Source organism: Pongo abelii, chromosome 2, assembly GCF_028885655.2.
Source record: "Pongo abelii isolate AG06213 chromosome 2, NHGRI_mPonAbe1-v2.0_pri, whole genome shotgun sequence".
Classification (NCBI taxonomy): domain Eukaryota; kingdom Metazoa; phylum Chordata; class Mammalia; order Primates; family Hominidae; genus Pongo; species Pongo abelii.
The window spans coordinates 102,530,167-102,602,255 of NC_085928.1; the positions used below are offsets into that span (position 1 = coordinate 102,530,167).

At 42.8% G+C, this 72,089-nt stretch overlaps 2 protein-coding genes across 5 annotated transcripts; both read right to left on the reverse strand.

The window, feature by feature from the left end:
* Positions 1 to 15,385: 15,385 nt before the first annotated feature.
* IQCF3 (IQ motif containing F3) lies at positions 15,386 to 16,891 on the reverse strand. The gene is made up of 3 exons (XM_002813685.2): positions 16,765 to 16,891; positions 16,545 to 16,592; positions 15,386 to 15,839 (listed from the first exon to the last, which is right to left on the reverse strand). The coding sequence occupies exons 1-3, from the start codon at positions 16,780 to 16,782 to the stop codon at positions 15,441 to 15,443; spliced, it is 465 nt and encodes a 154-aa protein (XP_002813731.1). The 5' UTR covers positions 16,783 to 16,891; the 3' UTR covers positions 15,386 to 15,440.
* Positions 16,892 to 26,579: 9,688 nt separating this feature from the next.
* On the reverse strand, positions 26,580 to 48,953 carry LOC100443355 (IQ domain-containing protein F5). Of its 4 annotated transcripts, none has more exons than XM_054550647.2 (4): positions 48,772 to 48,953; positions 48,424 to 48,522; positions 28,117 to 28,236; positions 26,580 to 27,026 (listed from the first exon to the last, which is right to left on the reverse strand). In XM_054550647.2, the coding sequence occupies exons 1-4, from the start codon at positions 48,787 to 48,789 to the stop codon at positions 26,595 to 26,597; spliced, it is 669 nt and encodes a 222-aa protein (XP_054406622.2). In that variant the 5' UTR covers positions 48,790 to 48,953; the 3' UTR covers positions 26,580 to 26,594. The 4 variants fall into 4 exon arrangements, with proteins under 4 accessions (XP_054406622.2, XP_054406624.2, XP_054406623.2 ...); XM_054550649.2 differs by lacking the exon at positions 48,772 to 48,953 and adding an exon at positions 35,516 to 35,660; XM_054550648.2 differs by lacking the exons at positions 48,424 to 48,522; positions 48,772 to 48,953 and adding an exon at positions 28,379 to 28,471 and having other exon boundaries at positions 28,117 to 28,308.
* Positions 48,954 to 72,089: the final 23,136 nt, after the last annotated feature.

Sequence of the window (72,089 nt, forward strand, 5' to 3'; positions counted from 1 at the left end):
TGTGGCTGTGTGACAAGGACCCCATTTTTAGCTTAACTAAGGAAAAGTCCTGCAACATTTTTGCCATGCAACATGGGGGCTGGAGAAGTGGTGAGTGAAATGGGGACTCAATCCTCTCGCTGTCATTTCTACGCCTTTTCATCCACAGACTTCTGAGCTCATGAGAAACCATGCCTCCACCCCTGTTGCTCCCAGGGGTTGGTAAGATCGGCCTTGGTCTCCATGAACTTTTCCTCCCTTTTTCAGGACAGACCGGCAAGCAGTGGCTCCCCTCCACCCTTCCCTCCCTGCTGGGGCTGGGACACATGGCCCAAGGTGCCCCAGGCAGCTAGCTGGCATATTCTGCCACGTGCCCATGGAGTCTCTCCATCTCTGGACCAGGGAGGCCAGCTCTGACCCACAACAATTAAACTTGTCTCCCTGGTGGACTTGCATAAGAATAAGACGTTCTTCTCCAGGCATTTTTAAACATTTTTTCTTTCCTTTTCTCCACCCCACCAGCAGTTAACTTTTAAGCACTTTTTTCCCCCCTTTTAGAAGACGTTTTACTAGGCCAGCCCCTGGAACTATCATTGTTCATATTCTCTGTAAAGCTTTAATTGTGAAAAATGATTTGCGGGGCTGGTCTTAAGCTGTAGCTGATCTGGTGTGCTTTGCATGTCTGTATGGCTCATAGCAAACTTCCCTGCAAACCTCCGTCTTGTTTTACATCCTGAGGGCATGGCTTGTAACTCTGGGGGCAAGGCTTTGTTTAGCAATCTTGCCTTAAGGAATAAATTCCTTTCTGGCCTTGTTTCTTAAAGGGCCCCACCCAGCGACTGGGTTTTCTCCTGCCTGTCGTTGTGTGTGTGTATGTGTGTGTGTGTGTGTGTGTGTTTGTGTGTGATGTCTGTTAAAAGAGCTATAATTAATTTGGCCTAAAGAAAAACAAACGCTTGGATCCAATATTTTTTTAAAGAGAAGATAAAATATGCACTACCTTTCAGTTCATGTGACTTTAATCTTTCAGAAATAAAAACAGCCTTAAAGATTATTGGTAAAATGCAGATGTCATTAAAATGTAAGTAGGTGAACTAGATTATGCAGGTCAGATGCAAGGTTTACTAAAAGTTTTAAGGTGATAAACTGCTTTTTGGGTTTTGAAAACTATTTGACTTACTGGCTTCACAATTGATAAGGCCTGGGGACATATGGAACTAACCACACCTTTAATTAAGAAGGCAAACCTTGTCTGCACCTAGCACAAAATTAAAACAATGTACCAGGTTTTACATTAAAGTTAAAAATTGCTAGGGGTTACCATTGTAACATGTGATTGAGACTACTGGAAATAGACTTACATGCAAGTTATGTAAGAACAAAAAAATGTGTTTTTCAGCAAAAGGTTATAAGAAGGCATGGAAATGGAAATTTTTGCCTAGGGTTAAAGAATTGTTTTAAATTAGTTAAGATAAAGCTGAAGGTTCAAACAAGTGGTGGAAGGATTGTGGAAATTAATCTTGCAAAGGAGTTCTCTGTGTGAACATATTGACTAAGTTCAAAAGGTATTATATGATTTTTCTGTAAGTGGAGCAGTGAAATAAAAGCACAACAAGGTATTCTTAAGGCACTAATTTTTCTGTAAGTGGAGCAGTGAAATAAAAGCACAACAAGGTATTCTTAAGGCACTAATTTTTCTGTAAGTGGAGCAGTGAAATAAAAGCACAACAAGGTATTCTTAAGGCACTAATCTGCTCTTTGGCAAAATTTGTAAATGATTATAGAAGGTTTTTGCTTCTTTAAAATCTCAGAGTCATCATTTTGGCAAAATAAATAGTTTACGGTAATCTGGAATTCTATTTCATAATATCAAGTTTTTATTTATTTATTTTTTTGATGGTGTCTCACTCTGTTGCCAGGCTGGAGTGCAGTGGCACAATCTTTGCTCACTGTAACCTCTGCCTCCTGGGTTCAAGTGATTCTCTTGCCTCAGCCTCCTGAATAGCTGGGACTACAGGCGTGTGCCACCACGCCCAGCTAATTTTTGTATTTTTAGTAGAGACGGGGGTTTCACCATGTTGGCCAGGATGGTTTTGATCTCTTGAACTTGTGATCCGCCTGCCTCCCGAAGTGCTGAGATTACAGGTGTGAACCACCAGGCCTGACCAATATCAAGTGTTTTAAACTGTGAACATATTTAACAGCCTTCCCAAAATCAAACTTCAGTTTCAAAATTGTCTTTCCTGATGCCTGGCTTTTTGGATGGTTCAGAGAGCCCCTGAAACATCCAGAAAAGAGGTAAACAGTATTATTTGACATATTTAGGTACATGGGATTGACAAAATGATGTTCAGTCTCCTTTAGGTTGCATTTTGGTGAATGCTAATATATGTTCCAACATTATATGGGATTTCTAAAATTCTTGTGTCTGAGTATATGCTATCAATCATAATTAAGGTTGTTAAGTTATTGTAAACCACAGAGAAAACCAAACTTGTCAATTGTGTTTCTAACTGTAACTACCCAGGACATTTTGTTATTCACAGACAATTGTCTTGTTTTAATCCTTTTCAAAAGATGGTTTATAATAAGCTATAGGACTCTGACAGGTGCTCTCAAGTACAGATTTCTGATAACTTTGGAGATTGTGACATAGGGATAAAGAAAATGTACAGGTCTTAGGAAGAGCTGAAATGTTCACAAATATCAAGCAAAACAAGAATTGACTAAATGGACTGAACTCAGAAAGCTGAAGCAATCTTTTTGACATTTGATTGGAATATTGCTGATCCTTGTTTTGTTTCTCAGAGCCAAGGAAACGTATTTTGAACTATTTACAGCTTTTAATAATTAAGCAAGATATACTCCTGTAATCAAAATTTGGAGCATCTTTGTTTCTCTCTGCCTGGTTCCCCTAGAGTTTGGAAAGTGTCTGTGAGTATTCTTAACTTATGGCAATATAGTTGTTTGCATCAGTGCAATAAGAATCCATGTTTCTTTTGCAATAGGACACATTTGGAAAAAATGGTGATTTTACCAAGGATTTGACTGGAAAGGTATGCTTCCCTTTAAGGAGTTAAGCTTGATTTGCAGAGCAAATAGAAGCCCAGTGGGGAAACTGGCTTCATAACCTCATCTACACAGTCCCTGTACAGGGTTCCTGACCTGTGGTCAGTAAAGAATGTCACTTTCTGGCTGGGCATAGTTGCTCACACCTGTAATCCCAGCACTTTGGGAGGCTGAGGTGGTTGGATCATGAGGCCAAGAGATCGAGACCATCCTGGCCAACAGGGTGAAACCCCATCTCTACTAAAAATACAAAAATTAGCTTGGCGTGGTGGCATGCACCTGTAATCCCAGCTACTCTGGAGGCTGAGGCAGGCGAATCACTTGAACCCGGGAGGTAAAGGTTGCAGTGAGGTGAGATCGCACCACTGCACTCCCAGCCTCATGACAGAGCAAGACTCCATCTCAAAAAAAAAAAAAAAAAAGAATGTCACTTTCTAACAGGTTCCAGAGCTCCAAGCTTATCCTGGGACTTTAAGAGGAGAGGATCAGCCAACTTGCAGGTATTTCAGGATACAAACCCATGGCTGGGCTCGGCTTTAAAAGGTTTTATCTGAGATTCCTTGTGGAACAGACTTCTATCAAAGCCAATCCAAAAGGCCTATGTAGAAATAGTTATTCTTGCTGCACTTTATACAAATAATCAGGCTACATGTAAAACTAAAGTCTATTTTGCAAACCACTCAGTCCTATGATCATTTGTTTCTTAACAAACATGAGGACTGGAGAAAGAGAAATTATGTTCCAAAACTTATCATACATTTGTCTTTAAATTCTAAAGTTACTAAATGTTTTTAAGTTTTTGCTTACATTGTAGACTAATCCTGCTTGTTCCTGTGAACCAACCCACAATCTCCGGCTGCAGTTCAGAAAGAAGAAGGGAATGGGTAATGTAAAAATCTGGATCAATATTCTAGTTTTTAGCAATTATCCTGCAAATCCTGCCAGGTGATGGGAATAAATAGGATGCCCATCACTCAGAGGTTTCCTTTTTGGGAAAGTAAGACCAAGGGAGCTAACCAAAGCCAAGCTCCATGCACCCAAATCCTAGAAAACATAACTATAGTCTCCAGTTATCCGGGCATGTCACAAGACATCCTTTTCTCTCCCTTGTTGGAAGAGGACTCAGTTCCACAGTTGCCCCTTAGCATTTGGCTTATGATAAGGAGTCTATGCAACCCTCCTGAGACACATTTTTGTCTGAAACTCAATCCCAAGCTTCCGTTCAAAGCCCTAGGAAAAAAAAAAACTGGATCTGAGGAATCCAGAGGCAGATGATAATGGAAAACAATTAAAAGGCACAGCGGAGATGAGCATGGCTCATTCCTGCCGACTAAGCCAAGCTTTCAGTTTCGTGGCTGGCCTGGTGCCTCTTCCATGATGGATACTCCCTGGCAGGTGTTAACATGTCTTACAAAGATCTTTACACTTTGTTTACATTCCCATAGGCTCATTCTCAGGCCTCTACTACAGAGCTCATAGTCCTAATCTTCCAATCTTTTACCTTCTAGGTCCCTGACTGATGGACCAAATCATTTACCACTGTCTATGAATCTGAATATATTTTAACTTCAGTTCCCCACAAACTGATGATAAGGTCCACTGCCCTAAGCTCTCTTCTTTAGGAGGACTTCTCCTCACTCCCATCTTTTAAGACCAGGCTTGAGTGAGACCATACTACACTGTCAGGCCAGTTTTGCCTTGTACCCACATATTGAGTCAACCTATCTAGGAACCAACATCAATATGTTCCTCTCCCAATATCTGATCATAAGAGAATCCCCATGCACACTCAGGTGTAAACTAAGGGAGAGGCACTGATGGAATGGTGGTAGATGACATGGAGCTCTGGGCTACCTGCTAACGCAGCTTTCTTGTTTCCCCCAGCTCTGTTCATGCTCAGTCAGGAACATCCCACTTCCATCTTATGATGGATTGATGCTGGGCTCACTCACCCTGTGGATATGACAAAAACTCAATTATGATGGGCATTTCTGGTTGATTGATCACTTGGAGTTCCATGGTTGGGCACATTATCTCTATCATAGCCCAGTGTCACACTGGGAGCTATTTGACAAAAGGTGTACAATTTATTGTAGGTGGCATAGAATTGCTCCAGAATCCTAGGAACCTGTGCTATGATTCAAGCAATAAAATTTGCTATAAACTTTACATGGCATCTTTTCCCAACACCATTAGAAGTATATTCTAAGACCTACCAGATCATGTGGCCCAAGTGGCAGAGCTACTTATACCATGACCCAGACCTGCGGCAGAACATTTCCTGCTGAGTCTTATTCAAAACTGACAGCCATTTATGCCACCTGAAATATGGTCAGGTTAAAGCTGTATTCCCAGAAGTGAAACATACTGCTCCTAGAAGCCAGAGTCATACTAGATGTTCTGTTTCAGTCTTCATGATGGGAGGTGTGAAATATAATAATCTGTCCTTTGTTTTGGAAGGATGCCCCGGTATGGCTCCAACCACCTGCTTTTTTTACTAACGCAGTGAAAGTCTCAATGCTCATAGAGTTTATCTGTCTTCTCTGGAGTGCACATGCCTTAGGAAGTCCTGCAATGTAGTTGCCACTTCCTGCTCATCTAGTCTGCTTAGCACAATGTCAACAATAGAGTAGACCAGTGTGATGTTCTGTGGAATATTATACTACAATATATTATAACAGTGGGCAGAAGAATTAACATTGCTCTAGGGCAAGATAGTAAAAGGTATACGGTTGGCTGTTACAAATAAAATTGAACTTTCTGATAGGGCTGGGAAGGAATGCACTTGCCAGATCAATGGCTGAATAACATATTACTGAGGCAATGTTAAATTGTTAACATTACTGATAGGCAATTGTTAAATTACTGAGGCAATGTTAAATTGCTGTAGACAATATACATCATCTGGTAGAGTAGAAATAATTGGGGCTGCTAGTTTATTGAATCTGGTCCACTGTCACCCTACAGGATCTACCTAGTTTTGGCTGGGGCCAGTTTGGTGAAATAAAGTTTAATGGGGACCACCACTTCATCTCAGTAATCTCAATCGTTCCTCCTGGAATGTAATTTTAGTTTTGATTTACTTTCTTAGCCAGGAAAGCAGATAGTTTCAGAGGCTTCCATTTGGCCTTTCTTACTAGGATACCTCTTACCTCATATGCCATGGAACCAAAGCAGGTGTTGTGTCTACCAGCAAGTATGTTCATCCCAAATGGACATTGGGAACTTGGGAACTAGCCACTGGGTGAGTTCATGGACCCAGTGGTTTCTCATGAGCTCTCCATTTATTACCTGGTTTTCATATGACCCTACTCTAACATGGGGGCCATTGATGATGCCTTGGATCCCCAGGTATCAATGTCAACTCAGACTCAGTGCCCTTTTTCCTTTCCCTAGTATATGGTCACATAGTATATACAGAAAAATAGGGTCAATTATTACCATGCACACTTGTTACTGTGTTGCAGAGTCCTTCCTTCTGAGGTCCCAGACTCTCTTTTGATCAATAAGCATAATGTTTAAACTGGTTCAGATACAGAAACCAGATAAATGCTTGTGACTCTTTATTGGGATGGTGAACTTCAGCCTCCTGACAATCTATCTTTGATTTCTTCTGGTTGTATATATTGAGCATACTCTTGTTGGCTGCCTATCTGCTTTGCACCTAGATTTACTACATCCGTCTCCAGATCTCTCTGTGGGTCAAGACCTGTGACTGCTACCCCACCTTTGCCATTCTTCACATTAATTGTACCCATCTGGTTTATGATAGAGGCATGCTCCTGCCTCTATCAATTTAGGATCCTATTATCTGCATTGCTTTCACTGACCCCAGTTGTATAGGAGCATCTCTTACCAGTAGCCCTTGCCTACCAAGGAGATACCACATTGAGCTTTTCTCTCCTTTTTCTTTCTTCCAGAATTCCTGAGGATAGGGAAACAGATTGTTGTGGTTTTGTTTTGTTTTGTTTTTTGTTTTTTTGTTTAGACAGAGTTTCTCTCTGTTGCCCAGGCTGGAGTGCAGTAGTGTAATCTTGGCTCAGTGCAACCTCTGCCTCCTGGGTTCAATTGATTCTTGTGTCTCAGTGCCCTGAGTAGCTGAGATTACAGGTGAGTGTCACCATGCTTGGCTAATTTTTGTATTTTTAGTAGAGATGGAGTTTCACCATGTTAGCCAGGCTGGCCTCAAAATCCTGGCCTCAAATGATCCGCCTGCCTCAGGCTCCTAAAGTGCTGGGATTGCAGGCGTGAGCCACCGTGCCTGGCCCACATTAAGCTTTTTAAAATTGATGCTGGTGCTTTTCTCACGAATACATTTTTTATTGATTCAGAAAACAAAATGTCCTTTGGGTTTTCCACAGGACATAGTCAACTGGTGGGTTTTCTGGCTTTATATATTTACTGTAGCATGCCCACTGCTTCTTTAAGCCTTTTGATATCTTCTTTCACTATCTTTCATGGGAAGTTCTGAAATTTCTACTTCACTTACCATGTGTCATAGCTTTATCCAAGATTCTAAGGGTTCTATTGGTTGTGTTTCAGCATTATCTCTCAGGGTTAATTACATGAGACCCTTCCCCCTGGAGGGGACAGCAATATGTTCTTTATTAGAATTTGTACATATTGCTGGAATGGGTTGGTCTTGGCTAACTTCAGTATCTTGGCCAGCACTACTACCCAGGAGCACAGAGGGTCTGATTTACTGATATAGGATACATATAACAACCTTGGATCAAGGGACCCACATTCTGGGAAAAGAAATGTGACAATGGACACATGAGCACATTGGATCGAAGTGGTCCTACAATGTAATTAAAACATTTCTGACCTAACAGAATGTAGGAAAGCATAGCTAAGGCACTAGCTTGGGAATGACACTCTGAGAGTTGAGATATTGTACTTAATGATGAGGTATATACTTTGTTTCTTTGTTTTCGAGACAGGATCTTGCTCTGTTACCCAGTGACAGTGGCTGCAGTGGCATAATCACATCTCACTGCAGCCTCCACCTCCCAGGCTCAAGTGATCCTCCCAGCTCAGCAAGCCAAATAGCTGGGACCACAGCCATGCACCACCATGTCTGGCTAATTTTTTTTTTTTTTGGAGACGGAGTTTCACTCTTGTTGCCCAGGCTGGAGTGCAATGGCGCGATCTTGGCTCACTACAACCTCCGCCTCCCGGGTTCAAGTTATTCTCCAGCCTCAGCCTCCCTAGTAGCTGGGATTACAGGCATGTGCTACCACACCCAGCTAATTTTGTATTTTTAGTAGAGGTGAGGTTTCTCCATGTTGGTCAGGCTGGTCTTGAACTCCTGACCTCAGGTGATCCACCTGCCTCGGCCTCCCAAAGTGCTGGGATTACAGGCATGAGCCACTGCACCTGGCCTCCTGGCTAATTTTTTAATTTTTTTGCAGAGACGAGGTCTCCCTATGTTGCCCAGGCTGGTCTTGAACTCCTAAGCTCAAGTGATCCTCCAACCTTGGCCCCCTAAAACACTGGGATTTCAAATGTAAGCCCCCTTGTCTGGCCTGAGGTATATGCTTTGAATTAATAAACTTTATATGGTCTATGTATTTGTATTATAGCTAGAATATAAGGATCTGGGAAATAAAGGGTAGAAGTAGGAGCAGCCCATCTTACCTTTATTCCCAGTGACCCACGTGGGAAGTTGTACTTTCCATTTCCGACTTTATGCTCTGTGTTATTAAAGGCCCTAATTCATGCATGGAGGATGCTTCTATCAAGGGATAGAACAAGGGTCCCACTAAATCTGAAGCTATGGCTACACAAATTCTCACTGTAATAGGAGTTTCTATATTGGCCAGGGTAATTGACTCTGAGTATCCCAAGATAGAAATGTTAGTAGTTAATGGAAGTAGGAAAGAATACATCTGGAATGCAGATTTGCTGAAAAGCTTCTTGATAGTTTACGCTCAGTGATGAGACAAGCATCTACAGCATATATGGCCTGACATGATGAAGAGAAAGGAAGGTTTGGATTACTCCACCAGGTAAGCAACCTAGACAAGACAAACGGCTGGCTTAGAGTGAGAAGAATCTAGAAAGGAAGTTAGAGGAGGTTGATGATTAATATCAATTACAGCCTGTAGATTAAGAGAAGTGGGGATAATAGCTTGCTGTAGTAATTACCTTGTAGTAAACTTTTTATGTACTGTGACTGGCCACTACCTTGAGGATTCAGTGACAAAACACAGTGGACTTGCCATGGGGCAGGTATGGATCTGAGCGGCAGAAGCTGTTGGTGTACTGCTCATGTCTACTGAACACTCATCTCTAGACACAGAATTGCTTACTGAGGATGCCTGACACTTTCTGCCTGAGGGCCCTTTCCTGGTCATAAGAGAATAATGAATTCATTCATGGAGAAAAATGAAATTGCAGAGAAGTTCATGTCCCCTGAAGCAGCTCTCAAGCAATGATTGATGGAGAGTTGGTGGATAAATATTCTCATTTACCCTTATGTGGAATAACTCATGTGTGGTGTACGCTGTCCCAGAATTACCAGAAAGTTGAGCCCCATGTCTCACATGAGTAACTTGCTATAGAAAGTACTTTTTGTAGGCTTCTTTCCCTTCTCTATTTTCTTCCTCACTGCCTCACTTTTCTGTTTCTTTCTCACCCCTACAATGTTTGCTGTGATCACCTCTCAACTAAACTACTCACACTTGAATCCTTATTTCAGAATCTGCTTCTAGTGCAACCCAAAGTACAAGTGTAAAGAAAATAATTAATTATGCTAATGGCATAGAAATGAAGATGTTTAAGCATTGGAGAAAGAGAAATATAAAATAACAAGTAAAAATCTGTAATCTTACATTTGATTTGGAAATTTTAATATAGACTCATTTTTTTTTCTTTTGAAAGATATTTTCTAACTCTGTTTCCTGAAATGGCCAACTTAATAGCAATAAAAACTGACACTAGGCCGGGCGCGGTGGCTCACCCCTGTAATCCCAGCACTTTAGGAGGCCAAGGCAGGCGGATCACAAGGTCAGGAGTTCGAGATCAGTCTGGCCAACATAGTGAAACCCCATCTCTACTAAAAACACAAAAAATTAGCTGGGCGTGGTGGCGGGCACCTGTCGTCCCAGTTTCTTGGGAGACTGAGGCAGGAGAATCGCTTGAACCTGGGAGGCAGAGGTTGCAGTGAGCCAAGATCACACCATTGCATTCCAGCCTGGGTGACAGTGCAAGACTCCATCAAAACAAAACAAAACAAACAAACAAACAAACAAAACCCCAAAAACTCCTGACGCCCAAGTTGTGGTTTGTAAACACCATTTCCCACTAAAAGCAATCAGAGGTCTTTGGAGAAGTGGCTGATTTCAGGTCTAGTGAAGAAAATGTATGAAATGAACCTGAGTATCTTATACTAGAAAGAAAGAAAGAACGTTATCAAAGACTACTCTATTTTAAAAGGATACAGAAGCCAACTTGGAGGGGCTGCCATGGGCCTAAAATGGGAGAGTTTAAGATTCAAAAGTATAATATCAGTGGAATAAAACAAATCAACTATGTTAAAATCCACAATTTTGTAATAATATTAAAAAGCGAAAAAACCTCATTAGTCATTTAAAAATTTTTTATTAATTTTTTTTGTGAGGCATCTGTCTGCTATTTAATCATTAGTCACTTCTGAATGCCAGATAAACAGTGGAAAACAAAGGGAAAGAATCAAGGTTTTGATCTTGTCTTTTCTGCACAAACTATATTTCAGGACGATAAAATTGTGGATGAAGAAAAGTTCTATTTAGAATAATACCAACTAACAAATGAAGAAAAAAATGGAAGAAACAAAATACCATTTGAATCTGGACAGGGCCAAGTTTTATATGGCATATTTTAAAGGTGATTGATTGGTGATGGGTTTACAATTGTTGAAGGTAGCTGATGGATACATGTGGGTTCATTATTCTCTTTACATATATTTCTAAAAAGGGGATATTTTCCATTTTTTTAAAAGCCCTTTATCCTCAGGTTGCAGTATGTGTAAAAGAAAAAAAACCCTTTAAAAAGAATATCGTGGCTGCAGCTTCAATTAATGAAATAATAGCTTGATGATATTAACCCTCCCATAGATAGCAATGTAAAATCTGGACAAAATATTTTGATAAAAAAGAACTATTTGAAGGTACTGGAGAGTGGCCCAAAGGAGGCAGAAACTGGAGGACAGTTGAGATCTGAAACATACAAACTGCACCACTTGAGTTAAGAATATTTGTATCTTTTTTTTCTTCAGGACACTCCAAATCCTCATGGTGAAGGGTGGCAAAAAGCCAGTCTTTTTGCTTTAGGGTTCAGAAGACAGAAGTTAGCTATGGCAGAGTGGCTGACAAATGAGGGAAAGGGAGTAGAAAGTGAAATCCGTGAAAGAAGGGAGCTTCAGAGAGGACAAGCCCAGAATCTGCGTGTAGGCTCTGCCCAACTACTTGGCTGACCATTGAACAATAAACATGGGGGAGAGACTCCAGAGGACCCAGAAGAGAGACAAGCTGGTAGCTCAAAGAACTTGGCAGAGATTTCAACTGTTGGCCACTGCATGTGAGGCAGAATTTGGAGTTAGGTTCCAAAAAATTTAAAACCTGGTAGAAAATATATCAACATTCCTAAGAGAAATATAGCTGAATCAAGGGTCTTAATAAAATGTTATTTATAATGTTCACCACACAAATAAAAGACTTTCAGATGTATGAAAACCCAGGAAAGTATGACCCATGGTGAAGAAAAAAAGTAGCCAAAAGAAGCAAATCCCAAGATAACAAATATTTAGAATAAGCAGATAAGGACTTTAAAGCAGCCATTATAAGTGTGCTCAGGGACTTCAGATGGGGAATCCCACTGGTGGAATTAAAACTATAAAAAACAAATAACTGTAGAATTAAGAATCACAATAACCAAAATAAAATAAAAATCTCACTGGATAGGTTTGTCAACAGATGGAAGACAATGGAAAAATGAGTCAGTGCGCCTAAAGATAGATCAATACAAATTATCCAATTTGAGTAACATGGAGAGAATTACCTAAAAAATTAGTGAACAAAGTCTTAGTGCTTTTTGGAACAATATTAAGTGATCTAACATATATGTAATTAAACTCCAAGAAGAAAGGTAGAGAAAAAGCAAAGTAGAAAAAAATTTTGAAGAAATAATGGCTAGAAATCCCTCAAATTTAGTAAAAAAAAAAAAAAGGAAAACATACAAAAAAAAAAAAACAAAACCAACAACAAAAAACTCCAGTTAGATTACAGTTGCAAGAAGTTCCATGAAATACAAATTTATCTGTCAATTAAAAAGAATGGGCCACTTATGGTGGCTCATGCCTGTAATCCTAACACTTTGGGAGGCTGAGATAGGAGGATCACTTGAGCCCAGGAGTTTGAGACCAGCCTGGGTGAGACCCCATCTCTACAAAAAAAATTTTAAAAATTAGCTGGGCGTGATGGCAAGCACCTGTGGTCCCAGTTACTTGGGAGGCTGAGGTGGGAGGATTGCTTGAGCCCGGGAGGTTGAGGATGCAGTGAGCTGTGATCATGCCATTGTTCTCTAGCCTGGGTGACAGAGCAAGATCCTGTCTCAAAAAAAAAAAAAAAAAAAAAAAAGAAAGAAAGGAAAAAAAAGAAAAGAAGAAAGAAAAAGAATGTCCACAAACCCCAAATAAGAGAAATACAAAGAAATCTACGTTCAGGCACATAATATTAAAACTGCCAAAAATCAGAGAAAAAGAGAAAATCTTAAAAACAGCTAGAAAAAGAACACATTACATATAGGGACACCACAATACGAAGTTGGCTGACTTTTAATGAGAAACAATGGAACCAGAAGACAATTGAACAGCAACTCTAAAATGCTGGGGGCTGGGAGGAGCCCTTAAGACCCAGAATTCCATATCCAGTTTAACTGTCTTTCAAAAATGAAAGCAAAATAAAGACATTTCCAGACAAAGACAGAGATAATTCATTGCTAGTTGATCTGTCTGACAAGAAATCTAAAGCAAGTCCTTCAGCCTGAAAGAAAATGACACCAGAAGATGATTCAAATCTGCAGAAAGAAAAGAAGTACATTGTAAATAGTAAATATTTTGGTAACTATAAAATACTGATAAAATACGTATTTTTCTTTTCTCCTTTTCATTTCCTGAGATGACATAAGACTGTATAAAGCAATAATTAAAACACCTGTATTTTGGGGTTTATAACATATAAAAGGTTAGTATATATGACAATAATAGCACAAAAATGGGGAGAGAAAATGAAACTATATTGGAGCAAATTCACTATATTTAACCAGGATTAAATTAATGTGGACCTGAACTAACTAACTAATTGGAATAAGTTAAAATGAACATTGCAACACCTTGAGCAATCACTAAGAAAACAATTTAAAAATAGTTTAAAAATTAACAGGAATTTAAATGGCATGCTAATATTATTTAACACAAAAAAGATGGTTAAAGAAGAAAGAAACAAAATGGGCATAAGACTTATATGAAACAAATATTAAAATGACAGGTGTAAATACAATCACATCAATAATTGCATTTAATATTAATAGTCTAAAAAGATACTGTCAGACTAAATCAAAAGGTAAGATCCAACTATATTCTCTTTGCCTTTAAAAACCTGATTGAAATGAGCCCAAATGGAGCTCATATCCAAGGTTACGTGCATCTGAGTCTTCCAGGAAGCTCTCTTAACTTTGGCTCAAGTAAACTCTTTAAATTATATTTTGTGCCTCAGCCTCTTCCTTTTAGGTCAACACTTTTTATAGCTGAAGAGTAGTCTGTGATATGCATATACCACAGGTTGTCTAACCATTCACCCATTTGGGTTGGTCCACTTTTTTGGCTATTCTAAAGATACAGGAAAAAAAAACTTAGTTCAGCCTACATCCAACTATACTCAACACAGTACTTCACCTCTGGTCACCAAGAAGTGTGTGGGGATTTCTCCCCAAGAAGCAATTCTCTGGCAGATTCTTCAGTGGACACCAGCTTGGTGTCCCCTACCTCAATTCAGTTCTGACAATATCTACGTAGAGATAGCGTCAGATCCCATAGCTTGGAGGCTCTGTCCCACAAGACTGCCTCATGCTTCAGATGCTAATCACAAGCACAAGTTGTTGCCCTAGAAGGTAGAAGGCAACAACAACAACAAAAAATTAGAGACCAGGGTGGTTGAAATGAATGTTGCTGTAGTCACTGATGAATGATGACAAGGGCTAGAGCAATGCTACCCAGAGTGTGGTCTGTGGACCAGACCCAGCGTATGAGCTGTTTGTTACCAATGATATAAGTACAGAGATTGAGGATAAGCATGGAGAAACTATTATAACAAATTGAAGTACCAACATTATGTGTTCTAATAAATAAAAATAAGGCTTTTGTTCTCTATGACTTTTCTATATATTTTTCTCATAATTCATTTTTAATGTTTTACATATGAACCGGTCTGTGATGAATTGGACATTTTTAAGAAGTGGTCCTTCCCCATGGACAGCTTGGGAGACAATGGTCTAAGGTGGGTGACTGAGATCGGAGGGAAGTAAAAATCACTGGAGGTGAAAAACAGGGGGTTTGGGAGCATCACAGTCCATGCCAAAGTCCCTGGTTATGGTGCCACACACAGGGAGGCGGTGAGGGCAGTAGGAGCCCTGTTTGTGTTCAGGGCCCTGGGGAAGCAGGTGCTGAGGAGGCAGGAGGGAGTCAGAGCTCAGGTGCCTTAAGATCGTGGTATCAGCTGCTTCCAAAAGGGGCATTCCTGTCCATCAACCTCCAAGTTAGCATGAGGCTTATAAACCTTGCACCCAGTTGTCACTAAGGACAGCCTCCTGTGCTTTCCCTGGACAACACTGCTCCAAGGAGAGTGCTCCAAGGGCTTGACAGCCTGACTTCTGTCAGGGACTTGGCAAATAGAAACCCAACCTGTGCAAGCCCCAGTTGGCTCCTGATGGTTGAATGAAAGAGCATAGCCTCAGACACAACTGTCTTCTAAGAGGGTGCCCAGATTCTTCAGGAAAGTGAAGCCCATACCCTTCTGATTCCAAGCTCAGGAGACAGGAATGATGCCAGGGCTGTGGAGTGGGACATCTGGCTCTGCACACAAGGACAGCCTTGGGCTGCAATTTCTAATTTGCATGTAAAGGCAGCAGCATATGGCCACTGTCAGTCCTCAAAGGGGCCATAGGCCCTGCTGGGGCAGGGAGAGGGGAACGAGGAAGTACTTACACTGAAGTCTTTCCCCAGGTAGAGAAGCAGAGAAAGAGTGGGGCATGAATCCCAGGGGTCCCTGTGGTGAGAGGAATCACTGAGACTCACACAACCTGGTCAGACATTTATTAGGGCAGTGGAGCCTGTTCTCCATGCCCCAGGCCTTTCAGATTGATAGGATTTCAATGTGGAACTCTGGCTGCTTTGAAGGAATTGCGTATTGGACCTGTAAAAAGCCATCAGTCTGGAAGGCAAGGCTGCTCTCTGGGACCTGGAACAAGCAGAGAGCATTGCACATTTGGCGGTAACATTGCCGGCACTGCCACATGCGGATGCAGGACTGGAGCTTGACCGTCGCCTGCTCCTGGATGACATAGACCCTCAACAGGGCCTGCCGCCGCTGATGTATCCGTCTCTGCACCAACGTCCTCCACCAGCACTGAATCATCCAGGCCCTGAGGGCAGCGACCAGCAGGGTCCTGCGCACCAGGACCCCACGCCACCAGGCCTGGATCTGCCCAGCCGCCTTCACCCTTTTTCCATGATGCAGTTGTGCAAGAAGCAACTGGCCAAGCAAAGCAGAGGACTCCCAGTGAATTTGTCACCATCAAGCACAGGTGGTTCTCTAAAGAATCAGCTCTCTCCCTGCTGGTTTTGAGGACCCAGGAGACCTGGGTGGGGTTTGTCCTCTACTTCTGTCCTGTCCATGGCTCTGGACATCCTCACAGTCCCAGTGCCCTCATCTATGAAATCGGAATATGTTTGATCTGTGGACTTCTTGGGTTTATGGGATTAGGGGAGACACTTTCTGGTCCAGAAGACCCAACTGGAAGACCAGGGTGTGAGGAACTGAAGGATTCTTATAAGAATCCATGAACCTCTGCATTTATGGCCTGTGTCTTGGTCCAAACTCCAGCCACGATGCTGCCTCCTAATGTCTTGCGTGGTGCTGCAGCCCTTTGGGGTCTCCCCTCATCTCACTTTTGTGGACTTCCACTACCATGTCTCTGTCCCTCCGCATTCTGCTGGGCCTTTCCACTTCCTGTGCTGAGCCCCACCTATCAGGTGGCTGTGCACATGAAACTTCCTCCCCTTTTACTGTCTATCTCCATACCTTACTCAGTTCACCAAGGAGAGGGAGGGCTTGAGGGGATAAGAGGGCAATGCTGAGCCAACCCCTGTGGGACCAGAGATGGAGCTCCATTCTAAGAACTCTGGGGTCAAAGAGTCAATGATCTGCAATTCTCTCACCCTCCTGGGCCCCACCTACCTTCCGTCGCCTCTGTCTTTCTACATCATCTTCATCTGGACCACCTTTCTGCAATCAGAATGTGGGTGTGGGGGAGCATGGGTGAGGAGCAGCCTGACTGTAAAGTCCCCACAGGCCCAGTTCCCCATTCTTTGCCTGGGTCCTAAGAAGTGGCCTGGTGCTTTCCTGGGCCATGGGACAACTCCCCACCCCTGGGGGAGTGTGTGTGCCTGAGTCTTACACAGCATTTACTGCCCATGGTTTGGAGCAGTGGTTCAGGTGATCATCTCCCTCTGGTTGCTGTTCCCTGACCTTGGCAGGGGCAGGAAAGGTGGAGAAAGAGATGGCCATGATGTCACAAAGGCAACTATGACCAGGGGCCAGAGTGCCTTTTCCAGGCTCAAAGTTGATGGATAAAGAGCAAATACCTGGCTCTCCTGTTGACTTCCTTGGGCAACTCTCTGTTGAGGAAAAATTGTGCAAATATCATTTCTCAGATTGTCATCTGCCTGTTAATTTTTTTCATGGTTGCCTTTCCTTCCACAGTTATCTTTAATTTTTGATATGCTCAAATCCATTGCCCCTTTACAATTCTACTTTTGTAGTTTTCTAATAAAGTGTTTTCCATCCAGGATCATAGATTTTTCTATTAGATTCTGGTCTACCTTTTACATTAAGGTGTTTTAACATTTAATGTAGATGTTTTTATAAGACATTTACAATTAGAAATGACAAAGGGGATGTTACCACGGACCCCACAGAAATAAAAATAACCATCAGAGACTATGCACACAAACTAGAAAACCTAGAAGAGATGGATAAATTCCTGGACACGTACACCCTCCCAAGACTGAAGCAGGAAGAAATTGATTCCCTGAACAGACTAATAATGAGCCCTGAAATTGAATTAGTAGTAAATAGCTTACCAACCAAATAAAGCGCAGGACAAGAAGGATCCACAGCTGAATTCTATCAGATGAACAAAGAAGAGCTGGTGCCATTCCTACTGAAACTATTCCAAAAAATTGAGGAGGAAAGACCCCTCCCCAGCTCATTCTATGAGGCCAGCATCATCCTGATACCAAAACCTGGCAAAAACAAAACTTTAGGTCAATATCCTTGACAAACATTTATGAAAAAATCCTCAACAAAGTACTTGCAAACTGAATCCAGCAGTCCATCAAAAAGCTAATCCACCATGATCAAGTAGGCTTCATCCCTGGAATGCAAGGTTGGTTCAACATATGCAAATCAATAAAATGTGATTAATCACATAAACAGAATTACAGACAAAAGCCACATGATTATCTTAATAGATTCAGGAAAAGCTTTTGATGAAATTCAACATCTCTTCATGTTAAAAACGCTCAATAAACTAGGTACTGAAGGGACATACCTCAAAATAATAAGAGCCATATATGACAAACCCACAGCCAACATCATACTGAACAGACAAAAGCTGAAAGCATTCCCCTTGATAACTGGCACAAGACAAGGATGGCCTGTCTCACCACTCCTATTCCACATGGTATTGGAAGTCATCTTGTAGCTTCAGAACATCAGGGAAAAAGAAGATCCTAAAAGTTTCCAGAAAGAAAAAAAAAATAGGTCACATCCCACAAACAAAGGAATCAGAGTGATAAAAGACATTGTGTTAGTCGGTTCTTGCACTGCTATAAAGAAATACCTTTAAAAAAAAGAAAAAAAATACCTGAGACTGGGTAATTTATAAAGAAAACAGGTTTAATTGTCTCATGGTTCTGCAGGCTGTCCAGGACGCATAGTGGCTTAGTAAACCAATGCAGGAACAGAAAACCAAGTACCACATATTCTCACTTAGAAGCAGGAGCTAAATAATGAGAATTATTATGGACACAAAGGGAAACAACAGACACTGGGGACCACTTGAGGGTGGAGGGTGGGATGAGGGAGAGGAGCAGAAACATAACTATTGAGTACTAGGTTTAGTACCTGGGTGATGAAATAATCTGTACAACAAACCCCTGTGACACGAGTTTATCTATATAACAAACCTACACATATACCCCTGAACCTAAAATAGAAGTTAAAAACCAAAACCAAAACTAAAAACCAACAACAACAAAAAACTTCATGTACCTTGTTTAAAAAAACTTACAATTATAAATTAATTATAAAAATTATGAATAATTATAATCTTAGCATTTATAAAAATTATAAACATAATTATAAATTAATTATAAAAATTATAATTAATAAAAAAGGACAGTATGCATTTCCTGCCTTATTCTCTCCCAAAAGAATCTCCCATCACTGAGACAACTATTTTTAACTCTTCTGTATATTTCTCCTATGATTTACCTCTATAACATGCTATATAAAATTATTTTCACTTTTAGATATTACCTCTTGACTTCTTTTCATGAAGTGAAGATTTACCTGTTCCCATCCTTCTGCTCTCCTCTCTATATGATTATAGCATCACAGTTTTTGGTTCAATAAGTATTCAGTGCTTCCATCATTGTGATTATATCCTGTCCATGCCTTAGCAACATGGCATATTGCTATGACATAGCCTTTCATGCATTCCTGTCTGTTGTTCCTGGAGCTCTTGATTGCCATTGTTTGTACTAATTTATCTGAAACTTTCCATCAAAACTTGGATAATCCGTCAACTCTGCTTTTTTCACGGACCCCTGCACCACTATGTAATCTGGGTAGCTGCTCTTTAAACCTGCTGCCTGGTCATTCTTCTGGGGTACCCTCTCCCCAGCATCCTAGGAATTTCCTTCCCTTCTTCCCTGTGAGGACTCTCCTACTTACTGGATCCCATGTATTGCAGGCACAGTTTTACTGGGGTGCAGAACCACTCTGGATGCAATGGGATAAGGAATTCATAATAGGAATTAGAACATATGCGATTGTGCAAGCATCTGGGGAAAAGAGGGTATTACATTCTAGATAGAAAATTATTTTTTGTTCCTTTCCTTTTTTTTTCTTTTCTTTTGCTTTTTTGAGAGAGGATCTCTCTCTGTCACCCAGGCTGGAGTGTAGGAGCACAATCACAGCTCACTGGAGCCTCGACCTCCCAGGCTCAGTGAACTCAACCAATTTTCCCACCTTGGCCTCTGGAGTAGCTGGGACTACAGGCACATGCCACTGTACCTGGCTAATTTTTTGTAGAGATGGAGTTTCACCATGTTGCCCAGGCTCGAAAATTATTTTTCTCTCAGAATTCGTTCCACTTTCTGTTAGAGATTTTGATCTGTGTCCTTGCCCAAATCTCATGTTGAATTATAATCCCCAGTGTTGGAGGTGGGGCCTGGTGGGAGGTGACTGGATCATGGGGGTGGTTTCTCAAGGTATAACACCATCCCCTTTGGTGTTGTCATGGCAGTAGTGAGTGAGTGAGTTATTGTGAGATCTGGTTGTTTAAGCGTGGCACCTCTCCCTCTCTCTTCCTCCTGCTCGTGTAAGATGTGCCTGCTTCCCCTTCACCATCTGCAATGTTTGTAAGTTTCCCAATGCCTCCTCAGAAGCGCCTATGCTTCCTGGACAGCCTGCAGAACTGTGAGACAATTAAACCTCTTTTCTTTTTAAATTACCCAGTCTCAGTTATTTCTTTTTTTTTTTTTTAAAGATACTTCTTTATAGCAGTGCAAGAACCGACTAATACAATGTCTTTTATCACTCTGGAATGTGACCTATTTTTTTTTCTTTCTGGAAGCTTTTAGGATCTCCTTTTTCCCTGATATTCTGAAACTACAAGATGATATACCTAGAGATGTGTTTTGGTTTTTCTAACCATTCATTGTGTTGGGCACTGGTTTAGCCTTTTAATTTAAAAATTCATGTCATTTACTGGGAAACTTTGTTGTATTTGCTTTTTTTTTTTTGATAATTTCTACCCCTCAATTTTTTTAGTTTTCTATGTTTAGAAATCCTATTAATCAAATCATAGATTGATCCTCAAAGTTTCTAATATTTTCTACACTATATTCCATCTTTTTGTGTCAGTTTCTCCCTGTAAGGTGATGGAATATGTCTTCCTGGCCTTGAGTTTGACTATATGACCTGTTTTGGCCAATAGAATAGTGTAGAATGACAGTATGCAAGTTCTGGGCTGGGCTTTAAGAGGCTTGTCCATTTATGTTTGCCATCTTAAACTTTTTGATCTACTTTCTGGTAGATTTTCTATATCTTTTAAAGAGTCATTCTCATCCTCTGAATATTCTTTTTTTATAGCACACTATGCTTGTTTTATTGATTTGTTATTATCTCTTATGGGTCTAAGAATACTAATGATAGCTGTTAGTGGTGTGTGTGTGTGTGTGTGTGTGTGTGTGTGTTTGAGACAGAGTCTTGCTCTGTCACCCAGGCTGGAGTGCAGTGGTGTGATCTCGGCTCACTGCAACTTCCGCCTCCTGGGCTCAAGTGATCCTCCTGCCTCAGCCTCCCAAGTAGCTGGGATTACATGCACCCACCACCACACCCAGCTAATTTGTTGTATTTTTAGTTGAGATGGGTTTTCACCATGTTGGCCAGGCTAGTCTTGAACTCCTGACCTCTAGTGATTTGCCTACTTTGGCCTCCCAAAGTGCTGGGATTATAGGCAAGAGCCACTGCACCTGGCTTGTGTGCGGTTTTTAACCTTTTATCTTGTCTCTAATATTTCTTTTAAGCCCTTCTCTTCTGTTTTTGTTTTTGTCTCAGTTTTCTCAATAGAAATCCCAGAACCTTGGATAAGAGAGTAGGATAATGAAACCTGTCTGCAAGCCTTTGGGGAGCTGATTTGGCAGAGAGGGCTGGAGGCTTCTCTATTTAGCCTGTACACTTTCACATACTCCCTTGGTTTTTGGTATGGTGCTTCACCACTGCCGCCAGCTATGCCTGCATTCCCTGCATTCAGATGCTCTCTGGTTCAACTTATCTAGTAAATAAACCTGTCTTCTTCCAAGGTGGGGAGAGAACTCTTGCCTGGCTATGTGCGTCAAGGAGGAGGATGGGGTGAACACAACAATTTCGTAAATAAATGTTTATTTCCTACTTAGATTCTTAGTAGCCAGTACCTCAATTTCACACTAATCATTTTGTAACACATTTTAGTGTCTGTGAACACTTTTCTATTCTGTTTTCAAAACTGATTTAATGAACTGTGGAAATTAATTCTGCAATATGATTTTTTTTTGCATTAGTTTGTCAAGTTCCGGTAAGTCATGATGAGATTTTGATTAGAATTAAACTTAATTTTATTTTATTGGAATGTGAGTTTACTAGATTATGTTGGAGACAAGTGACAATTTCACAATGGTAAGAATTTCTATCTATAAATATACTATATCTCTCCTTTGTTCAGGTCTTCTCTTATGTTTTCTGAGCTGTGGGCAAAGTGCCACGTGCAATGTCAGGGATAAGGAGTACGCCTTGCTTTTGCTCTTTCTTCCTTGTTGCTGGCTGGACTGTGAATGTAATTACTGAGTTTGAAGCAACCATTTTTGAATCAATAATGACCTTGGAAATGGAGGCAATACATAGCAGAGTAACACATTAGAGGGGCCAGGATTCCTCACCCTGTGGAGCGCCATATCAGGTCTGGATCACCTATACTGGACTTACATGGGAAAGAGAAAAAAATCTTCTCATTTATTGAAACCACTGTTTCTTTGGTTGTGCTGTCACTCACAGCCACCTTCATCCTGATATATCTAGGCTCCACCCCAGTGGTTCTTAGGGTGGGCAGCCTCAGACCAGAAGCCACCGCATCACCTGGAATCTTGTTAGAAACACACATCCTGTGATCCTGATACACTGAATCAGAAGTGCTAGGTAAGGCCCAGTAATCTGGGCTGTGACCTATAGGTCAAAGCCATGACCAATCCACATTTGATTTACCCTGTTGGCCATTCTGATTCTAGGTGTGAGCTGATTTATCCACAGCAGATTCTCTTTCATTGTAGTTTTCTGCATTACAGGAATGTTCTGGTCTTCTGCGTGTATTAATTGAGAGACAATTCCACGTTTACTGTCAAGAACTCCCTAGGCACACCTTCTGTCAAGTTTCTGATTCAAAAACCAGTGTTTGAAAACCACTTCCTGAAACATTGCTCACATAATATTAAACGCTTTTTGTTTATTAATCCAATGAAATGTCTTACTCTTTAGATATCTGACCTGGCAAACTGACTTGAGTGAAAATGGGGATGTCTTGACTCACAAAATTAAAATTTCCCATAGGACAGCTAGGCAAGCTTCAGGCATGGCTAGGCTTAGTCCCTCCCTTTCCATCCCTTGACTGTACTTTCCTCGGTTGGCTTCATTCTTAGCAAGCTTTTTCTGTGTGGTGCCCCCAGCAGCTCTGCTTACATAATCCCTATAGTTAGCAAACCCAGTAGTTCCAAGACATCACAAAAGCTGAGGCTTATTGACCTGGTTTGGGTCTCATGCTCAGCCCTGAACCAATCATATGCATTAAGTGACCATATGCATCAAGTGTTCTGATATTCCTCTAAGCACCTGCACATCCTGGGTTGATGAGCCTGAGTGAGTCATGCCTCCATCATGCAGGAGCAACTACGTTGGTACCTTCTCTAAGGCTTCTCCATCCCATGGTTGTGGGATGGAGACAAAGGGTAATCATGATTTAGAAAAGCAAATGGATTGTCTGAGAACTGGCTGCTGAAATAATAATCTTTACCGGCCATTTACAGATCCAGAAAATTCAGTGAGTCCAAGAGGTGGAAGGAGACATGACATTAGCAGAGAGTAGACAGAGGGAAGCAGAAGCCAATGGGGAAAGATACTGAGGAGTGGAAGAGACAGAGTGAAAGACACATTATGAGAGGTAGGCAGAGATAGAGACAGGCAAAACCCCATAGAGAAAGAGAGCAGCATGCACCCATGAAGTGGAAGGGCAACAATAGACCCTGCCCCACCATGCTGTGCACACAGACACACTCACTCACACACTTGGGAACACTGCCAGAGAGAAATGATAACACAGAGAGACTGAGGCTGAGAACAACATGCCTATTGGGTATGAGGGATCTAGGGTGGTTGGCTGACAGGCTCATTCAGGGATGGTGGGATAGTTGTTTCTAGGCAGTAGGATTTCAACTGTGCTGAAGCCACAGATCTAAGATCTGGATGGAATTGTGAATCGTGTATTCATTCATCAGATAAATGTTTATTAAAGCAACAAAAAGACAACCACCAACTAATTAAAATTATTGCAAGGGACTTGAATATACATTTGTCCAAAGATGGTATTCAAATGGAGACCATGCACCTAAGTCAGCATCATTTGTTATTAGGGAAATGCAAATCAAGCCCACAATTAAATATCACATCACACCAACTAGAATGGTTATAATTTTTTTAAAAAGAGAAAATAGTGAATGTTGGCAAGGATGTACAAAAATCAGAACCGTTGTACATTGCTGGAGGGAATGTAAAATGATGTAGCTGCTAGATATTCACAACAGGTTTATTCACAAGAGCCAAAGGTGCAAACATCCAAATGTCCATCAATGATGAATGGATTAGCAAAGTGTGGCATATCTATACAATGGAATATTACTCAGGATAAAAAGTAATAATATGTGCTACAACATGGATGAACCTTGGAAACATTATGTTCAGTGAAAGAAGCCAGACACAAAATATTGTATAATTCCATTTATGTGGAAAATCTAGAATAGGTAAATTCATGAAGACAGATGCAGACTGGGGGTTGCCAGGAGCTGGGGATAATGGAAAATGGTAGTTTAATGAATATGAGTGTATTAGTCCGTTTTCACACTGCTGATAAACACATACCTGAGATTGGGCAATTTATAAAAGAAGGAGGTTTGTTGGACTTACAGTTCCACATGGCTGGGGAGGCCTCACAATCATAGCAGAAGGTAAGGAGGAGCAAGTCACATCTTACATGGATGGCAGCAGGCAAAGAGAGAGCTTGTGCAGAGAAACTCCCGTTTTTAAAACCATCAGATCCGTGAGACCCATTTACTGTCACAAGAACAGCATGGAAAAGACCCACCCCCATGATTCAATCATCTCTCACCAGGTTCCTCCCACAACACGTGGGAATTATGGGAGCTACAAGATGAGATTTGGGTGGGGACACAGAGTCAAACCATATCAATGGGATTTTCTTTTACTGTGATAAAAATGTCTGAGAACTTTATAGAGACAGTGGTTGCTTAACATTGTGAATCTCCTAAATACCATCAAATTGTTAATTTTAGTTTAGTGGTTAATCTTACCTGGTTAATCTAAAAATGATTAGTCTTATGTTACATGAAGATCACTTCAAATTTACAGACCACACACACATACACACACACACACTTCTTGTTTTTTTTTTTTTTTGAGACAGGGTCTCACTCTGTCCCCCAGGCTGGAGTGCAGTGGCATGATCTTGCGTCACTGCAACCTCCACCTCCCAGGTTCAAGTGATTCTCCTGCCTCAGGCTCCTGAGTAGCTGGGATTACAGGCACGTGCCATCACGCCTGGCTAATTTTTGCATTTTTAGTAGAGGCGGGGTTTCTCCATGTTGGTCAGGCTGGTCTCGAACTCCTGACCTCATGATCCACCCATCTCGGCCTCCCAAAGTGCTGGGATTACAGGTGTGAGCCACCGCGCCCGGCCCCGCTGCCTGTTTTTTTAATTAGTCAGGTGTGGCCACAAGCGGAGACAAAAAGAAACTCAAGAAAACTAAGTTTATTACACTCACAGGACCTGGTTCTTACAGTGGGCGGCATGCCATGCAGGGTGACAAGGGAAGCTCCAGGCTTTGGTCAGGTGGCCGAGGAAGAAGCAAGGGGAGATATGAAGTCATGGTCTAAATTGAGTTTCTGAGGGAAGGCAAGGCAGGGCAGGGTAAAGCATTTAGGGTTGGCTGGTTGGCATAATGTGGTGAGTTCTAAGCTGTAGAGGTGGTCCCTAGTGTTCTGGTACCTTCCCAGGAATAATTAAGGGAGAGGAATATTGCCTCCTGGGGTGTAAGAGCCAGATGCAGGAGGTCTGCTCTGGATTGGGTAGTTTGGATATCTAAATATATACAGATTGAGTACTCCTAATCTAAAAATTCAAACCCCAAAATGCTACTAAATAGGAAGTTTTTTGTGTGCCAAAATGAAGCTCAAAGACAATGCTGTTGGAGAATTTTGGATTTTGATTTTCAGATGAGGGATGCTGAATATGTAAGTAAAAAGTAAATATTCCAACATCCCCCAAAATCTGAACTCTGAAGCTACTCTGCTCCTAAGCATTTCAGATAAGGATACTGAACCTGTACATATGTGTAGATACATAGAGAGAGAACCATCATGTTCCAAGCCCCATTCTAGGTCCTGGGAACCCAGCACTGACCCCAGAATCCTGCTCTCCTGGAGGCCACATTCTAGAAGGAGAAAGAAAATAGACAATCGGGTAAGACAAACTCAAGTAGTGATGAGGACTTTGAAAACAGAAAGGTAGACTGAGGAGCTGGAGAGGGCGCCTTTGCATAGAAACAAACCTGCATGGAGTGGGAGCTCCATCCAGAAGCCGACGGCCCTACGAGAGCAGGCAGCGGGGCAAAGTTCTCAGATGGAACACGCTTGGGATAGTTGCTAAATAGCAGAGCAGCCAGGGAGGACATAAAGAGGATGAGATGGCCAGGGCCAGACTATGCAGGGTTATGTAGACCCAGAGAGAGTTTTTGAACTTGCTCTAAGTGTTAAGGGAAGACGCTGTAGGATTAAGGGCAAAGGATGGCACGAGCCTCCATACTGCATGGCCACAGGGGGCGCCATTACACACACCACAGCAGGAACCAGTCCCCCTGGAGCTGGCCTTCTTGGTGGCTCTGCAACCCCAACCCTCTCGCCTATGGCCGACATTGCTAATCTCTCACAAGCCCTGCTCCTCCAGCATGGGGCTGTCACATCCTTCTCCCCACAGGACCCCAGACAAGCCAGCTGACTCCTCAGAGCTGACCTGTGAGATGCCAGGTACCCCTCCTCATTTCCCTCACCCTTTGCTGAGACAAAGATCTCTCGGAGTTTGCTTAATAGAGAACTAGGGACACATAGTTGGAGCAGACCTGGTCAGTTCTTTATTGGGAAGGGGATGCAGTCTGTAATTCGGCAAATCTGTGATCCCAGGAAGATGTCAAGCTCAAGGCTCAGCTGGCTTGTTGTGAGCTCGTAGCTGCCGTGGAAAAAGCCACGGGTATGGCAACTTCTCCAGCGCCAATAGAACTGGATGATGCGGACAGCGTTGAGCAAACGACAGTAACGCTGGCGGACACGCCACATGCGGACCCAGGACTGCAGCGTGACTGCTGCCCATAGCTGCCGTGCACAGAGCTCCAGCGCCGCCCGTCTCCTCTTCGCCTGCAGCCTTGCCAGCACCTGCCTCCACCAGCACTGAATGATCAAAGCTCTGAGGGTCGCGTGCAGTAGTGTGCGTCGCACCAGCGTGCCCCGCCACCAGGCCTGGATCTTTGTGGAGGCCAGTTCAATGTCACCAGGTGGCTTCTTTAGTGGGGAGGGGTGCAATGGAAAGGAAGGACAATCAGGAAACATTATCACACGTCAGTCAGCCCCAGGGTGTGAGAGGAAGGGGCCTTGATCCTCTATGAGGAATGGCCCCTTCCTCTAAAGTTCATGAATGGGACAAGAGCTGGACCTAGGAGACCTGATAAGTGTCCACCCTCTGCTACCCACAGGTTAATGGACATGGTCACCTCACCTTGACCTCTGAGTCTCAATGTCCCCAACTGCAAAATGGAGGTACACTGCCTTGGCTACCTCACTTGAATTTCCATTGACTTTGTCAGCCAGTCTAGAGCAAGGACACTGTGTTCAAGAGGTTAAAGTGTTACCATGTTCCACCTGGGCTGGACCACCTACCTGACATCCATGACCCTTCCCTTCAGATCCTCCCACCAGCTGGCGTCCTTTGCTGGTCCTGCCCTCTTCTCCCCAACTCCAGCTCAAATCCACAACCTGATCTCTCCCTCTGTCACGTCATAGTATTAAAACTTTCCCCATTCCACACAGTTTGGGATCTTTCTCATTTATTTCTCACTTTGACCTCTTTTGGCTTTCATACCTTAAACTTCAGTTACCATACACACACATACACACATTTGCACACAGACATGCACACACACACAAATTTTAGACTTAGATTGATTTCCCTTTATTTGGCCATGCATTATCCAAACAGTGCTCATCACTCTTGAACTTTGCATGATCTTGTCCCCACATTTCAGGGTTTATCTGCCCTGAAACCAAATCTCCATATCTCAGTCACCCACCTTTTTCAGGCTGTCAAGGGAATGGGAGAAGAAGATATCTCAGGATGAGTCAATTGCTGATCATCCCTGCTCTGTGTATGGCAATTATTTGTCCTGGTTGCTTGGGATATTTTTAGTTATGATGCTTATTCCTGAGAAATAATAGCACCACCTTCCACAAATGTATCCTGGTTTGGGCTATAAATTCCATGATCATCCCAAGCTATGGGCCACAGAGAAGATAACCATCACTGCTGGGTGATGAGGGTCAGAGAAGTTGCATGTCAGGGGGTCTCTCCCAAAATTAAGGGCTTGCTGTGACCTACCTTTGTTTGCGGTGGAAGAAGATGTTCTTGTGTCTTATTCCTTTCCTTCTTCAGTTTCTGTTTCATCAATATGTTTTCTTCATCATCATTCATTACACTGTTTTTCAACTGTCCAGGCTTCTGCAATCAAGTTAAAGAGGGGAGGTGTGGGTAGGTCGCTCTTTGTGGAACTCAGTGCCAAGTCCACCAAATCTTCAATCTCCTATCTTACCCAGAGACCCTAGACACAGGGCTTGCATCTTGATTAACTGTGGGAATTCACCTTCCCCTGCCTGCAACTTTGGGTGAACTGGCTGTCTTTCACACCACAGCGAATGCCCATGATTTGGAGGTAGTTGGTTCAACCTCCTCAGATCTGCAGTCCCCTAAATTGCCCATGGTTAGGGGCTAGATGACTCCATCATGCTTCTGTGTACTCCTCTAGCCACATATGTGACAGGAAGAGTGGAGGAGGGGAGAATGATACTGATATAAGGGCACCTATGACTCTGGTTACACAGTCTGGTTGATAAAAACATAAAATTGAGGCAACTTAAATCTCCATCAATAGAAAATTCAATCACATGAATTTCAAATCGGTCAAACAATAGAGCCAAATAAGAATGACAAAGAATGAGTTTGCAGCAAAATTCTTAATCAGGTGCTTCAGAAAAGAAAGTTTATATATGGCTAAGAAGCACACAAAAAGATGCTCAACATCATTAGTCATGGGGAAAATAATAACGGGAACCCAAATGAGATACCCTTAGGCATCCTAGAGAATGGCTGAAAAATAAGGACAGTACTAAATATTGGCAGGGACACAGAATGGCTGGATCTCTTATAGACTGCTGGTGGAAAGGTGTAAAATAGTAGAACCACTTTTGAAAATGGTTTGGCACTTCCTAATGAAGTTCAACATGCATCTGCCCTATAATTCAGCAGTTCACTCCTAAAAGTTTGCAGATAAAAAATGAAAACACATGTCTACAAAATATATGTGCATAAATGTTCATAGCAGCTTTATTGAAATAAGTCAGAACTGGAAACTGCCCAAATGTCCACTAACAGGAGACTAGACAAAAAATTAGTGATATATTCATATAATATAATAATGCACAGTAATAAAAATAATTACATTCATAAAGAGTATACTATGTGTGCATCTCAGAAACATTAAGCTAAATGAAAGAAGCTAGATGTCTAGACGCCGTGGCTCGTGCCTGTAATCCCAGCATTTTGGGAGGCCGAGCAGGTGGATCACCTGAGGTCAGGAGTTCGAGACCAGCCTGACAAACATGGTGAAACCCCGTCTCTACTAAAAATACAAAAAATTAGCCTGGCGTGGTGGTGGGTGCCTGTAATCCCAGCTACTCAGGAGGCTGAGGCAGGAGAATCGCTTGAACCCAGGAGGCAGAGGTTGCAGTGAGCCGAGATTGTGCCATTGCACTCTAGCCTTGGCAACAGAGCAGGATTCCATCTCAAAAAGAAAGAAGCTAGACATAAAGGAGTACCTACAAGATGATTCCACTTATATAGAATTATAAAACAGACAAAGCTAATATACAGGTAAGATAAATAAGAATGGAGTTTACATTTAGTGTAGGGACACAAGGCATGTTGCTTGCAAACAGCACAAAGAAGGAGGAATGTGCTGTCTCTTGTTTTGGGTGGTGGTTTCTGGGGAATGTAGGATTGCAAAAATTCATTAAGCTGACCATTTAATGAAACCACAAAGAATAACTTTGTGCTGTCTGTACTGTAATGGAAGAGTACAAGTGAAACAAATGGAACTGAAGGATAATATGTTCCCTGTCATTTATAACACATGCATATAAATACCCATGATTTGGAGGTAGTGCATGTGTTATAAATGTTTTCTTGTAGTAGTTTCATCGTTTGAGGTCTTAGATTTAAGTTTTTAATCCATTTTGTTCTGAAATTAAAAGATGATATACCTAGAGATGGGTTTTGGTTTTTCTAACCATTCAATGTTATGTCTAACCATTCAACGTGTTGGGCACTGGCTTAGTCTTTTAGTTTAAAATTTCACACCATTTACCTCTGGGAAACTTTTTTGCATTAGTTTTTTAATAATTTCAATCCCTTAATTTTCTTAATTTTCTACTTTTAGAAATCCTATTAGTTAGCTCACAGCATGATCTTCTAATTTCCTAATAGTTTCTATGCTATCTTCCCTCTCTTTGTCTTTTTGTTCTACTTTCTGGAAGATTTTCTGTTTCTGAAAGGGTCTTTACCACCCTCTGAATAGTGTTTTCTTTTAGGGCACACTGCTCTTCCATCACTGATTTGTTATCATCTCTATGGGACTAACAATATTAGTTATAGTCATTAGTGCTTTTTTTTAAACAAAAACAAAAACATTTTCCCTTCTGTCCCCAATAACATTTAAGCCCCTTCCTTCTGTTTTAGATTTGGTCTTAATCTTTCATTTGAGAAGCTTTTTACCAATGTTAGTGATCCTTGGTTGGCTCTCCATGTATCAGATTGGGACACTAATAATTCAGTGGGAGGCTCCGTGTCCATGGGTGGGGCTTCTTATCTGGGGCTATTCAGTATAGGGTGCTGAGGCAGAGTGTTGGGTTTGGTGTCAGTGAGGGGCCCCAAACATCTGTATTCATTAGTTTATTTCTTTGTAGCTTGTGGCAGGTTGCGCTGGTGGCCCTATATTTCTATCTTTTGCTACGGAATTTTGTGATTTCTCCCTGTAAGGGGATGGGATATATCTTCCTGTGCCTTGGGTTTGGCTATGTGACTTGCTCTGGCCAATAGAATACTGTGGGAGGATGACATGCAAGTTCTGGGCTTGGCTTTCAGAGGTTTGCTCATTTACATTTGCCTCTTGCATTCTGCTATTACCAAGAGTAGAACATACCCAGGGAACCCCCCAGTAGGTGCAGGGTGGCAAACATGGAGCTGAGCTTCCCCAGTCAAGCCACGCTGGCTGCTTGCTTACTGTTGCTTGATGCTGAGTTTTACAGTTGTTGGTTAGGCTGCATTAGTGCAGCAATCATTGACTGAATCCCCAGAGCCAGATTCCCAGAGAAGAATCCCAGAACCTTAGGTCAGAGAGTAGGAGAACAAACCTCCCTGCAGGAAGCTAAGTTGGCACAGAGGGCTGAAGCCTTTCTATGCAGCCTGCACACTCTCCTGTGCTCTCTCTAGTTTTAGTATGGCCCTTCACCCCTGCCATTAGCTATGCTATGCCTGAATTCTGTTGACTCCAGATGCTCTCTGGTTCAACTTGTCCAGGAAATAAACTTGTGTTCTGCCAGAATGGGAAAGGAACTGTTGCCTGGCTGTATGCATGAAGAGGACAATGAGGCGGACCCAATAAATTCTTTTTTTTTTTTTGAGACGGAGTTTCACTCTTGTTGCCCAGGCTGGAGTGCAATGGCGTGATCTCGCCTCACTGCAACCTCTGCCGCCTGGATTTAAGTGATTCTCCTGCCTCAGCCTCCTGAGTAGCTGGGATTACAGTCATGCGCCACCACGCCCAGCTAATTTTGTATTTTTAGTAGAGATGGGGTTTCTCCATGTTGGTCAGGTTGGTCTCGAACTCCCGGCCTTAGGTGATCTGCCTATCTGCCTGCCTCAGCCTCCCAAAGTGCTGGGATTACAGGTATGAGCCACTGAGCCTGGCCACCCAACAAATTCTTAAGCAAATTTTTTTTTTTTTTGAGACGGGCTCTCACTCTGTTGCCCAGACTGGAGTGCGGTGGCGAGATCTCGGCTCACTGCAACCTCCTCCTACCAGGCTCAAACGAGTCTCCTGCCTCAGCCTTCTGAGTAGCTGGGATTACAGGCATGCACCACTGCTGCTGGCTATTTTTTTTTTTTAATATTTAGTAGAGATGGGGTTTCATCATGTTGGCCAGACTGGTCTTGAACTCCTGACCTCAAATGATCCATCTGCCTCGGCCTCCCAAAGTTCTGGGAATACAGGCATGAACCACGGCACCCAGACTTAAGGAAATGTTTATATCCCACCTTAGGTCTTACTACCTTGTGCCTCAATTTCACACTAATTGCTTTGTAACACATTTTAATGTCAGTGAGCATGTTTCAACTCCTTTTCTCTTTTTTCACAAATTGACTTAACTAATCGTGGACATTTGCTCTATGGTATTATTTTTTGCACTAATGTGTCAAGTTCCCATAAGTCATAAGAAGATTTCAATAGAATCAGCTTTAATTTTGTTAGTGGAATATGATTTTAATAGATTACCTTGGAGATAACTGACAGCCTTACACTATTGACAATTTTTTGAATGACTATAGCATAGCTCTCCATTTATTCAGGTTTCCTTTTATGTCCTTCTAAGCTGTGGGCAAACTGGAACCAGAAATGTCAAGAATACGCCCTTAAAGAGAAAGAGTATGAATTTCCCCTTCTTTTTTCCCTGCTGCTACATTGTCAATGTAATTATTGAATTTGTAGCACTCATTTTTGGATTATTGATGACCTTGGGAATGGAGGCAGTACATAGCAGAGTAACACGTTAGAAGGGGCCAAGACGTCTCAGCCTGTGGAGTGCCATACCAAGCCTGGACCACCTCTGCCAGACATACATGGGAAGGAGACACAATCGTCTCATTTAATGAAACCACTGTTTCTTTGATTATGCTAACATTCACAGTCACCTTCATCCAGATATAGCTATGCTCTACCCCAGTGGTTCTCAAAAGAGGGGGCCCCAGAATAGCAGCCACAGCATCACCTGGAAAATTGTTAGAAACACACATTCTGGGACCTTGATAACACTGAATGAGAAGTGCTAGGTGGGACCCAGTAATCTGCTTTACCAAGCCTTCCACAGGACTGTGGCGTGTGCTGAAAGTTGGGATGTGCTGCTCTTACTGTTTCTCTCTTAGTTCCCATACCTACAATAGGCTCTCTCCATGGGGAAATTGTCCACTTTCTTTAGGAGACAGAGATCAGAGGTTATCCTGGAAGTGAAGGCTACCACGCACTTGCTTTGTATAAGCAGAGGACAGGGCAAAAGAAGGGAAGGCCTTGACCAGCTCATCTATTCCTAATGGAGTTGTTTCATGAGTGGCTGATGAGTGCGCCTGGCTCCCTGCTGCTGACTTGTTGAATTAGGCAAAGTGTAAAATCCCAAATAAGGTTCATGGGTAACTAACTCATGTTCCATTCACCCTCTAGCCATTCTGATTCTGGGTGTGAGCTGATTTATCCATTAAACCACAGAAGCTTCCCTTTCACTACTCTCCTCAGTATCAGAGGCATGTTATGGTCTTCTGTTTGTATTAGTTGAGAGATAATTCCATGTTTACTGTCAAGAACTCCCTAGGTATACTCTCTGTTGAGATTCTGATTCAAAAACCAGTGTTTGAAAACCACTTCCTCAAAAGTTGCTCACATAAAATTAAACTCTCCTTTAGGTGTTTAATAATCTGTTAAGGTGCCCTACTCTTTTGCTATCTGTCTTGGCAAACTGAGTTGAATGAAAACCGGGGTTTCTTGACTCACCGACCAAAGATTTCCTATAGTAGAGCTCATAATAGCTCAGGCATGGCTGTGTTAAAAGACAAATTTAGGACAAATTGTATTTAAAGTTCTAATTGGCTTTCTTTTGTGATTTCAGAATTGGGCACTACCTCATTCTATAAAATAGAAGAGTGTTAAGATGAGCTGAGCAGAGGTGTTGGCTTTATAGGCAGAAAAGGGCTGAAAACAGCAGAAACAGGAAACAAAATGGGGATAGTTGTTTGAAAGTTACTTTCCTTATTGGGTTAAAACAGAGGGAACTTCTTTATCATGCTCACTTAGGTAAACTTGTTTCCTTCTGATTGATTGCTGTAAATCTGGATTTTTTTGAAAACTGGCCCATTTCAGATTTCAGTCTGATTTCATAGCACCTAGTATGAGTGACTCCATTCTAGTTTGGGCTAATGTGCTGGGACCTAGTGCAGGAGGCTAGTCCAAAGCAATGGCCTCGTTGTTTAGCAATTTCCCCTTTTGTTCAGACTCTTGCCTACCTGAGAGTCTGACTAAAACTTAGGGCATCAGTGCTACTCTCAGGAGCCATCACTTTGGGTTTTTGGTCTCAACATGTCATTCATAGGTTAATGTGTCCTTGTTTTCATGGTTTCCTTGAGTTTTCATCATTCCAGATGGAGAGAGACCATTTAGCATTTGGCAGATGGCTGCATGTGAACATTTAAGACCTTTTGAGAGAGTGCAGCACACCAGGGACAGTACTATTATGACTATCAGGAGGATAATACCAAGTGTTTGGAGTATGCTCCTCATCCAGGCTTCCCATGAGTCAACCCAACTAAAATTTAGTAGATAAAGAATAAGCCAGACCAGAAACCTACTACTTTTAACAAAGAAGCCTTCTCTTTAATGTTGTTTTGCAACTGAGTCTAACAGTTAATGTGCAACAAGAAGTGTTAGCAACTGCACAGTTACCTCTTTGATCAGCCAGTAGGTAGCCATTCCATAATCTAGAATCCCATGACCATGCAAAATTAAAACAGGGAGTGAGAACAGGTGATTCTAGAAGTATGACTCTATAAAAAGGACCACCAGTACAGTCTGAACAGTCGTGGTAGGAATGCCTCTAAAGTTAGCCACTGTGTGGACTAAAGGATCTCTTAGGTCATGTAAAGATTTGGGTTTGGCATAACAGATCTAAACTCAGCCAAATTATCCACAGAAGCTACTGATTGTGAAATTCTAATGACAGCAACATTCTGTCATGTGAAAGAGGTAAGCATAAGCAAGGAAAACATGAAAGGGATGAGTCTCATGATGGGCTGTCTTGTTCTGACTTCTTGAGAAAAGCTGCCCATAGCATGAAGTCATCAACTTATTCTGCTTTGCAGTTTGAATGTCTCTGGGTATAACACTGGGTGTTTCAATGACCTGTCTGAGTGGTCCACACATCAGGCATGAGGCTTGTCCAAGTTGTCCATCCTCAGCTTACAGGACTTCATGAGCAAAGCAGTTTCTGCCCTTAGTTGAAGAGTGTATTAGTCCATTCTTACACTGCTATAGAGAACTACCTGTGACTGGGTAATTTATGAGGAAAAGAGGTTTAAGTGACTCACAGTTCCACAGGCTCTACAGAAGGCATGGCTGGGGAGGCCTCAAGAAACTTACAATCATTGCGGAAGGATGAAGTGTAAGCAAGCACCTCTTCACATGACAGCCAGACAGAGAGCAAAGGGGGAAACACAACACACTTTTAAACAACCAGATTGCATGATAACTCATTCACTCTCATGAGAACAGCATGGGGAAAGCCTGCCTCCATGGTTCAATCACCTCCCACCAGGTCCCTCCACCAACACATGGGGATTACAATCCAACATGAGATTTAGGTGGGGGCACAGAGCCAAACCATATTATTCTTCCCCTAGGCCTTACCAAATCTCATGTCCTTCTCATATTTCAAAACACAATCTTGCCTTCCCAACATTCCCCCAAAGTCTTAACTCATTCCAGCATTAACTCAATAATCCACAGTCCAATGTTTCATCTGAGACAAGGTAAGTCCATTCTGCCTATAAGCCTGTAAAATCAAAAACAAGTTTGTTACTTCCAAGATAACAATGGAGGCACAGGCATTCAGTAAATGCTCCTGTTCCAAATGGGAGAAATTGGCAAAAACAAAGGGGTTACAGACCCTATAAAAGTCTGAAATCCAACTGGGCTGTCATTAAATCTTAAAGCTCCAAAATAATCATTTTTGACTCTATGTCTCTATCCAGGGCATGCTGATGCAAGGGATGGACTCCCAAGGCCTTGGGCAGCTGTGTTCCTGTGGCTCTGCAGGGTACATCTCCCTTTGGCTGCTTTCATGGCCTGACGTTGAGTGCCTGTGCCTTTTCCAGGTGAACAGTGAAAGCTGTCAGTGGATCTACCATTTTGGGGTCTGGAGGATGGTGGCCCTCTTCTCACAGCTCCACTAGGCAGTGCTCCAGTGGGGACTCTGTTTGGGGGCTCTGACCCCACATTTCCCCCCTACACTGCCCTAGTAGAAGTTCTCCATCAGAGCTCCACCCCTGCAGCAGACTTCTGCCAGGACATCCAGGCATTTCCATGCATCCTCTGAAATCCAGGCAGAGGCTCCAAAGCCTCAACTCTTGCCTTCTGCACACTCTCAGGCCCAACACCACATGGAAGCCATCAAGGCTTTGGGTATGCCCCATCTGAAGCCATGGCCTGAGCTGTACCTTGGTCCCTTTTAATGATGGCTGGAGCTGGAGTGGCTGGGATGCAGGGTACCATGTCCTGAGGCTACACAGACAAGCTGGACCCTGCGCCTTGCCAAAGAAACCATTTTTCCCTCCTAGGTCTCCAGGCCTGTGATGGGAAGGGCTGCCATGAGTGTTTGTGAAATGCCCTTGAGGCATTTTCCCCATTGTCTTGGCTATTATATTCAGCTCCTCTTATGTGAATTCTGCAGCCTTGAATTCCTCACCAGAAAAATGGGTTTTTCTTTTCTACCACATGGTCAGGCTACAAACTTTCCAACTTTTATGCTCTGCTTCCCTTTTAAATATAAGTTGCAATTTCAGACTGTCTCTTTCTTTATGCATATGAGCATAGACATTTAGAAACAGCCAGGTCACCTCTTGAATGCTTTGCTGCTTAGAAATTTCTTATGCCAGATACCCTAAATCATCGCTCTAAGAACTATGAAGTTCATAGTTCTTCAGATATCTAGGGCAGGGGTAAAATGCTGCCAGTCTCTTTGCTAAAGGATAGCAAAAATGAGCTTTACTCCAGTTCCCAATAAGTTCCTCATCTCCATCTGAGACCACCTCAGCCTGGACTTCACTGTCAATATCACTATCAGCATTTTGGTCCCAACCATTCAACAAGTCTCTAGGAAGTTCCAAACTTTCCCGCATCTTCCTGTCTTCTTCTGAGCCCTCCCAAACTGTTCCAACCTCTGCTTATTACTCAGTTCCAAAGCTGCTTCCACATTTTCAGGTATCTTTATAGCAGTACCCCACTCTTGGTACCAATCTTCTGTATTAGCCTGGTCTCACACTGCTATAAAGAACTACCAGAGACTGGCTAATTTATTTTTTTAAAAAAGAGGTTTAATTGACTCACAGTTCCACAGGCATAACAGGAAGCATAACTGAGAGGCCTCAGGAAACTTACAACCTTGGCAGAAAGCGAAGGGGAAGCAAGCACCTTCTTCACAAAACAGCAGGAGAGAGAGAGAGAGAGCAAGAGGGGAAGTGCCACATACTTTTAAACCATTAGGTTTTGTGAGAACTCTCTTACTAGCACAAAAACAGCATGGGGGAAATTCGCCCCCAGGATCCAATCACTTCCCATCAGGTTGCTCCCCCAACATTGGGAATTCCAATTCAAGGTGAGATTTGGGTGGGGATATAGAACCAAACCATATCAGCCAGCTTGACCACACATGATATTTGTCTTTCAAAATTTCGTTTTCACAAACCTTCTACAAATTTGTTATATCCATTTAGTTTGTCCTATACTCTTCCTATTTCTATTTGTGGAATAACTAGTCACTCACTTTAGGACAAAAATTACTGTCTTTTTTTCTTACCTCTTACCTTATAACTTCCTTTATAAGACATCTTATTTTCGTCACATACAGAATTGTTTCTTTTATTCTCTAGTTTTAGTTAGCACATATTAATTGGAATTTAAATCCTAGTATTCTTAATTTTTGATGAAAACTAATAAGCCTTGTGAACTGTTTTATATCAGCATTCTGTAGATGAGCAGCATTTTCATAATTTCTAGAGACACGTTTCCTTGTAATATAATTTTTCAGGTTTATTAACAGACCCAAATATATTTACCTTCTCTATACCACGTAAAAACTAGATGCCAAAGTATATAAACTTTAAATTTATGTTCAGTAATTAATGTTTTAATATTTTAACTTTCTTAGAAATGACTCAGCCATTAAATAAATATTTATTACTTAATTTAACATAACTTTTAGATTTCAAGTTACTAAAGATATTTTTGAAACTGTAAATTTTTATCCTGCTTACATTTACCTAATTCACTCCTAGCAATTGTTCAAATTGCTCATTAAACAAAGCTAGCCATTAAAGGAGTTCATGAAATGCCACCCCAAAATATGCTGCTTTGGTATACTGATTACTTCAAGCTGAAGGCACTTGAAAAACAGCAACATTCAAAAGGAGACTTTCTCTGAATTCCCCTTATCTGCCTAAAGACAGATCCTCCAAAAGGAACTCAATTATTTTCAATCCTCTCCCTGGGAAGATTAACTCCTATGACAGGAGTGGAGACTAGATGTCAACACCAAACTCAGACAAACTTTGTCACAAATCATCATCTATTCTTTTAAGGGCTCACTCGTCTTTAAAAAAATCATTTGCTCTGAAGATATCTCTCTTCTTTACCCTATGAACATTTTACCCATGTTATAAATAAACTTTCAGTGCCACAAAAGAAATAGCACTTGAGCATAAATTTTCTCAGCAAGGCAATTTACTTCTATAGAAGGGTGCATCTCACAGATGGAGCAATGGTGAGAGCACACCTGAACAAGGGGAGGGGAAGGGGTTCTTATTCCTGATGCAGGTAGCCCCTACTGCTGTGTCATTCCCCTGTTGGCTAGGGTTGGACTGCACAGTCTTAAGCTAATTCCAATGGACTATTTTAAAGAGAGCAGGGGTATGAGCTGGAGTGGCGAGGTGAGTAGTTTGATGGGGAGGACGCTTACAGAACAGGTGACTCAGGATGACTCAGGTCAGAGCAAGTGACCAGGGGTGACTCAGGATGGAGCAGGTGATAGAGGCTAGGAATGGGTTGTTTACTGAAACTAGGGGCAAGGAGATGAAGCAAACAAAGAAGCTAAACTTTAAAATGAAGAACAAAGAACAGAGGAGCTGAACATAGTGATACATTGGTTCTTTGGGGAGGATCTCAGAACTCATTGTACTTAACAATTTACAGGCTAAAACCTTTGAAGAGGAATTTATTATATCCTACACCTACTCCAGCATGGGGTTGAATCAAAGAATCTTTGCCCTATTGTCAATTCTTATCTTGATTTACCTATCTGGTCATTGCCCTAAGCATGTCAGATCAGATTTCTCGTTGTAATCTTTGACTTCTGGTTTTTAAATTTTTCCAAACTGGAATAAGTAGAGCACACTGAATTGGGGTTCTGTAATGTTAGGGGACCAGCAGAGAGTCCCTCTGGCCCATACAATCTCTGGTATATTAAACCTTCATTTTAACTTTATCAATGTTCATTTTATTTATTCCATTTTTAATAATCATTTAAAGTTTTTCTACCATGAACTTTCATTTTCATAGGGCTGACCCTTAGGTAAAACAAGGAAGAAAACTTACATACCAAAGTCACAAAACTTAGATCTCAAGTTTAAATACTGTTATTTGTCAAAACAAGGAATGGTATAGGTAGAAAGTTCAGTTAAGACAAGGCAGTCAGCAAACGTGAGGCTTGTTATGTAGATTTATGCCAAGGCTTTCTCTCATTACAAAAATTTTTAGTAATTTTCCTTTATAGGTATAAATTTTTACAAGAGTTTCATTTTTGCATTTAAAATTTTTATTTGTATAAATTTATGGAGTACAAGTATAATTTTACTACATACATAGATTGCATAGTGGTGATGTCAGGGCTTTTAGGCTATCCATCACCTGAATAATGTACATTATACCTATTAAGTAATTTGTATTATTATTTTTTTAATTTCATTATTTACATTTTTTTCTTTATTTCTTCAAAAAAAAAAATGAGATACATGTGCAGAACGTGCAGGTTTGTTACATAGGTATATGTGTGCCATACTGGTTTGCTGGACCTATTGACCCATCCTCTAAGTTCACTCCCCTCACACCCCCATCCTCAACAGGCCCTGGTGTGTGTTGTTTCTCTGTGTCCATGTGTTCTCTATGTTCAACTCCCACTTATAAGTGAGAACATGCTGTGTTTGGTTTTCTATTCCTGTGTTAGTTTCTATTCCTGTGTTAGTTCCTGAGGATGATGACTTCCAGCTATTAAGTAATTTTTCATCATACACCTCCTCCCACTCTCTCACTCTCTGTCTATCATTCTACACTCTACATCTATGTGTACCTTTTGTTTAGCTCTCACTTATAAGCAAGAACATGCAGTATTTGTCTTTCTGTTTCTGACTTGTTTTACTAACTCACCTCCAGTTCCATCCATGTTGCTACAAAAGACCTGATTTCATTCTTTTTTAGGGCTGAATAGTATTCTATTGCATATATAAACATGTTTTTTAATCCAATCATCTGTGGATAGACACTTAGGTTGATTCCCTATCTTTGCTATTGTGAATAGTGCTACAACAGAGATAGAGGAACAGGTATCTTTTTGATATTAATGATTTCTTTTTCTTTGAGTAGATACCAGTAGTGGGATTGCTGAATCATATGGTAGTTCTATTTTTCGTTCTTTGAGAAATCTCCATACTGTTTTCCATAGAGGTTGTGCTAATTTACATCCCCACCAACAGGGTGTTAAGAGTTCACTTTTCCCTGCATCCTCATCAACATTTGTTATTTTTATTTATATAATAGTCTTTCTGACATATGTAAGATGGTATCTCATTGTGGTTCTAATGTGCATTTGTCTGATGATTAGCGATATTGAGCATTTTTTCATATGCCTATTGGCCATTTGTATGTCATCTTTAAAAAAAAAGTCAGCTGGGCACGGTGGCTCATGCCTGTAATCCCAGCACTTTGGGAGGTGGAGACAGGCAGATCACGAGGTCAGGAGATCGAGGCCATCTTGGCTAATATGGTGAAACCCCGTCTCTATTAAAAATACAAAAAATTAGCCGGGCCTCGTGGCGGGTGCCTGTAGTCCCAGCTACTCGGGAGGCTGAGGCAGGAGAATGACATAAACCCAGGAGGTGGAGCTTGTAGTGAGCCGAGATTGCGCCACTGCACTCCAGCCTGGGCGACACAGCGAGACTCCGTCTCAAAAAAAAAAAGTCTATTCATGTCCTTTGCCCACTTTTTAATGGGATTATTTGGGTTGTTTGCTGTGAGTTATTGAGTTCCTTGTTTCAAAATAACTAGCTGGGCCAGGTATGGTGGCTGACACCTGTAATCCCAGCACTTTGGGAGGCTGAGGCAGGAGGATCACTTGAATCCAGGAGTTCAAGACTGGCTGGGCAACATAGTAAGATACCATTGCTACAAAAAATAAAAAAATTAGCTGTGCATGGTGGCGCACACCTATAGTCCCAGTGACTCATGAGGTGGATGTGAGAGGATCACTTGAGCCCAGGAGGTCAAGGCTGTGTAGTGAGCCATGATCATGCCACTGCACTCCAGCCTGGGTGACAGAGCAAGACCCTGTCTCTAAAAAAAATTTTTTTTTTTGAAATAAAAATAACCAACTCAATGCCAGGAAAGAATGCACTGGAGACTAATTTAGATAGCCAGCTTTTTAATTTAGCTTCTGTTTCTTAACTAGATTACTAAGTACAGGGCAAAGCCCACTAGTAATAGAGCAGACAAAGCATTTCTTCTCCTTCTCCTTCTCCTTGTCCTTCCCCTTCTCCTTCCTACTCCTCCTCCTCCTCCTCCTCCTACTTCTCCTTCTCCTCCTCCTCCTCCTCCCTTCTTCTCCTTCTTCCTTTTCTTCTTTTGAGACAGGGTCTCGCTCTGTCACCCAGGCTGGAGTGCAGTGGCACGATCTCAGCTCACTGCAACCTCCACCTCCAGGGCTCAAGCAATCCTCCCACCTCAGCCTCCTAAGCAGCTGGGACTACAGGCACACACCACCATGCCCAACTAATTTTTGTATTTTTTTTTTAGAGAGACAGGGTTTCACCATGTTGCCTAGACTGGCCTCAGACTCCTGGGTTCAAGTTAACTGCCCGCCTCAGCCTCCCAAAGTGTTGGGATTACAGGCGTGAGCCACTGTGCCCAGCCCAGACACAGCATTTTCTATGCCTGGACTCATCACAGATAACTATAAACTCAAGAATCTTGTCAGGGCATATTGGTGGTTAAAGAAGCATACATGGTGACCTGAGGGTTTAACTCTTATAAATATTTTTTTCTAGCTTTCTTTTCGTCTTTGAGGTGGGATGGTAACTAATTGAAAAGGTTAGCATATTCCAATTTTCTTATCAATTAGTTACTTAAGCTTTTCCTTTTCCTTTGGTAAGGAGTCTTTTAAAAAAGGCAATTAAAAAAATCGTTTTGGAAGCTTCTGCACATAATTAAAATAGACATCCCTGGTGGGCCTAATTTGGGAGCCCTTATTTTTAAATGCACTTCTTAGATGAACAGTCTTGTTTATCTAGAACATTCTACAAATGGCCATTATAATTCCAAATTATTTTTAATAAGATTTCATTGTTTCTGTAAGTATAATCATGCATCGTTTAATGATGGGAATACATTCTAAACCATCACTAGGTGATTTCCTCATTGTGCGAACACCATACTACTTACACAAACCTATAGCCTACACCTATGCTGTGGGATACAACTTATATCCCCTAGGCTACAAACCTATATAGCCTGTTACCATACTGAATACTGTAGGCAATTATAACACAATGATAGGTGTTTGTGTATCTAAACATAGAAAAGGTACAGTAAAAATATGGTATAAAAGATTTTAAATGGTAGACCTGTATAGGGCACTAACCATAAATGGAGATTGCAGGACTCAAAGTTGTTCTAGGTCAGTGAGTTAGTGAGTGGTGAGTGAATGTGAAGGCCTAAGACATTATCATATACTGCTATAGATGACGTTAACACTGTACATGTGGGCTAGACTGAATTTATTTTAAAATTTTCTTTATTCAATAATAAATTGACCTTAGCTTAATGTAACATTTTTACTTTAAAAACATATTAATTTTTTAAACTTTTTGACCCATAATAACACAGCTTAGAACATAAACATACTATATAGCTGTACAAAAATATATTCTTTATATACTTATCCTATTAGCTTTTTTCTATTAAAATTTTTTTTTGTACTTTTAAAACTTTTTTGCTGAATATTAGGGAACAAACATACATTAGCCTAGGCCTACACAAGTTCAGGATCATCCATATCACTATCTTCCACCTCCACATCTTGTCCTTCTGGAACATCTTTAGGTAAAAAACATGCATGGAGCTGTCATCTCCTAAGATTACAATGCCTTCTTTTGGAAGGACCTGCCCGAAGGACCTCCTGAGGCTGTTCTACAGTTAATTTTTTTCTAATAAGTACGAGTACACTATAAAATAATGATAAAAGGTATAGTAAAGGTTGGCACAGTGGCTTACGCCTATAATCCCAGCACTTTAGGAGGCTGAGTTGGGTGGATGGCTTGAGCTCAGGAGTTTGAGAGCAGCCTGGACAACATGGCAAAACCTCATCTCATCTCTACAAAAAATACAAAAATTAGCTGGGTGTGGCAGTGCACACATGTAGTCCCAGCTACTTGGGGGACTGAGGCAGGAGGATTACTTGAGCCTGGAAGTTCAAGGCTGCAGGGAGCCATGATCATGCCCCTATATTTCAGCCTGGGTGACAGAATAAGACCCTGTCTCAAAAAAAAAAAAAAAAGTAAATACATAAACCAGTCATATAGTTGTTTATTGTCATTATCAAGTATTATGTACTGTTCATAACTATATATGCTATACTTTTATACAATTGGCAGTGCAACAGGTTTACACCAGCATCAACACAAACACATGAGCCATACATTGTGCTATGATGTAACAATGGCTACATCACCAGGCAATAGGAATTTTCAGCTCCATTTTAATTTTAAGGGACTGCAATGATATCTGCAGTCCATCATTGACCAAAATATTAGGTAACACATGGCTGATATGCAGCTTCTGGAGCCACAGTACTTTTTTTTTTTTTTTTTTGAGACGGAGTCTTGCTCTGTCTCCCAGGCTGGAGTGCAGTGGCGCGATCTCGGCTCACTACGAGCTCCGCCTCCTGGGTTCACGCCATTCTCCTGCCTCAGCCTCCCCAGTAGCTGGGACTACAGGTGCCCGCCACCACACCCGGCTAATTTTTTATATTTTTAGTAGAGACGGGGTTTCACCGTGTTAGCCAGGATGGTCTTGATCTCCTGACCTCGTAATCCGCCCGCCTCGGCCTCCCAAAGTGCTGGGATTACAGGCGTGAGCCACCGCACCCGGCCTGGAGCCACAATACTTTTAAATGTAAAAGGCAGGCAGAGCCAAAAGGTGGAGTAATCAGTTCTTTAGAAGTTAAGGATCTCATTTTTACATGAAATCTTGGGTCTCAGAGCCAAAATAAAAGTCTAAGAGGTGAACACCAAGGGGTTGGGTCATGAGATGTTTCTAAAGTGTTCCTCATTGCACAGAAATTTTCTTGAGGCTGGTGCATGACCAAGTGTCAAAATAACACATTTCATGACTCAGCTTATTCTTTTTCTGGAGGCTTTTTAGCTGTTGGGGCCCACTTACCAACTTTTAGATGCCTGACTCATGCTCACCAGTCAAGTTGTGCTTTGGGTCTGAGATCCCCGTAACCAACTTCCCTTACTTTAGCAGGCAAGAAAAAAAATAAACAGGAGAAAACCCAAATCTTTGCAAATTCTGAAAGCCAGAGTTATATTCCTCATGCAGTAACAGCCACTTACTGCAACCACCTTCAATTATCTCTAAAATCCCAGGGAGGTCATGTGCCCTCTCATGGCACCAACTAACCCTTGACATCCCATGGTCATGCACTCTCTCCCAGCACAAAGCAACACTGAATTAAAAGCAAAAAACAAAAGAAAAGAAAAAAAAAAACACAGGGGTTGGGACTCACTGCAAAGACAGCAGAGTCAGAACCGAAGAGGAACTTTACTTAAAATCCTTGGGGCTCCATGAGGAAGACAGGGGACCTCAGAAAGCTTCAGTGGTGCCTCCCCTGTGTTCCTCAGGCATCTCAGGGTCATCAGAAGTCCCCTCTCAGTCCCTTCAGAGGTTGCCAGAAACCATCAAAAGACAAAATTACAACAAACTTAAATATGTAATTGGCTTTTATTTGCGATTCTAGAATCAGGCAACACTTTTCTTTATGAAAAAAATGAGCGTTCCCATGAGCTGAGAAAAGGGCATTGGTGCCCATCAATGATAGACTGGATAAAGATAATGTGGTACATACACACCATAAAATACTATGCAGCCATAAGAAGAAATGAGATCATGTTCTTTGCAGGGACATGGATGGAGCTGGAAGCCATTGTCCTCAGCAAACTAACGCAGGAACAGAAAACCAAACACCACACATTCTCACTTACAAGTGGGAGCTGAACAATGAGAACACATGGACACAGGGAAGGGAACAACACACATTGGGGGCTGTGGGGAAGGGCGGTGGGGAGAGAGAGCATCAGGATAAATAGCTAATCGATGCGGGGCTTAATACCTAGGTGATGGGTTGATAGGTGCAACAAACTACCACAGTACATGTTTACCTATGTAACAAACCTGCACATCCTGCACAGGTGTCTCAGAACTTAAAATAAAATTAATTTTTTAAAAAAGATGAAGAGCTTAGGACTGGCCAGTTTGAATAATCTGTTGAGTTCTAAATGATAGAGGTGGTCCATAGTTGCCTGTTACCTGCTTGGGGATAACTAAGGCAGGAGAATGTTGCCTCCTGGAATGTAAGGGCCAGAGTCAGGAGGTCTGGCTCTGGATTGGGTAGTTTGCACATCTATTTAGATCTATGTACAATTTGAATAACCCTAAATCTGAAAATTCAAACCTCAAATGCTGCAAAATCCAAAGTTCATTGAGTGCTGACATGAAGTTCAAAGGATGTGCTCATTGGAGCATTTTGAGTTCAGATTTTCAGATTAGGGATGCTGCATCAGTACATACAATGCAAATATTCCCAAATCCCCCAAAATCAAAAATCAGCAACACTTCGAACCCAAGCATTTCAGATAAGAGATGCTTGACCTGTCCGTATACATATAAACAGAGAATCACTGTGTGCCAGGCCCTGTTCTAGGTCCTGGACACAGCTCTGATCCCAGAGTCCTACTCTCCTGGAGGCCACACTCTAGAGGGGAAAAGAAAATAAGCTAATAATCAGGTAACACAACCTCAGGTAGTGTTGAGGACTTTGAAAACAGGAAGGCAGACTGAGGAGCTGGAGAGGGCGCCTTTGCACAGAGACAAACCTGCATGGAGTGGGAGCTCCATCCAGAAGCCGACGGCCCTAGGAGAGCAGGCAGCAGGGCAAAGTTCTCAGATGGAACATGCTTGGGATAGTTGCTAAATAGCAGAGCAGCCAGGGAGGACATAAAGAGGATGAGATGGCCAGAGCCAGACTATGCAGGGTTATGTAGACCCAGAGAGAGTTTTTGAACTTGCTCTAAGTGTTAAGGGAAGACGCTGTAGGATTAAGAGCAAAGGATGGCACGAGCCTCCATACTGCATGGCCACAGGGGGCGCCATTACACACACCACAGCAGGAACCAGTCCCCCTGGAGCTGGCCTTCTTGGTGGCTCTGCAACCCCAACCCTCTCGCCTATGGCCGACATTGCTAATCTCTCACAAGCCCTGCTCCTCCAGCATGGGGCTGTGACATCCTTCTCCCCACAGGACCCCAGACAAGCCGGCTGACTCCTCAGAGCTGACCTGTGAGATGCCAGGTACCTGTCCTCATTTCCCTGACCCTTTGCTGAGACAAAGATCTCTCGGAGTTTGCTTAATAGAGAACTAGGGACACATAGTTGGAGCAGACCTGGTCAGTTCTTTATTGGGAAGGGGATGCAGTCTGTAATTCGGCAAATCTGTGATCCCAGGAAGATGTCAAGCTCAAGGCTCAGCTGGCTTGTTGTGAGCTCGTAGCTGCCATGGAAAAAGCGATGGGTATGGCAACTTCTCCAGCGCCAATAGAACTGGATGATGTGGACAGCATTGAACAAACGACAGTAACGCTGGCGGACATGCCACATGCGGACCCAGGACTGCAGCCTGACTGCTGCCCATAGCTGCCGCGCGCAGAGCTCCAGCGCTACCCGCTGCCTCTTCGCCTGCAGCCTTGCCAGCACCTGCCTCCACCAGCACTGAATGATCAAAGCTCTGAGGGTCGCGTGCAGTAGTGTGCATCGCACCAGTGTGCCCCACCACCAGGACTGGATCTTTTTTGCTGCCAGTACCTTGTCAGTGGGGGGCTTCATTTGGAGAAGGAGGAGAGGTTGCAAGAAAAGAAAGAAAAGTCAGGACGTTTTCCTCACAAACATCAGCCCCAGCAGGTGAGAGGAAGCGGCCGGGTACTCTACAATGGCCCTTTCCTGTCAAGTTCAGGAGCACTGGGCAGGGCAACACCTAACCCAGGAGACCAGATTGTACCACCTCTGCCACCCACAGGCCAATGGACATGGCCACCTCACCTTCACCTCTGAATCTCAATGTTCCCATCTGTAAAATGGGGGTACGCCTGTCCTAGCTACCTTGCCCAGGTTTTTGCAAAACTTGTTGGCCAGTCTAGAGCAAGGACACTGTGATGTAGGGTCAAAGTGTTAACACATTTCACCTAGGCCTGACCATCTCCTGAGACCCATGACCCATCCCTTCAGACCTCTCCCACCTGCCAGAGAAGTACGTCCTTTGCTGGCCCTGCCCTCTTATTTCTAATTCCAAGTGAAATCCACAACCTGCTCTTTCCTGCTGTCACGTCATAGTAGTCAAAGTTTCCCTGCTCCACACAGTTTGGAGTCTTTTTCATCTACTTCTTACTTTCACTTCTTTTAACACACTTTTTCTTGTTAAAACTTCTTTTAACTTCAGCTTACCTACACATAAGTGGACTCATGTGCACACTCCCCCACATCCCACCCAATTCAAGACTTGTGTTTCCCTTTACATGGCCATGCATTCCCCAAACACAGCCCTCACCATGCCATGCTCCAATGTTGCATGTCTGCTTTCCACTTTTCAGGGTTTCTCTTTCCTACATCCAAGTCTCCATGCTTCAGTCACCCACCTTTCCCAGACTTGTAAGGAAATGGGAGAAGATAGCCCAGGATGAGTCAATCTCTATTTATTGCAGCTTTGAATACAACAACTATGTCCTTGTTGGCCTGGGATATTCTTGGTTTATGGTGGTTGTTCCTGAGTAAGGATTAATAGCAACACCTTTCACTCACAAATGTTTCCTAGTTTGGACAAGAAACTCCATAATTAACCAATTCTATGAGCCACAGAGAAGACAACCACCACTACTGGGTGGCATGGGTCAGAGATGTTGCGGGTGCAGGGTCTCTTCCAACCTTGAGGGCCTACTCTGACTTACCTTTGGTTTTGGAGGAGGAGGTATTTTCTCCCGCTCCATTTGTCTCAACAGTGTGGTTTCATCATCTTCCCTTATGCTTTGGCGAACATGGCCATCCTTCTGTAATCAGATTTTAAAGAGGAGAAGTGTGGGTAGGTAGTTCTTTGTAGAAGTCAGGGCACGCTCCCTCACTGTGACTGAATCCCCTGTGTCTGTCCTGCCTGCAGGATACCCAGTTTTCAGCCAAATTCACCACATCCTTAACCTCTTGGCTTTCCCAGAGACCCAGACACAGGGCTTGCATCCTGATTAACTGTGGGAATTCACCTCCCCCTGCCTGCATCTTTGAATGGATTGGTTGTCTCTTACAAAACATTGAATGCCCATGACTTGCACGTAGTTGGTTCAACCCCTTCAAGTCTGCAATCCCCTTTAGTGCCCATGATTAAAGGCTAGAGGTCTCCATTATACTCAGGTCTGTACTTCTCTAGCCACCACTGTGGCAGGAAGTGTGAAGGAAGAGAGAGTGTGATGATGTCATAAGGGCATCTATGACTCTGGCATCAGAATGGCTTCCAACCGCTGAGTCTTTTCCAGTGAATATGTGGAACTCTTGTCCATTCTTTTTTGCAGATGTGGCCACAATTTGACTACAAAAGCAAGCCACTGGAAATACTGGCTAATTAGCACTAAGAGGTATATAGTTAGTGCTTTCAATCTAGTTGATAAAAACAAAAATGGAGACAACCTAAACCTCCATCAAATACAAAATTCAGTCACATGGATTTCAGTTCAATGAAACAATTGAGCCATATAAGCATAAGAAAGAATGAATTAGCAGCAAAATTCTCAAACAGATGCTTCAGAAGAGGAGATTTAGGAATGGCTAAGAAGCACATGAAAATATGCCCAATATCAATAGTCATGAGGGAAATAAAAACGAGAACCAAAATGAGATACCCCTAGACACCCTAAGAGAATGGCTAACATAAGAAATCTGACAGTACTAAATCCTGGCAGAGATTCAGAATGGGTAGATCTCTTATACACTGCTGATAAAAAGGTGTGAAACCGCAGAACCACTTTGGAAAATGGTTTGGCACTTCCTAATGAAGTTCAACATGCACCCGCCCTATAACTCAGTAGTTTCAGTCCTAAAATTTGCAAATGAAAAATGAAAACAAATTGTACAAAGACATGTGTATGGATATTCATAGCAGCTTTATTCAAATAGATCAGAACTGGAAACAACCCAAATGTCCACCAACAGGTGACTAGACAAAAATTTCGTGATATATTAGTATAATGAAGTAATAGTAACAAAAATGAATATATTCATACACAGAATAACATAGATGACTCTCAGAAACTTGATGCTAAATGAAAGAAGCTAGACTACCTACAGGTTCTTCCATTTATATAAAATTCTAAAACAAGTAAAACTAACAGGTAAAATGAACCACAGTAGAAAATGAATCAGATGAATTCCTAGATATAGGGGTTTTGCCTGCAAACAGCACATGGAAAAAAGGGGAATGTGCTATATCTTGTTTTTGGTGATGGTTACTAAGGAATATGGAATTGTGAGAATTCATCAAACCAAGCACTTAATGAAACCACAGAAAAGAACTTTGTTCTCTCTGTACTGATATGGAGTACAAGTGAAACAAATTAAGTTGATGGACAAATACTTATAAGCATATCATAAAAGTACTATGAAAATGAGGGAATTAGGAAGACATACACAACCAAAATTTATCAATGATTATCTTTGATGAGGCTAGTAGAATTGGAGGGACAGGGCATACTCCCTCACTGTGGCTGAATCCCCTGTGTCTGTCCTGTCTGCAGGGCACCCGGTTGTCAGCCTCCTGGGAGAGCAGGGCACACACTGAGGATACCTTTGAGGCCCGAGCTAAGGTACAAATGTCTTGCCTGTTCTCCTGTCACAGTCAGAAGATGAGTCAGCACAGCCACTGCAGAAGCCGGCACCATCTCTGCCTGATCCCGACCACTGAAAAGCCACCTGGTGCCGCAGGTCAATGCTCAGCAGAAGGTCCTCTGGCCACGGCCTGAGGGCTCAGCATCAGACCCTGGTCCCTCTCAGAGTTTCTGCCCAGGGGTCACTAAAGAGTACATTTGAAATGTTTAGGATGAGTACTGGGGAGGCTGCAGTGGGGCCCTGGGGGGAATGTAGGGAAGAGGAGGAGGCCAGTTAAGGCTGGGGGTGGATATCAGGGTGAAGATAGGACGAGGGGCATGGAAAAGACAGGCGCTAGGTGGAGCGCAGGGTAAGTGGTGAGAAGAACTTGTGGGACCGGGAAGGTGCAGAAAGCACCTTTTTGATGAAGCGATTGGAGAATATCCACAGGACAAGATTTGCATCTCTGAGAGTCTTTCTTTGGATCATGACCCAGTGATTTTTTTTTTTTTTTTTTACTGTATTGTTTGTTTTCAATTTCTTCAAGCAGAAACTTAAAATGTATATTGATCAGCTTTTCTAGTTACCTTCAACAAAAGGACCATTCTAGCTCCTTAGCACATCATTACTAGAAGCAGGAGTCCCTCCATGCTGTATCCTTACCCACTCCTTTATTTTCAAATTCCCATCTCCTTCTGTGCACAAAATACATGTGTTTCTCTTTTGATCCAGCAAGAAAGTCTCTGTATTTTGATAGACACTACTACACATTCACGGTTATTTTCATTTCTAATATGCTTTGACTTATTGCCATATTGCTTCATAATTTCCAGCTGTCAGTTTTTTTTTTTCATTTTCACTTTCATTGTCTTTTGTTGAATTGGTAGGGAATTGTTTGGATTTTTATTCTTTTTTCGCTATAGAAGTTGAGGCAGACTGCACTTGCCTAGCCAGTATCCATTTTCCTCATTTTCCTAACTAATGGAACCATGAATATTTGGAGTAGCAATATCTCCAGCCTGGTAGCACCTCCAGGGATTTGTCATGCAGAATTCCAGGCACAACCACCTTACAAAGCAAGACATGCAAGAGTAGGCATGGCTCCCATCAGTGATGGCAGAAAGTTGTTCTCTCACTGCTTTGGGAAGAGGAGGAGGGGGCTACTCCTAAAGCTTCTGAAGAAAAGAGCCCCTTGGAGGAGTGAGGCACAGGCCAAAGGCAATTGGTCCTGAGCAGAATCTTTGCAACCTGCCCTTGCCAGTGGTGTTGGGCACCAGGCTGAACCCTGGACCTGAAAATATACTATGGCTGCTCTGCAGATCCCCACTCCCACACCTTCCAACACACGGAAGGGGCTTGGGGCTGAGAAAAGCGTCACCCAGCTTCAAGGCATGAAGATCCCTGCACACGTCTCCACTGGCCCTCCCACCACTCATGCAGGGCCCACCATGGAAAGACCCTGCGGAGGGTTGCAGACCTCAGACTTCTGGGATGGAGGTTCACACAAACATCTGAGGGACACAGGCTGAGAGTGAGGGGCCTTGGGCATGGATGACAAAGCAGAGACAGTGAGAGACCACATGAGAGATGGTTGCGCCATAGGTGCCCAGAGACAGAGGGAGACTCAGCAAAGCAGTGGCCCAGCAGCACCCACCTAAGGCAGGCCCAGCAGAGGGTGAGACATCCTGGGGGGAGGCCAGAGAGGGGACATGGGGGTGGACGAGGAGCACAGCTGCTTCTGAGGACAAGATAGGATTTAGAGGCTGTGTGCCCAATGACCTCCAGTGGCAGAGGGACAGCCCTTTCCCCTGCCTACCCCTAGTCCTCTGTTTGTTTACCTGCCTCCATCCATGCCACCCCCACCACCATCCCCCCACAGCCCCCGAGTCTCTCTCCCCTCCCCGATCCCATGCCTGGTTCTCCCAGGAAGTGCCCAGCAGAGGGGAGGGAAGCCTTGTTGTTCAGCCCCAGGGTGGGGAGGCGGCAGGCACAGCTGCTGCCCTCAGCTCCTGCTCTGGCTTCCTCAGGGGCTGGCTCTGGCTGGCTGCTCCCCGACTCCCTTCACCACCATAAGGCACAGCGTCTGTCCTGCTGTTGCCCAGCTGAAGTGCCATGTCCTCCTGGCTCCCTGCCAAGCACTCTGCCGGCCCTGAGGGCCCTGCCAAGCACAGGCCTGTGGAATCCCGGCCTTCCCAGCTGGCCCTGGCTGCAGCCAGACTCTCTGATGTCCTGCTCTGAATGGAGATGCCTGGACAGGGGCTGTGAAAAATAAAGCCCAGTTTCTACACTCCCTGGTGAAAGGGGTTGAAACAGCCCTCCTACCTCTGTTGGCATCCCAGTCAGCCTAAGCACTAGGGCCTCTTTTAGAGAAAAGTTTCACCAGATCTGCCGTCAGGGGCAGCAGCCAAGGGTCAGCTTGGGCCAGGCCTTATTCTATGCAACAGATCTCCCACAAGTGGCCATTAGCTTGGCAAATCTGGGGTTAGCTAGGTTTTCCTACAGCCAGGCCTATGTCATGGCATTCTCTATTTCAAGTTCCATCTGGCTTGCTGTGATTTTGCAGACTGGGCAGGTGTGATAGGAAGTGAGGAAGGGCCTGGTAATATTGTCTGGGGTTCTGAATCCAACTACAAAAAATGGCCTTCTGGTATGCTGACAAATGGGCCTCTGAAAGGTATGCACATGAAATCCCTGGAATCTGTGACTATTGTGTATGACAAAAGATGTGATTAACCTAAGGGTCTGTGAGGAAGGGTTTATCCTGGATTACCTGTATGGGACCTAAATACAGTCATAGGTACCCCTAAAAGAGAATGGCAGAGGAACTTTTAAGAGAGACACACTTTAGACAAGGCGATGTGAAGAGGAAGGCAGGGACAGGAGGGATGTGACCTCAAGCCAAGGAATGCTGGGAACTACAAGAAGCTGGAAGTGACAAGGAAGGAAATCTCCCCTAGAGCTTCTGGAAGGAGCTTGGCCCTCCTGACACCTGAATTTCAGCCTCTAGCCTCCAGAACTGTAAGAGAATGTATTTCTTTTCTTTTAAGCCACCAGGTATGTGGTAATTGTTACAGCAGCCACATAAACAAATAGACCTCTTAATTTTTTTTTTTTTTTTTTGAAATGGAGTTTTGCTCTTGTTGCCCAGGCTAGAGTGCAGTGGCACGATCTTGGCTCACTGCAACCTCCGCCTCCTGGGTTCAAGCAATTCTCCAGCCTCAGCCTCCAGAGTAGCTGGGATTACAGGCACCTGCCACCATGCCCAGCTAATTTCTGTGTTTTTAGTAGAGACAGGGTTTCTCCATGTTGGCCAGGCTGGTCTCAAACTCCTGACCTCAGGTGATCCATGTGCGTTGGCATCCCAAAGTGCTGGGATTACAGGAATGAGCCACCGTGCCCGGCCTAGACCTCTTAACTTTTAAGTAAACCAATAAATTCCCTTTTTTGGTTTCCAAGTCTATTTTCTGTCATTTGCAACCAAAAGAGTCTTAATTTAGACAATAGCTTAAAAGAAGGGAGACAGGCAAAAGAAAAGAATGGATTGTTATATAGGGATCGGTGGATGAGAGAAGGACACTTTAAGGGTAGAGGAAAGGAGGACAGTGAGTGTCTGCCAGTGTGATGATGTGGACACTGTTGTGGGAAGGGAAAGACTGATGGAGGTAGCAATGGAAATTTTATCCAGGCCACAATCGTGACAATAATAATCCACAGAGCTTCTGTGGTCAGAATGTTTGTGTCCTTTCAAAATTCATATGCTGAAACCTAATCTCTAATGTAATAGTATTAAGAGGTGGGGCTTTGGGAGGCTGTATCCTCATGAATGGGATATGTATCCTTATAATAGCACCTTGAGGGAGCCATTTTGCCCTTCTATCATGTGAGGACACACATTTACCCCTGTGAGGACAGAGCAACATGGTACCATCCATAAAACAGAGCAAGCCTTCAACTTCATCTGCGAACACATTGATCTTGGACTTCCCAGTGTCCAGAACTGTGAGAAATAAATTTCTACATCCCGTGCCTGGATCTCCCAGGAAGTGGCCAGGGACACAGGCTGAGAGTGAGGGACTATATGCTGTGCTATAAAATTACGCAGTCTAGGGTATTTTTATAGCACAGCATGAATAGCCTAAGACAAGAGCCATTATAATAATAAATTAGGGAGTAGGAACATCATGATATTCTCAACTGTGTGTGTGAGTGTGTGCATGCGTGAGGTGTGGGGGAGTCAGAGAGAGACAGAGAAACAGAGACAGAGAGAGATTAAGCTAATCTGAGATGTGACCTACGAATTGTCCACCTAAGGTTGCCTGAAAACCTAAATGATGGGGCATCAGCTTTTTGAGAGGAAAGAGGAGCACAAATGATGATAAGTCAAATGCCATGAACTTATAGAGCAGAAATAGAACCTACTCATCTATGCAAAGACATAGAGATCCTGGCTGTATACTAAGAGGAGACAAGGTAACACAGAGTTGGAGGCAGAGGGTTAGAAAAGGTAGAATTTGCCTAAGCAAGGAAGGAGAAAGTAAAAGGAGAAGAAATAAGAGGTTTCCTCTCAAATCCATGAAGTGCTGAATGTGCACACAAACCCTTTATCAGTGTGCAGAAGGGCAAGTGTCCAGCTATAGGGGCTGCTCAGTCATGAGGGGGGATGTCCAGCCATGGGTGGGGATGTCTAGTCGTTGGTGATTATGTTCAGTCAGGAAGGGGATGTCTAGCCATGACTGTGAATGTCCAGACATGGGAGGATGTATAGCCATAGGTGGAGATGTCTAGCCATTGGTACCATGCCCAGCCATGGAGGAATGTCCACACATTGGCAGAATGTCCATCCATGGAGGAGGCACTCCCAGCCATGGTGAGGATGTCCAGCTATGGGTGGATGTGCAGTAATGGGAGGAGGTCCAGCCATTGGGACAATACTAAGCCATGATTAGGTTGTCCGTCCATGAGTAAAAAAGTCTGTCAAGAGCTCAGCTGAGCTAAAGAGAGCTGAACTGAGAGGCATCAGAGGAGGTAATTAAGACAACAAGCCAAAATGAAAGTAACAGTGAAGTTGTTAGTTACCTGCTGCAATACAAGTAAGAGGCTAAACTAGAGCCAGTGCCCACTCTCCCATATCCCTTTTCCCTCATGGTACAGCATACTGGTTGAGGGTCTGGTGGATCAGCATAGATGCAGGGGTGGGCAGTCTCATCGCCAAAGGAGCCCTGAATAAAAGACTTCTGCAGTTTTATGAACCCAGAGCCTGGGAAAAAGGAGAGAAAGAAGGGCTAGGAGTGGAAACATAGTACGAAGTCAAAGCAGTGAAAAATATCTTTAAGCCCACCGCAACCCACCCACTTAAGGATATATTGGCGGAAGCACCTAGAGAAAGCCTCAGCTGAAGGTCCACAAGAATGAGGCCTCCAAATGAAGCTGCCTGGACTACAATGAGATATGAGTAACAGCATAGCAAGCCAGAGGGGCCTTATTCCTTAACTGTAACTCCTTTCAGAGATTGCAATGCATTGGTTGCACACCAAGTCTGATGCAGGGAGGGCAGCCTTCTTCCATGAGGCCTGCCAAATAATGCTTTTGTTGTTGCCTGTGTTTAGGCCAGAAAAGTCACAGGAGCTGGACTCTTCAATGTCCATGCATGAGGAAGGATGTCCAGCTATGAATGGGAATGTCCAGCCTTGAATGGGGATATCCACCCAAGGGGGAGTATGACCAGTCATGCATGCATGTAGATTTCCACCATTACATCAGGAGAACCAAACATGTGAATATGTCTAATTATGTGTAGAGATGTCTATTCAAGGAGATAAACAGCCATGCTTGGGGACGATCCACCCAGCAGGGGGAATGTTTAACCATGTGTGAAGATTTGTCCAATACTGTGAGAGAATGTCCATCCTTGAATAGAAATATCTAAACATTGTACCAAGGCTGGACACTTGGACTTTGGCTCTGACATACATCATGTCAGCCTTGGCCTCTGTTTTTAATTTACAGAGTGTGTCAGTGGGATATGGTCATCGTCAGCGTGGATTGGAATTCCTTGGAGTCTGAAGACTTGAGGAATTTGTGAGATGCAAAAACACAGGCCAGATCTTTACCAAAAAAGAGAGCCAGTTTTCCTCACAGGGAAAAAAGGGAGCCAGTTTTCCTCACAGGGACTCTTCACACCAAGATTTCAATGTGGAACCCAGCTGGTTGGAAGTGATTTCATATTGTTCCTGGAAAAGGCTGTGGGTCTGGAAGATGTATTATCAACAGTGGGCCTGGATCATTCACCACAGCACTTGGCAGAGGTGTGGGTGGATATACCACATGCAAAGCAAAACTGCAGCCTGACCACCTGGTTTATATAGAATCCCTGCCTCCACCTCTAAGCTGCCAGCCATTTCTGTTCCAGCAGCCTTGCCAGTCTTGGCCTCAACCAGCACTAAATGATCAAAGTCACGAGCACAGCATACAACAGTGTATCATACCCAAGCAAAATCTTCATGGTTGCTTTGTTCTGCTGTGTGTTCTTTAGTTTTAGGAAGCATAGGTACTTAGAGAAATAAAACTACCCACACTTCACCCCCAGTGTCTGCCAAGAAGGGGTACTGGCTCACTCTTAACAATCAACCCTTCCTTGGGTAGTTCCAGAGAAACGGGCAGGTGCCAATATAAATCTGGAAGTTTTGAGTTTATGTCCTGCTTCTCACAGATGATGACTTACATTCTCATCTGAGAGAGAGACACATCTGTCCTATTCTCCTCAGAGGTGCGTGATCTAGGAGAAAGCATATGATGAACAGGAGTGTACCATGTTCGTATGAGGAACCGTGTTCATGATACCAAGACCTTTTAGATTTCTCGGACTTTATTGTTTTTTTCCTTGATCTTTTATTCCCTTTTCATTATTTTCTGTCATTATCTCTATTATTTTTCTCCTTCTACTTTTACTGGGTTTCAATTGCTTTCTAAATTTTAAGATGGGTAATTAGCTCATTGGTTTTCTACCTTTCCTAATGCATACATTTGAAATAATGTTTCCCTCTAAGCAAGTTTTAGCTGCATCCTACAATTCTGAATATGTAGTATTTTGTTATCATTCAGTTTAAAATATGTTCAGTTTAAAGTATCTTCTAATTACTATTTTGATGTCTTCTTTGACTTCTGAGTTGTAAAGAAGTATGTTGCTTAATTTCTAAAAATTTGGAAATTTTCTAGTTGTTTTTATTATTATTGATTTCTGGCTTAATTCAGCTGTGCTCGTAGAACATAATCTCTATGATTTACATTCTTTGACACTTGTTGAGGCTTTCTTCAAGGCTCAGCATATGGTCAATTTTGGTAAACATTCAATATGTGCTTGAAAATAATGATTCAAGCACAGCAGTTGGGTACAGTATTCTGTATATGCTGATCAAGTCAATGTTGTTAATTGTGTTGTTTAAATATTCCATATCCTTACTTACTAATTACTTTTCTTCTTATTCTATCAGACATTGAAAGGCCCACTACATTGTAAGTGTGCATATTTCTCATTGTGATTCTGTCAATTCTTGATTTATATATTTTATACCTATATTATTAGGCGCACACAGATTTATAATTAGTATATCATCCTGTTGGTGAAAATTTGTCACTATGAGGTGAGCATCTTTATTTCTAGATGCTTTTTGCATTAAAATATGCTTTGTATGATATCATTAATTAAACCAAGTTTCTTTGGTTAGTGTATTTGCCTGGTTTATAATTTTCCATCTTTTTACTTTCAATCTTTCTAAATCTTTGTATTTTAGATATACCTTTTATAAGCAGCATGCTCTTTTGTTTAAAATCCAGTCTGACAATCTTTATCTTCCAGTTAGAGCCCTTTGTCCATTTACGTTTAATGTAATTATTGGTGTATGTTTCAATCTACTGTCTTACTATTTGCTTCATCTGTTATATATTTTTTTCTCTTTCTCTCTCTCTGTCCTTTCTTTCCTTCTTTTGGCTTGATTTTTTTTTATTATTCTATTTCTCCCACTACTCTCAACTTCATTAACTTGGAAGTTAAACACTTTTTTTTTTTTTTTTTACTATTTACTTAGTGATTACCTTAGACTAGCACTATCCAATAGAAATATAATGCATGTTGCAAATATAATAATATAATCTGTGAGCCATATATGTAATTTTAAATTTTCTAATATCCACAGTAAAAAAAGAAAAGAAAAAAGAAACAGGTGAACTTAATTTTAATAATACTTTCAATTTAATTTAATATATCAAAATATTATCATTTCAACATGTAATCAATATAACATTAGTAATGGTATCATTTTCCTTTCTTTTATTCTCCTTTTTTTCTTTTCTTGCCCTAAGTCTTTGAAATCTGGTGTATATTTTACATTTACAGTATACCTGAAGTAGGACTGGTCACATTTCTAAGTGCCAATAGCCACATGTGCCTAGGAGCTACCATAGTTAACAAAGCAGCCTTGTAATACAATATGCATCCTTAACTTATGAAAGTCTAATATAAATGTAGTACTTTTACCTTATCTCTTCTCAGACATTCAAGGAGCTCAGAACACTTTTATTTTATTTAATTCTCTTCCCAAATTATATAATTATTGCTTAATGTAGCATATTCATTTGAATTTTTCCAAATATTTACTATTTTCATTGATTCTGAATCTGTCTGCCATTTAGGCTTATTTTCTTTGCACCTGAAGAATACCCTTTCGTATTTCTTTAAGTGTGATTAATTTTCTCAACTTTTGTCAAAAAAGTTCTGTATTTCACCCTCATTATTGAAGAATGGTTTCAACAGGTAGGTCATTAGTTATTATTTATTTCTTGCAGTACTTGAACAATGTAATTTCACTGTCTTCTTGCTTCCATTGCTTCTGTTAAAAAGTCAGCTATTAGTCTAATTATTCTATATATTTTCTCCTAACCTATCTTCCAGTTCAGTAATTCTCTCTTTGTCTAATCTGCTGAAACTTACCCATTAAGTTTTTAATTGAGTTATTGTGTTTTTCTGTTCTAAAATTCCCATATGATACTTTCTGAAAGATTTCAATTTCCTGCTGAATTCTCATTTTGCCTTCTGTTTTCTTTAACACATAAAGGCATAGTGTGCTTACAAATTTTAAAATGTGTATAACTTCATGACCTGGATCCTCTGTGAGTCTGTTTTTGGTGTCAATTATTTCTCGTATTTTGGGTGGGGTTTTTTTGGTTCTGTGTTTAAGTTTGGGTTTTTTTAATGGAGTGCTAGATGGTTGTATAAGAAAAATTTTCTCTCCCTCTCCCTCTGCCTCTCCCTCTCCCTCTCCCTCTCGTCTCCCTCTCCCTCTTCTTCGGTCTCCCTCTCCTTTTTTCGGTCTCCCTCTGTTGCCGAAGCTGGACTGTACCGCCGTGATCTCAGCTGGCTGCAATCTCCCTGCCTTAGGCTCCTGTGACTCTCCTGCCTCGGCCTGCCGGGTGCCTGGGATTGCAGGCGCGCGCCGCACGCCTGAATGGTTTTTGTGTTTTTGGTGGAGATGGGGTTTGGCGGTGTTGACCGGGCTGATCTCCAGCTCCTGGCCTCGAGTGATCTGCCTGCCTCGGCCTCCCGAGGTGCTGGGATTGCAGACGGAGTCTTGCTCACTCAATGCTCACTGGTGCTCAGGCTGGAGTGCAGTGGCGTGATCTCAGCTCGCTACAACCTCCACCTACCAGCCTCCTGCCTTGGCCTCTTAAAGTGCTAAGATTACAGCCTCTGCCCCGCCGCCACCCCATCTAGGAAGTGAGGAGCGTCTCTGCCTGGCCGCCCATCGTCTGGGATGTGAGGAGCGCCTCTGCCCGGCTGCCCCGTCTGGGAAGTGAGGAGCGCCTCTGCCCAGTCGCCCAATGTCTGGGAAGTGAGGAGCGCCTCTGCCCGGCCGCCCCGTCTGGGAGGTGAGGAGCGCCTCTGCCCGGCCACCCCGTCTGGGAGATGAGGAGCACCTCTGCCCGGCCGCCCTGTCTGGGAGGTGAGGAGCGCCTCTGCCCGGCCGCCCCATCTGGGAGGTGAGGAGCGCCTCTGCCTGGCCGCCACCCCGTCTGGGAGGAAGTGAGGAGTGCCTCTGCCCGGCCGCCCCATCTGGGAAGTGAGGAGCGCCTCTGCCCCGCAACCACCCCATATGGGAAGTGAGGGGCGCCTCTGCCTGGCCACCCCATCTGGGAGGTGAGGAGCGCCTCTGCCCGGCCGCCACCCCGTCTGGGAGGAAGTGAGGAACACCTAGCCCCGGCTGCCCCGTCTGGGAGATGAGGAGCACCTCTGCCCGGCCGCCCCGTCTGGGAGGTGAGGAGCATCTCTGCCTGGCCGCCACCCCGTCTGGGAGGAAGTGAGGAGCACCTCTGCCCGGCTGCCCCCTCTGGGAGATGAGGAGCACCTCTGCCCGGCTGCCCCGTCTGGGAGGTGAGGAGCGCCTCTGCCTGGCCTCCACCCTGTCTAGGAGGAAGTGAGGAGCGCCTCTGCCCGGCTGCCCCGTCTGGGAAGTGAGGAGCGCCTCTGCCCGGCTGCCTCATCTGGGAAGTGAGGAGCGCCTCTGCCCGGCTGCCACCCCGTATGGGAAGTGAGGAGCGCCTCTGCCCGGCCGCCCCGTCTGGGAGGTGAGGAGCGCCTCTGCCCGGCCGCCCTGTCTGGGAGGTGTACCCAACAGCTCCGAAGAGACAGCGACCATTGGGAGCGGGCCATGAGGACGATGGTGGTTTTGTTGAAAAGAAGGGGGGGAAGTGTGGGGAAAGGAAGGAGATCAGATTGTTGCTGTGTCTGTGTAGAAAGAGGTGGGCATAGGAGACTCCGTTTTGTTCTGACTAGGAGAAATTCTTCTGCCTTGGGATGCTGTTGATCTATGGCCTTCCCCCAGCCCCCTGCTCTCTGAAACATGTGATGTGTCAACTCAGGGTTAAATGGATTAAGGGCGGTGCAAGATGTGCTTTGTTAAACAGATGCTTGAAGGCAGCATGCTCTTTAAGAGTCATCACCACTCCCTAATATCAAGTGCCCAGGGGCACAAACACTGCAGAAGGCCGCAGGGACCTCTACCTAGGAAAACCAGAGACCTTTGTTCATGTGTTTATCTCCTGACCTTCTCTCCACTATTATCCTATGACCCTGCCATATCCCCCTCTCCGAGAAACACCCAAGAATGATCAATAAATACTTCATAAATAAAAAAAAAAAAGAAAGAAATGTTTAATAAAGCACGGTGACAAAGTGAACAAAAAAAAAAAAAAGAAAATCAATTGACCATAGACATATGGGTTTATTAAATTAAAATTATATTTCATTGGTCTATATGTGTACACTTATGCCAATATCACACTGTCTTCATTCTGTAACTTTGTAGTAAGTTTTGAAACTGGAAAGTGTGATTCCTCCAACTTTGATCTTCTTTTTCAAGATTGCTTTGAGGTCAGGTGCGGTGGCACACACTGTAATCCCAGCATTTGGGGAGGCTGAGGCGAATGGATCATTTGAGGTCAGGAGTTCAAGACCAGCCTGGCTAACATGGTGGAGCCCCGTCTCTACTACAAATACAAAAATTAGCCAGGCGGTAATGGCGTGCGCCTGTAGTCCCAGCTAATCGGGAGGCTGAGGCGGGATAATCACTTGAGCCTGGGAGGCGGAGATTGCAGTGAGCTGAGATTGCGCCACTGTACTCCAGTCTTTGTGACAGAGTGAGACCCTGACTCAAAAAATAAAATAAAATAAAACGAAAAAAAAAAAGAATCACTAAATGATTTCTGATCTACAATAGCTCCTTTTCATTTGTCAGAGAAACTGTGTCTATTAACTAGTAAGAAAGGAATTCTAAGTTTATTGTCTTAGAAGTAATTTAATCATTAGCTTCTCCAGTAGCTTTAAATTGTGGATAATAACCAGAGACTATTTAAGAGAGTGCAATTACTTCAACCTTCATCAGTCCATTGCAGCTCCATCTAACCATATACTTTTGTTTTTCCCTAACTATTAGTGTTAGTAAAAAAACTAATCAAAAAGAGTATCAGTCATCCTCATTTAGTTTGGTTCATTGCTTTATGGTCTTACTTTCTTTGATCTTTGATTGTTTCTTTACTCAGCTTCTACTTTCATTGACTACGTTATTTTAAAAATAATTATATCATTATTTTCATTTCATATTGTTAAAAGCATAGGAACTGGTCCCCTAAATACTTAACTGATGATTATTTGCTATTATTAACAGTTTTATGAAATTCACAGTTTCATTTTCATAATTACCATTTTACTACTTAGCATTCTTATTTTAAATGAAATAATATAATAAAATAGTGTTCCTCCAACAAAGCATAAAACTTTATGGTAACCGGCTACTTTGTTGCTCTTTCAACTGAATAAAAATTTTTATATTTATTTATAAAAAAAAAAGAAAAATTTTCAAAATAAGTTGAGGTCTGAGATTATGCTACCTTCCTCCAGAGGCGATTTACATTTGCTTCTGGTAGGTGACTGGAGCATTAGCAATCCTGGATCACTTTAACCCAATTTCAGAGATTAAGATGTGAAACAGGGCTTCCACCATGGGAAATGCTGGCCTATTTTAAATCCACCTTTCTCCTGGTATGGTATAGCCCTCTTGGCTTCCACTGTTAAATACTGGGGATTTACTAGTGTGCCCCCATCCTTAGCAGGCCTGGTCTCCAACTTTGGAGCCTCCTTACACAGAAACTGTCAAAAATTCTGCCCAAAATTTCAGCTCCTTGGCTTTCCAGCTGCCTTCTCACCACCTCTTCCACTCCCTCTACCACTACCCAGGAAGATGAGGAACGAGATACCAATGTTTAATGATCAGGGTGACCCTTTTTATTTTTGGGTTCTGGATCCACACAGGAGGCACAGCTCAGCATCCTCAGGACACTTAAGTATCTGATAGTAATAATCTGGGTTTCTCTTTTTTATATGGAACACCTACTTACCTTCTGCTTCCCTTAAAATATTTCTTCAACTTTCTGGGTCTCAATTATAGTTGCCTATGCATTTTTGTAGAGTTGATCTTATACAGAAGAGATAGATTTGCATAAGATACGGTTCTTTCTCCTTTTGGCTTATAACAATGACATCCACAACCCTAGCTTCCTAATCAGTCTCAGAGTCTATGAATTTCCAGGGTCCCTCTCATCCTGGGATAGTCATGGGATACTTCTGCCAACTGGGTGGATATGGCTATGTTTCCTATACAACGGCAAATGCCCAAAGCTTGTTTCTAGATGGTTCAGTCGCCAGGCATGGGTAAAGGTGATGAAAAATCATGAGATTGAAAGTGACTACAGCCCAGGGATTAGGATGCTGGCCACATAATTGAGTCTTCCTCAGGGAGAGGCTCTGTGGACAGGAATGCAACACTTGTCTGTTTCCCTCCTGTCAAAGATAGGATAGGGGTGTAAGTAAAAATACGTGAAACCTGAATCCCATCACTTACCAAGTTCTCCTCTGTGTGGTCCGTGCACAGTTCTTTCCTGATACAGTCTTTTATGAAAACAGAAAGGCTGGGCTTGGTAGCTCATGCTTATAATCCCAGCACTTTGGGAGGCCAAGGCGGGTGGATCATTTGAGCCCAGGTATTCAAGACCAGCCTGGGCAACATGGCAAGATCTCATCTCCACAAAAAATTTAAAAATTAGCCAGGGCATGGTGGCACACACCTGTAGTCCCAGCTACTTAGGAGGCTGAGGTGGGAGGATTGCTTGAGCCCAGGAGGCAGAGGTTGCAGTGAACCAAGATTGCACCACTGCACTCCAGCCTGGGCGACAGAGTGAGATCGTCTCAAAAAAAGAAAGAAAAAAAAAAAAAGAAAAGAAAAGAAAAAAAAAGAAAGGACCAAGGCCACATTGCCTCTTGAGGGCCCTCTCTGTACCCTCTTCTCAGGCCTTGACTGGCCCTGGACATGCTTCCCTTGGCCCTGATCCTTTGTCCTTGGGTCTGTTTTCTTTTCTGTCCTTTTGTGGGCACTTGAGGATTTATCTCACATCAAATCTAGATGCTGCTTAGCTCTCCAGCTCTCCTCAATGCTTCCCAGGGAAGCACACTATTCCTCTTTATTTTCAAGGTTTCATACATGGGGAACAAAAAAAAAAGTGGGCATTGTAACAAAGTTTACAGCATTCATATAGTACTGATTCCCAAACCCTTGCTCCTTACTGCACATGAGATAGTATAGGAAAGCCAGGTATTCACATGCTTGTTTTACTATGTCAGGGCTGATGCGTCTGTTTCCTTCCAGAGGAAGCCAGAAACCTCAAGATTAGCTGTGACAGCCAGCACCAGGTGGAGGGACAAGTCCCATTAGGACTTCCTGGCAGACCAGGTTCTCCTGGACTTCACCCACCCAACTATGTGTCCACCATGGCACTATGTCATAGCTGCGGCAAGACATTCAAAAGGAGATTTTACTTTATTTCCCTTTATTACAAGAAGGATGGCTTTTCTTGGGCTAGCTCACATGATGGACGGCCAATACAACATCAATACAAGGAAGAGGGTGTTCTGGAGATGCAGGTTTAAAAAGTCATAAAATGGGCCAGGTGCAGTGGCTTGCACCTGTAATCCCGGCACTTTGGGAGGCCAAGGCAGGTGGATCATTTGAGGTCAGGAGTTTGAGACTAGCCTGGCCAACATGGCGAAACTAAAAATACAAAAATTAGCCGGCATGGTGGCACGCACCTGTAATCCCAGCTACTCGGGAGGCTGAGGCAGGAGAATTGCTTGAACCAGGAGGCAGAGGCTGCAGTGAGCTGAGATTGCGAGATTGCACCACTGCACTTCAGCCTGGGCAACAGAGCAATACTCTGTCTCAAACAAACAACAAACAAGTCATAAAATGGAGCATCTGAAAGACTTGAATGGAATGCAAGGTAGCTCTGGGACTCCTCAGGACTTTAGTGGCATTCACTCTGGGCTGGTCTGTCCAGTTAGGCTAACTTTTTTATGCTCTAATTGTTCTTGTTGCTACCATTTTTTCATGCTCTCCATTGTCTTTGTTTTCTCTGCCTTGTAACATTGATGGCTTCATAATTTTGGCTGGTCATGACCACTATGACCCCTCATGTATCTATGCATATGATCCTCAGCTCTGCCACTCTCTGCCCAATTGTCTCCATTTACCACAATTCAAACGTGTGTGCGTGTGTGTGTGTGTGTGTGTGTGTGTGTGTGTGTGTGTGTGTGGATGGGATTTTTCAAATATCCTATTACCATTTTTCTGTCTCCTTGATCCATGAGTGTCTGAAATAGGTACAAATGTAGAATTATCTACTTTGTAACTTTGTAATTCTTTTTTTTTTTTGAGATGGAGTCTCACTCTGTTGCTCAGGCTGGAGTGCAGTGGTGCGATCTCAGCTCACTGCAAGCTCCACTTCCTGGGTTCACGCCATTCTCCTGCCTCAGCTTCCCGAGTAGCTGGGACTACAGGCACCCGCCACCATGCCCAGCTAATTTTTTTTGTATTTTTAGTAGAGGCGGGGTTTCATCGTGTTAGCCAGGATGGTCTTGATCTCCTGACCTCGTGATCCGCCCGCCTTGGCCTCCCTAAGTGCTGGCATTACAGGCATGAGCCACTGCGCCATGCCCTTTACTTTGTAATTCTATCAGCCTTTTTATTTTTATATTTTGAAGTTATGTTGCTTACATAAAAATTCCCAAGTATTATAGCATCTTAGAGTAGTGTTCCTTTCATTGGTTTACAACTACAATTGGCAAAGTTTTTCTATAAAGAGCCAGTTACTAAATAGTTTAGGCTTTGACAACCATTCAGTATCTGTCACAACTACTCAACCCTGCCATTGTAGCTCAAGAACAACCACAGACTATATGTAAACAAAGGGGAGTGATTGTGTTCCAATAAGATGTTATTTCTAAAAACAGGTGGTGGGTTCAGCTGGCCTGCAGGCCATAGTTTGCTGATTCCTTGATTCCTTGATTCCTTTTAAGGTTTAAATTATATTTTGTTGTGGTAGTTTTCTTTGGTTGGAAATTTGCCGGATATATCTTTTTTCTATCCTTTTGTTTTCAAACTTTCTGTGTTACTTTGTTTTAGATATATCTCTTATGAACATTATATAGATCTATTAAATGTAATCTATCAAGCTGCTTTTTAATTATCAAGTTTAACTCATTGAACTTATTGTGATTACTGATTTATTTGGACTTATTTTCATCCTTAGTCTGAAGATTCAGGTCTGTCCCACCACTGGGAGAGTAGGCTAGACTTCAAATTCAAGACACGACAGACTTTAATCTAGCACTAAGTTTCCTTAGCCCTGTAAAAGATACAGGTCAGGAAATCAGCTTCACTCTCCTCAGGAGTCCCAGCAACTACTCAGAATGCAGATTCTGATTCCTCCCTAACCCCACCCACAAGGGGCAAGGAGGGGTGTAAACATCTGCCAGGAACGAGGTCCAGGTGTGTGCAGTTCCCCTTGCCACAGGGAGCCACTGCCTCATTTTTCCACTGGTCTTTTTTATCATGCCAGTCACACAGGCATATCATCAGCATTACAACTTACAGCTCTCCCAGTTCAGAGGCTTCACAGTAACCGTGACAGATAACTTACCCCCAGTACGTGGCCTTCTGTCAAGCACACACAAGGCACACAAGAGAAAACGAAGGCCAAGGTCTAACCGATCCAATCGAGCCACTTCAGACTGATTGTTTCAATTACTCACATAGACAGAAAAAAGATTAGTCAAAAGTGCCAGCTCCCTGTGGTTCTTGTCTCACACAACAAAAGGAACAACACAAAAGGGATTCGATGACTACAAGGCAAGTCGTGGGATACCCTGTTGCTGTTGAGCCAAGGGGGTCTAGACTGTAGCTATGTGGTTTTATATTCTGTAGCTCTATTCTGAGGGGCACAAGGCAGAAAGCCCCACACCTCATCAGGACAGGAGAAGAGACAGAAAACTGTCTCATGACAGCCTCCCAAGGGAGACAAGGGCCTCAGAGCATGCCTTACAAGCCTCCTATCCTCTTCTGTTCCAAGGGGGATCAAGAAGTGTTCTGCCAAGATTCAGATTAGCTGTGGTTCAAGCCTTCGCCTTTGCAGGGGTGTAGATATATGCAAGGTTGCCATGGCAAAGTCATTCCCCTACAACTCCATCCCTTGACATTCATGTGTCCTATTAAGAATTCGCAGGAGCCTGGGTCACCCCATCAGATACCCTAATTCATTATACAGATTAGGGCTTGAATAAGTGCGTTTTGTTTGTCATAGACAACGAGGTGTGTGACCATAACAATGACTCTTAATATGGTGATCAGGCCGACTTAGAGTACTGACTGCAGCCAGGCTTTCCATCTGGAGCCAGGCTAGCTAAATATGTCATGAATCCAGATGCAGCAAGAGGTGTTGGCACACACCCCCACCTCAACTGGCCAGCAGGAAGCCCAGGACAGCGCCATCGCCCATCACCACTTACACTACAAAGTTTAGAACAATTTGTAGACTGTTAAAAAAAAAAAAAGAATCTAACAATAACAAAATGAGGCTAAAGGGAATCATATCAATGTCCAAAAAGGTTAATCTTGTTTTGTCATCTCCAGTGGAGGCTGTTTCTTTCTGGCTCTTGGGAGGTTTCGAGAGTTTTTAGATTAAGATTCTTCAATGAGAGTGGTGGTCACAGTTAAGTGGGGCCCAATGCCCTACAGACAGGAGCTGAGAGACATAGATGGTCCCTTCCTCAACCTCTGACATCCAGGGTCTAAAGTGCTCTCTCTTGTTTAGCTTAATTCAGCCAGAATCCAGTTCAGCAGGTTCTCCCCTCTGTACCCCATACTATCCTAGAACATCTCCCACCTCCTGACAGGTGGGCTGCAGCAGAACCACCTTAGGCACTGTTACCTCATATTGATGATCTGACTCTTTCCAAGAAAATGGTCTCAGAGAAAACCTGAAAATCACCTTTAGAAGCAGGGAAGGATGCAGGAAAGGTCCAGGCCTGCTTTTGCCCTTGACTCACAAGGTCCTCCCTAAATGCTGGAAAATCTTCAACAATTCTCTCTAGGAATTTCACATCTGTAGGCCACATCTTTCTGACTCCAGCCCCTATCCCTTTCCCCCTGCCTTACTCTGCTCTGCCGTACCGGCCTCCTCTGTGTTCTTCAAACATGCTGGGCACGTTCCTGCTTCTGCCTTGATGACTGTCTCCCAGATGGCTGCTCAACCTCCTCCCTCCCTCCTTCACCTCTCAGTGAAGCCTTCTCTCACCACAGATAAAATCAAGACCTCCTCTTCATGCCAGAATACTCTATCTCCCTTCCCTGTTTGATTTTTCTCTATAACAAATATTACCATCTCAACATTCCCTATATCACTGCTCCTTAAGTTCAGGAATCTTGCCTGCCCTTTTCACTGTTGCGAGCCCAGCCCCTATAACAGTGTCTGGCACATAGTGGGTGCTCAATAAACAAGCATGAAGTGAATACATTTGGCCTAAGCCAGTTAAATAAACCTTTCCCACACCCTCAGCACAGACTGCTCAGCCTTAGGTCACAGACAAATGCCTGCCCTTGGCCACAGAGCCTAGTCATGGATTTCAGGCTACACTAAGCTCAAAACTTTTGTTCAAAGATTTGTTCATTGATTCAAAAATTATTGAACCATGCTATGTGTCAGGTACTGTCACTGGTATTTATTAAATAAAAGAATAAAACAGGCAAAGCCCTCTCCACATAAAGGTCACATTCTGGTAAGAGAGACAGGCCAATATATGTGCTTTCCATGCACTGGGAGAGATGATCATTTGTGACTGTGCTGCACTGACAAAGCATTTATGGATCGCATTGTCTAGTTCTAACAATGCTAAGCCTTACCAGCACAGGCAAGGGAATTAAAAAGATTTCCACAAAAACCCCTAGGCTGAAATGCACAAGCAAGAAACCCTGGTGCTGATATTTTTCTCTCCCCTAGAGGGAGCTCCTCATCAGTCAAATTAAGATGCCGTGGAAATGCTTTTAGAAAACAGATGTTTTGAAATGTTTCCTTCTTTACGTGATTCTGTTGCCAAAAGGAATGTGACTCACTCTTAACAACTCTCTCAGTCGAACACTTAAAACTTTGGAAATAGAATTTCCTCACCTACTTATTACTTACAAAATCATTGTATTGGTTTTGGGCCCAGTTGTTAAAAATATAAAAATGCAACAACTTCTGACTGGTTTATAGAACAACTGATTATCATTAGGGAATATGAAATTTTTTTCACCAGACTTCAAAAAAACCTTTGCATACTTGGTGGATGCAACTGGAAGTGAATATGTTGAGTTGGGAGACAGAGCCAATCACGCCATCTTCCCTCTACACTGCAGGTCTTTGTGAGGGTCTTTTCCAGTTTCAACAGCCATTACAACAAACATCCAGGAACTGAGTTTAAACTTCAGACCAACAGGTCACTGTAGGACAGAAAGTTAAATCCTCACTCTCCCATGCCTCCTCCCTCCCCAGCAAAAAACATAAGAGGAAAAACTAAACACCTAGTCAAAGAACATCAACAGACAGTTCATAGAAAACAAAACAGCTGGGGAAAGAAAGACTCTGAACATATGCAAGGATGCTCCACTTACCCATAAAAAAATAAAGAAACAGACTGATAACGGTCCTTTGTGTTGGCAAGGATAGAGAGAAACAGGCAGTATTATATGTTGTTGGTCAAAATGTAAACTGGCAAAATTTCTTTGGATAGCAATTTGACAATAGCCATCAAAACTGAAAATGCACAGACCCCTTGATCCAGCAATTCTACTGTAGGAATTTTTCTAACCAAAAAATTCCCAAAAGTTGGCACCCTCTTAATACTAAAATAAGATGAGAACAGTGCAAGAAGAGAAAACTATCAGCCAATCTGATTTATGAACACAGGTATAAATATTAACAAACTGAATCTAATGGTGATTTCAAATAATGCTTGAATGAGTAGGATTTATTCCACAAATGCAAATATGTTAGTCATTGATCTTAACTACAAACATAAACAGATTCATATTTACTTAAGCAAAATAAAAGTGTATTGAAACAATATTTAGTAGCTCACCAAATTGTCAGAAAGCCCAGGGACCAGGCTCAGAAAACAGGCAGATCAAAGAGAAGTTATGCACCTAGAACCACAGAAAACATCATACCACAGAACCAGCCTGCTGAGGATTCCAGCACCAACACAGGGGTTGCTATCCTGGTTCTCCGGATCCCAAGCTGCAGACTGAAAATTCTCAGCACGCAAATTTGATTGGCCAATCCTGGTCACATGTCTGTCCCAGCAGCCAGGGTAGCTGAGAAAGTGAGAAACTGGTATTTTCATCTCTATAAATAGAGGCAGGCTGTTTCCCACCCAGACAGATAAGAAGGAGAGTCCCCAGACATGGGGAAGGGAATCAGGTGTGTTTGGGCTCAGAAAACAACACCCCCAAAGTATAGCTCTTTGCTGTACTAAGCACCTTGAATGAAAGGCCTCCCAAGCTGCCTCAGAATCAAGGTCTCTGATCTTCCCTTGTTTCTCCCCACAAGTGCGGGAAGGAGCTCTCTCTGAGTTCCTTTATCTGACTGAGGGAAGTTCTTTTAAAGAAACACAATTGCCTTCAATCCACTGTTTGAAATCAAATTAAAAAGGGATAGTTACTCACTGAAGAAGAAATTAAAGATCATCAGCATGAGCAGACTTTTCATCTGTTCTGAGGGCTGTCACCAAGAGACTTTATCTGCATAATAAGACAAGCTTTGGCTGGGCGCGGTGGCTCACGCCTGTAATCCCAGCACTTTGGGAGGCCAAGGCAGGTGGATCATGAGGTCAGGAGTTCAAGATCAGCCTGACCAACATGGTGAAACCCCATCTCTACTAAAAATACAAAAATTAGCCAGGCATGGTGGCACGTGCCTGTAATCCCAGCTATTCAGGAAGCTGAGGCAGGAGAATTGCTTGAACCCGGGAGGTGGAGGTTGCAGTGAGCTGAGATAGCGCCACTGCACTCCAGCCTGGGCAACGGAGCGAGACTCTGTCTCAAAAACAAACAAACAAACAAAAACAACCTTTGTTTGCAATGCAGTTCCACCCTTCACCTTCCTACAACTTATCACCACCCCTACTAGAGCCTAGAAGAACTTTGCCTTCAGCTATTGTTTGTGCTTCAGGCTCATTCATCCTTCTTAAAAATCATTTACTCTTCCTCTAGAATTGTCTACATTTTCCACTTTCCTCTCCCATATGAAGAGGGTATTTAAGCTTCAATTATCTGACTTTTCTTTGAGTTTCATGCTTATATGATTCCCATGTGCTTGCATGCTAATACATTTGTATGCCTTTTCTCCTGTCTGTCAATCGTCAGTCTATTTCAGCAGATTCAATTATCAAAACTTCAGAGGGAAAGTTTAAACTTCCCTGAAGGTGTCAGGTAGCCTAAAATCTGGCTAAAGTCCACCACTGTGAGGAGGTTTCCGTGGGAAAAATATATTGATGTAATTTACCATATTAACAGATCAAAGAGGAAAACTGTGAAATCCTTCCTGCTTGAAGCTGCCTTTGCAAAAATTATAACTGAGAGAATTCTGACAGTGAAAGAGATCTGACCCAACTAACTCCATCTTATTTCAAACCTCCAAGCTGTTCTTGTTCATTCCTGGGCGTAGGCTGAACTAACTTTGGGAGGAATTTAGTTTGTAGCCCAACTTTGAAACAAAGATGGTAACAGCCCTTTCCAAAACAAACCTCCTTCTTGCCTGGGGATTGGACTGCCTTTGCAGGACTAACAAATTA

What these genes read in the sequence shown, in the direction of transcription:
- IQCF3 (XM_002813685.2), bottom strand. An exon ending in AAAGACAGAGGCGACGGAAG is followed by an intron (nt 15,840 to 16,544) that starts GTAGGTGGGGCC and finishes TTGCTTGGCCAG; the next exon opens with TTGCTTCTTGCACAACTGCA.
- LOC100443355 (XM_054550647.2), bottom strand. An exon ending in CTCCTCCTCCAAAACCAAAG is followed by an intron (nt 28,237 to 48,423) that starts GTAAGTCAGAGT and finishes ACTTGATTGCAG; the next exon opens with AAGCCTGGACAGTTGAAAAA. An exon ending in TTCTTCCACCGCAAACAAAG is followed by an intron (nt 27,027 to 28,116) that starts GTAGGTCACAGC and finishes TCCCCACTAAAG; the next exon opens with AAGCCACCTGGTGACATTGA.